The sequence below is a fragment of the Anomaloglossus baeobatrachus genome (assembly GCF_048569485.1).
Source record: "Anomaloglossus baeobatrachus isolate aAnoBae1 chromosome 5 unlocalized genomic scaffold, aAnoBae1.hap1 SUPER_5_unloc_3, whole genome shotgun sequence".
Classification (NCBI taxonomy): Eukaryota; Metazoa; Chordata; class Amphibia; order Anura; family Aromobatidae; genus Anomaloglossus; species Anomaloglossus baeobatrachus.
In genome coordinates this window covers 1,792,527-1,864,615 of record NW_027441806.1, presented here as the reverse complement: position 1 = coordinate 1,864,615, position 72,089 = coordinate 1,792,527, and the positions used below count along the sequence as shown (strand labels likewise).

Genomic DNA, 72,089 nt, shown 5'->3' with positions numbered 1-72,089 from the left:
ATGAGGAAAGCATATTTTGTTTTAAATGCTGAAAAAGGATCCATAGTTGTAATCCCTTAGGGCGGCTTTGCACACTACGACATCGCAGGTGCAATGTCGGTGTGGTCAAATCGAAATTGACGCACATCCAGCGTCACTTGCAATGTCGTAGTGTGTAAATCCTAGATGATACGATGAACGAGCGCAAAAGCGTCGTTATCGTATCATCGGTGCAGGCTCCGGCATTTCCATAATGCCGGTGCCGCGACAGGTACGATGTAGTTCCTTGTTCCTGCGGCAGCACACATCACTGTGTGTGAAGCCGCAGGAACGAGGAACATCTCCTTACCTGCCGCCAGCGTCTATACGGAAGGAAGGAGGTGGGCGGGATGTTTACATCCTGCTCATCTCCGCCCCTCCGCCGCCATTGGCCGCCTGCCGTGTGACGTCGCTGTGACGCCGCACGACCCGCCCCCTTAGGAAGGAGGCGGGTCGCCGGCCAGAGCGACGGTCGCAGGGCAGGTGAGTGCATGTGAAGCTGGCGTAGCGATAATTATCGCTACGCCAGCTATCACAAGATATCGTACCTGCGACAGGGGCGGGGACTATCGCGTGCGACATCGCAGCATCGGCTTGCGATGTTGCAATGTGCAAAGCCTGCCTTAGTGTATGGGGTCAGAGAGATTAATCTGAGCTTCCTTAAAGTCATCCCTGTTTTGCATGACTATTCCATCCCTCTTGTCTGCTAATAGTTACTATATCTGAATCATTTCATAATGATTTTAGGGCATCTTTTTGTTTTTTTTATTTAGGCTATTTTGGGTATATGGGAGTGTAAATGTGATTCTACCACCATGGGGAGCCAGTACTGAGGCAGAATGTAGTGCTTCTAAGTGTAGTTAGGCGCAAGCCCACTAGAGGTCACTAGAATCTGCAGAATGATGCAATAGAATGGTCGATCAAGCCGAAAGTCAGTGCCAGAAAGTCACATAGGTACAGAGGGATAAGCGGAGCTGGAGTCAAGTGAAAGCCGAGGGTTGGGAAGCCAGGAGGTATCGTCAGGAGCTGGAGAGGAGCAGAGCCATAGTCAGATAGCAAGACAAAATAGTATAGAGGGAGTGGAGACGGGATAACAAAGCAGAGAGCGGGTTAGGGAGACAGGTAGGTAAGACAAGATGGGAAGGACAAAGGTCAGGGAAAGAAGTACTAGGTAGTGGGCAGGATCAGAACAGACTCACAGGAACCAAAGGCGCACACTGCAGAGCAGGAACTATCACTGTAAGCCTATGTGCACACACTGCGTTTTTTTGACGCTGCGTTTTTGTGCGTTTTTTAGCGCTAAAAACGCACAGAAACGCAGCGTCTTTAAAAACACATGCTTTTTTACCGCGTTTTGGTGCGTTTTTGGCTGCGTTTTGCTGCGTTTTTTTGCTCACTGCGTTTTTCTACGGTTTTTTTTATCAGTGACCATTGCCATTAAAGATTGTTAAAAAAAAAAAAAAAAGGTCTGATGTAATTTCCTTCTTCAATATGTTCTTCATTCTCCACTAGAGTATGCAGGAGAGCAGACAGCTGCAGAACTACAAGGCTCAGCATGCTCCATACAGGACTGTATGCTGGAGGGAGAGGCAGGGGGAGCAGAACTACAAGGCTCAGCATACTCCATCCAATAGTGTATGCAGGAGAGCAGACAGCAGCTGCAGAACTACAAGGCTCAGCATCCTCCATCCAGGAGTGTATGCAGGAGTTTTTTGCCCCCCAAAAAAATGACGTGGGCTTCGCCATATTTTTGTATGCTAGCCAGGTACAGCAGGCAGGTACGGCTGCCCCCAACCCCAGCTGCCTATTTGTACCCGGCTGGGAACCAAAAATATAGGGAAGCCCCTTTTTTTATATTTCATGAATTTCATGAAATAATTTTAAAAAAAAATGACGTGGGCTTCGCCCAATTTTTGAGTCCAGCCGGGTACAACTAAGCAGCTGTGGATTGGAATCCACAGTGCAGGGTGCCAATGCTTTCTGGGGACCCCCGCTGTAAATTGCAGTCCGCAGCCACCCCAGAAAATGGCGCTTTCGTAGAAGCGCCATCTTCTGGCGCTTTATCCAACTCTTCCAGCTGCCCTGGTGACGGTAACTCGCTGGGTAATAATGGGGTTAGGGCTAGCTGTATATTATCAGCTGGCCCTAAGCCTGAAATTCATGGTGGCACGCCAATATTAGGCATGGCCACCATGAATTTCTAGTAAAGATAAAAAAAAACCCACAACACATAGAAAAATATTTTTTATTCGAAATAAAACACAACACAATTAGCGACTCCATCTTTATTGAAATAAAGAGCCCCCCCTCCACAGTAATCCTGGGTCAAGGGTCCCGCGCCGTCCAATCCGGATCCAATATCATCTGATCGGTTTGCTGGAAGGCAAAGCGATCAGATGATGTGGCAGGTTAAAGGATGTGAATCGCATGACACAGCAGCTGATTGTATAAACGCCGGTCCAAAAAACATCAGTCCAAAAAAAATAAAAAAATACTCACTTATGTGCTGATTACCGGCAGCTCCTGGAGCGGAGTCTGATCCCGTCCGATCACTGCAGGAGCTGCCGGTAATCAGCTGATGAAGTCTCCTGACGGCATCCGCTGATAGGTGAAGCCAGCCGGGCGCCAGCGTCACCCCGAGACTTACGATCAGCTGACGCATCAGGTGATCCATCGCCAGGTCCTGCATCCATCGTACGTGCCCGGGGAGACTGCACACACCCGGAGCGACGGTACCGGGAGAGGAGCTGGGAGCAGACATGGCACCGGGAGTCTGCAGACAGGTGAGTATGATTTTTTTTTCTACTGTTCACTTTTGTTTTCGCAGCCGCTTCCACCTCCTGCCCAAACATGGCGCCACACGGCAGCTGACATGCACAGGACTCGAGGTGGAACCGGTGGTGACGGTACCGGAAGGATTCACGCTTCTGTGTTTACTGACAGAAGGAATCCTCTTCCTGTACATGTCACTTTACTACCCACCTCCTGCGTTTATAGCTGCGGTTTTGGTCTTAGAAACGCACCAAAACGCAGCTATTTGCGTTTCTCATTGCGTCTTTCAACATCCCATTGCACTCAATGGATGAAAACCGCAGTGAAAAACGCAGGAATAATTGACATGCTGCGTTTTTGTGGCACCACAAAAACGCAGCTGAAAAAAAACGCTGTGTGCAGACAGCAAAAATGAAAACTCATAGACTTTGCTGGGGAAGCAAAGTCATGCAGTTTTCTGAGCAAAAACGCACCCGAAAACTGCGCAAAAATGCCTTGAAAAACGCACTGTGTGAACTTACCCTAAGCGTACCAAGGAAAACAGTTCCAAGATAAGGAAGAATGACCCCTGGAATGAGGCACAACAGAATAGGCTCCTCCCATCAGACCAAACCCTGGAGAATAAAGACAGCAGGAAAACAAACACACATAATTGCTTTCCACAAGCAGAGTCATAAGTGAATCATGATAGAAATTTTTCCAATTTTATTGAACTCTTCAAGCACCAAGTCGAGGAAAGTGTCCAAAAAATGACCTTGGCTTTCAAGGGGTAAAAGCTTGATTTTGGAAAAACATCAATATGTAGTCCAGTGTCATATAGAAATTATAAAATCCATAAAGACTCAACAAGACCCCTATACAGCTGACCCGCTCCTTTGGAATCAGGTAACTAAAAAGAATCCTCTAGCAGATGTAAGGCCAATCTCATCTTGAATGCACAAGAATGTAGAAATGGACAGATTTATGACCAGTAGAGATAAGAGCAGCAGGTGAATAGAAAAATAGCAGAGAAATTAAAATCCTTTGTTTCTCCCTATAGAAAATATGAATTGAGGTTTTATGAACTGCATCAATATAATAGATAGGAAAGTGATATTTGGAAATTTGTGATATAGTGGAGAACACAAAGCATCGTTCTGCATCTATGGGCGATGGCCGGGGTCCTGCCAATTGGACATCGGCCAGATAGGAGACATTGCATAGATATTTTTTATCTATCTATGAACAGATATAATCGTGATAGGAAAGATGATTGTAATATCTCCCGTCTGGGACCTCCAGGGGCAAAGATATCAGAAAGTTGGGACCCTCATAATTTTCTAAGACTTAGATACATCCTATAGTTATCTGAAGTCCAGCCCTGTTATGAGTCACCAGTATGTGAGTGTAACTTGTGTTAATAAAAAGCTAATGCCAATTATGATCCTCGTTCAATGAAAGGAATATTGCCATGTAGGATTGCTTCCATTGGAGTCCTTCCCTCCATAAATCTAAAGCCAATTTTTGTGACCCAGGTTCAATAATTTTCTTTTGTTATTCCCTTTTATTTTATGTAATTGTATATACTGTATTGTTTTGTTCCCATTTGTAATATCCTTTGTATATTTTATGAACACTGCCTATGTGACGCCCTGGACCAGCCAGGTAGTCACAGTTAGTGCCCCGCACAACACCTGTCCCCTAATAAGGTGTCATCAGCCAAGCAATAAAACCCTACGCCACCTTCCTGAGTGCTTGATGGACACACCAGGGAGCGGAGTCAGGCGGTTGGCCACGCCCACCAAGGAGTTCAGAGAGCCTGAGGTGGGAAAAGTCAGTGCAGTTTAGTCTAGTCTAGTGAGAGCAGTGGAGTGGAGAGCAGTCTGTTAGTGGAAGCAGGCCTGTGTGACAGGTCTGCAGCGTACTGACAGGTGCCAGGGTAGGAGTCCGGGCACCTTTGGCTAGGAGGTATACGTAGGCCTCTGCCTGCAGGAGCCGAGAAGACGGCTCGGTGGAACCGTGGTGGACCGGGACAGGGTAGTGGCCCGCCGGTACCGACCCGGGGAACCGACTCGTAAACCGGAGCACAAAGGGGGGTGTTGTGAATGTCAGTTATGCTTTGGCTGCTGGGAGGTTCCCTCTTGTGGCCAGGAATGGTTTGGACAGAGACCAGGTGTGTTGAGCAATAGGCGTTTCCATTGCTAACTCTCTGCTTATTTAAATCCTGGTCTGATATCAGGCTATGCCGGATGTCAGTTGTTCTTTGTTCACCAGCCTGCTTTGGACCACATCTTTCTCAGATAAGTACTTTGCTCTTTATTTGTTGCTTTGTGCTTTTTGCTCTTATCTGAGTTTGTCATTTGCTGTGGTTGTTTTCACTTTATTTGCATGCAGGGATCTTCCCTCTCAGTTACTTAGCTGGGAACTCCCTGCAGTTATTTTTGGAGTATTGCTCCTATAAGTCCATGTGTTTGTGGCTTTTTTGAATTTGTAATGATTCCTGTTTTCTGTTCATTGGTATGACAAGAGCGCCTGGTATAGGACGGAGTGCAGATCGTGCGATCTGAGGGCTTTTTTGTACTATCAGGAATTTGTAATTTTGTAGGGTTTTTCTCTGGCCACCATCAGCCCCTTTCCTGTCCTTTCCTATTTTAGTCAGTGGGGGCCTCACCTTTGCTAATCCTATCATCTATCTGTGTATTGTGTTTTCCTATATCACCGCAGTCTTTGAATGTAGGCGGCTTGCTATTCTATTTCTATTTTCTGTGGTAGAGAGTTATTGATCTTTCCTTCCTTTAGGATAGCTAGTCCTCCTGCTTGGTTCGCGGTGCACAGGATGTTAGTTCACCCCTCGGCTACTTCTAGTTGTGATGGTTAGTAAAAGGATGGCGGCCAGATTAGTTGCCAATGCTCTTGTCACCTTTTACCAATGATTTATGGTGGTCTTCCATGGTTCCGGATCATAACAGGGGGGTACTCAGACCCTGAAACGAGGTCCAGAAACTACTGGACTGAGTTAATTAGCTGATTGCGGCTAGGACTATAGGTCCTTTCCCACCCAAAGTCCCGACTGAAGACAACAGCCCAACGAGGGGGATAGAAAGCCACCTCACAGGCAGGATATCCCATGGGCCAGCGTCTGCGGGCAAAGGGCTCTCCCGACATCCACAAAGCCGGGGAGCGGACTCCTGACGCTGAAGCGCAGGCAGCCCACCAATATAACACGGTGCAGGAGAAAGGTAGAGACCACCAAACCGGGTGGGGGACCAGACTGCAGCCGACTGCGGGCACCGACCACCATCACCTTGGTTTTCCAGAGACTTGTGTGTGTTACTAATCGTGAGTACAACCGTGCCCTCTGGCCGCACACCTCCCTGCACCGCCTAACAAACCCCAACGGGTCCCGGGGCCACCATCCCTACCCACGGAGGGGTTAACATCTTGCTGCGCAACATCTCCCCCGGGTGCCCAGTAACTACAGCGGTGGTGTCCACCTTCTCCACAACCCATGGGTGGCGTCACGAACTCACGCGTGGCTCCGGCCGCACACCTACGTCCCCCTAAAAATGCCAGAGTGTTTTAGACAGCACAATAGACTACATTTCTGAAAGTTAACAGGAAAATAAATAAAAAATTAGCACGATTATTATTGTCATTTAGTTGCCATAAATTTTTTTCCTTAGTTTAGCTAAATAGATGTTTATCTGGCAATCATTTAAATGGAATTTGTCACTGGGTTTTGCTATCTTATCTCAGAACAGCATGATGTAGGGGCAGAGACCCTGATTCCAGCAATGTGTCACTTCCTTGGCTGCTTGCTGAAGTTTTGATAAACATCAGTTTTATCTGCTTAAGATCTACCAGTTCTCAAAATGCTGCTGTGCATAAACCCACCCACACCATTGATTGGCTGCTGTGTACAATAAGCAAAGACAGAAAGCTGCCAATCATGGGTGAGGCAGGGGTATACAGAGCTAATGGAGATTGACGATACATGGTAGAAGTTTACTAGTTCTCTAGTGATAATCCCCCAGTGATAATACAGTGATTTTATTAAAACTACAGAACTCAGCCCAGTAAATGAGACTTCAGAGTCCCTCTCTGTCACAGCGTTTGGCTGCGTAAAATGCTCCCTGACTTTCTATTTTTCCTGCTATCAGTATTCATTGTACTAGGTATCTCCTATGTTGGGTTTTCATCCTTTTCCCATTAGGACCTAAGGGAACTCTTATTCCCTTCAGTTGCTAATAATCTGTATTTTCCCTTGGGTTTAAATACTGTCATGTTCCCTGGACTTGTGCTGGTGATATTCAGTTCCTTCACAAGGTCCGGATGCAAGCAGGTGGCTTGCACGCATCAGTAGGATCGTTGTTGCTCTTTACTGAACTTTTTACTGAGTCGTCTAGAAATAAGTTGTTTGTTGTTTGCCTTGTTTGTTATCTCTGTGTGTCCTTTATTCTGATTTTTAATTAAGTAGTAAACAGTTAGTGACCGAATCCCATTAAATTCACAAAATCCCAGCATAGGTATCATAAATGTTACTTGCTCTTCATCAAGAGATAGGCCCCTTTCAGTTCTGGTCTCTTCTACACCCATAATCTAAACTGTAATAAAGGTTTGTGGACAGAGATGAGTGAACCTGAATAGTAAAGTTAGGTTTTTGTACCAAATACAGATTTGTAAAAAAAAATCAGTGTTAGGCTATGTGCGCACGTTGCGTAATTACATGCAGTTACGCTGCGCTATGTAGCGCAGCGTTACTGCATGCGTCCTGCGTCCCCTGCATAATCTATGAAGATTATGCAGGAGCCGTGCGCACGTGGCGTCTTAGAGCGCAGCGATTCGGCTGCTGCCCGAAGCGCGCGTTCTAAGAAGTGACATGTCACTTCTTCCGTGCGCTTTGCCGGCAGCTCCTGCTCTGTCTATGGCAGGAGCTGCAGGCAGAGCGCATGGAATCGGCTTTTTTATTTTTCACTACGGACATTTTCTGCAGCGATTTGAAGCGCACGTGTGCTGTTCAGATCGCTGCAGAAATTTCTGCAGTGACAGTACGCCACATGTGCACATAGCCTTAGAGTTCGGAGTTTTTGTGCTTTATGTATCCTAACCACTCGATCTAGCATCGCTGTGCTCGGGTACACTCAGTGTTCGGCCCAGTGCGAGCCGCTTGCAGTGTGTGAATGGCTTTCACGGGGAGGTAAAAACATTGTTATAGGATGTATTGTGTAGAAGGAAAAACCTGCCCTCCCTTCCCCTGTAATAAATACTCTGTTAATGGCTGGATGCATGTGGGCGGAGACCCGAACTGCCCAATCAGTGACTTCCAATGGGGTTTAGGACCAGTCCAGTTCCCAAACTGAACTTTATTTAAGGTCCGACTGAAAAAGCCAAACCCGAACTTCAACGGGTCCGCTTTTCTCTATTTGTGGATAGCCCCACAAAAAAAAACAATCCCTTTGGATATCAGACAGATAAAATCCTTCAATTTTTTTATTACAACAATTATCTTTTGTAAAAGGGATCGTTTTTATAATATAAAGGGCCCAATTTATGCGGGGGCCACTCCTGATTCATGAAGTGGTGCATGCATCGTCTGGAATCTGGAGCGTTTGATGAGTGGCATGTGCCTCCTAGTGTCATGCTAGAAATATTACTCCCTTCAGGAGTGAAATTTCTGGCATAGGGAGCACCACAGCTAGTCATGAATTTAAGGAGCTGTGGTGTCACGTCCCCGTCCCACTCAAACCCTGCCAATATTAGAGTGAAAATGGCAAAAGCCACCAAAACTTGGCACAACTATGAATTGATACAAATTTTTGTGACTTTTCAAAGCTTTTGTGCCATTTTTTTGGCATAAAAGCTTTGATAAAATGGGACCAGAGCATCTTAACAACTTCCACATATTTAGGATGCAGAATGCGATTCACTTCTCCCCTGTCACAGCTGGGGATAGAAGCTATACCATCCGTATAGTACAATACAAAGGGAAGGGGAAAAGAATGCCCTATCACTAGGGAAAGAGGGAGGTGACAATACAGCTCACCCTCACTGCCCCTCACCAACCCTATATGGGTTCTACACCTGTCGCCGAGCAGGAATACCTCACCCTATTTGGGGGATTAATAAAGTGGTAAAAGAGGGTGTTTATTGTCTTTTATTCCAAATAAAGGATTTTTTTTGGGTGTATGTGTTTATTTACTTTCACTTACAGGTTAATAGTGGGGGGTGTGGGGTGTGGCCTGGCTGGAGATGTGAGAGGAACTAAGAGGGAGAGATCCTGGAACTGCCGATTATCCTGACTTCCACTGGGCCGTGGAGAGGACAAAAATCATCCGTACAGAAACCAGAGACCACCCTGCACTTACTGCACAGCCTGGTCGGTGGTTACATGGCCAGGGGGACGAGCAGGAGGCAGAAGGAGGTGGCGGCAGGAATGGAAGGTACTGCACAAAATGGTGGTGGGACACAGACACCAGCCTCCAAAGCAGGGAGAGCTGCAGCCATGCACGCTGCTGAAAAACTGTCTGAGTACGCCAAGGGCACAGAACGCAGGGCTCCCACGGTACACAGGGATGAAGGAGCTGAACTGGGGAGCTCCAGGCAGCACAGCCCTCACAATACAGTGGAGGAGGAAGGAGGAACTAGTGCAGACTCATTATTATTACAGCAAGGTTTGCAAAACAAGCTGGAGCCCCCTGCATCCATGCATAATAAATGTCCCCCTGAGCCTGCCACAACTTTGCAGGATGCTGAGCCCACTCTGAAAGACGTGCTTGCTGCTATAGCTCAAAATGGCTCCATGATGACATCCCTCAGCTTCCAGATGGGCCAAATCTTGGAGGAGTTATCAGGTGTGAAACAGAGCCTCCAAAAAGTGAATGACTGCATGACGGCGTCAGAGGGGAGAATCAGTGACATCGAGGACAAAATGCCCCAGGTTACCAGTGACTCCCGCAGGCATGATCAGCAACTGGCATTTCTACTTAACAAGACAGATGATTTAGAAAATAGACTGAGGAGAAACAATGTGCGGCTGATAGGGGTTCCAGAAAAAACGTAAGGCACAAATCCATCAGAATTCTTTGAGAGATGGCTACAAAAAGTATTTGGTGCAGAGGTCCTATCCCCCCTATATGCTGTAGAGAGAGCCCAGAGAGTGACCACCAGACCCCTGCCTCCGGGAGCTCCTCCAAGATCTGTCCTGGTGAAACTACTACATTATAGAGACCAGGATGCAATCTTAAGAGGGGCTAGAAACAAAGGGTCCATAACGGTGGACGGCCATAAAATATCCCTCTTTCCTGATTATTCCGTTGAAATTTCAAAAAGAAGAGCTCAATTCACAAATGTCAAACGACGCCTGAGAAATGCACAAGTCTCATACTCCATGCTGTACCCAGCGAAGCTCAGGGTAGCTGCACTTCAAGAGACATTCTTTTTTGAAAATCCTAAAGATGCTCTCAGATGGCTCGACATCAATGAGCAATGGCTCAGGCAAAGTCCACAACGTTGATATGTAACCCTTTAAGGACTTTATGGGTGATGAATACTCGACTGCTGCGATTCCATAGGATTGGCCCAGTGGATAAAATTATTATGATACCCATTGATTGGTTCCATCAGAACTCCCTGGAAGAGGAGTTTGGATTTCCTTTTTCTTTCCCTTTTTCACTTCCAGAGACGGTTTTTGGTTTTCTCACTTCCCTGCATTTTTCATTGTTCTCAGGCTTTTTTTTTTCTTGCCTTAAACCATTTTGGGTAGCGGGAATTTTATTGTCTCTCTTGTTTCGGCTGCAGGATGGACTGGTGCCTCAGTTTCAATGTTTATGTTGTGGGACAACTGTTAGGGTGTGGGGGGAGGGGGGGTAGGATGGAGGGGGGGGAATGTTTCTGCAGCTTTAATGATGCTTTTATATTTATGTCTGTTAATGGTTCTCATGTGGTTCAGGAAGGTGGAGGAGGGTTGGAACTCTTTGCCGGGTGTGACTGCCTGCACTACATACGCATACCACCAGGATGGCGGGTAGGATTAACATTCTTTCTTGGAATGTCTGTGGCTTGGGGGACACCACAAAAAGGGCAGCAGTAATGGAACAGGTCAAATCCCACTTTCCAGCAATCATCTGCCTACAGGAAACACATTTGGAGGGCGACAAAATAGCATACATGAATCGCTCATTGGTGGGCCATTGTTTCCACTCAACCTACACAGCTCATTCCAGAGGTGTCAGTATCTTAGTCCACAGAGCAATCCCATTTGAGCTCATTTCATCCACAGTAGATCAGGAAGGTAGATTCATTTGCATGCACTGTAAAATATTTAACAAGGAGCTCCTTCTGATAACAGTTTATATACCGCCTCCATATAATAATACTGTTATGAACAAAATTGCGGAAATGATTAGCAAGACCCCCAATGTACAGGTGGTGTGCACGAGGGATTTCAACAACATCATTCACCCATATTGGGACAAACACAATGCGGGTACTCAGAACACTATCCTAACTCCAAATTTGGGGAGACGGTGGCTGAACTGGCACTTTCAGATCTGTGGCGAATCAGAAACCGATCAAGCGATTCTCATGCTATTCCAAAACACACAACAGTCTGTCCAGAATAGACCTGATCTTGGGCTCGGAGGGTATACTACCAAAGGTGGAAAACACAGAATACCTTCCTAGAGGTTTATCAGACCGTTCGCCACTGTTGACACGACTTAATATTTTACCCAAGCTTGATCATACCAGTAGCTTGTGGTCCTTTAATCCTTTTTGGCTACAGATTATAGATGTGGGCCCGGTTGAACTAGACCTTGAATACTATTTTCAGGACAACTGTACTGGGGAGATGTCGCTTAACACTGTTTGGGATGCCATGAAGGCCTGTTTGAGGGGATCACTGATACAGGGGGTCAGTAGATCTAAAATTAAGTCGGCACAATTTGAAATTTTTCTTAAAGAACGGGTCCAGACGACAGAACAGAAGTACATTCTGTCAGGGGATACACGGGACTTACTGGAATGGAATGAGGCACAAGAAGCATATGACTCTCACATTAAGGAACGGGCCACTAACAAAAGACTTTTTTCATAACAGAGATTCTTTGAAAAGAGCGAAAAAGCGGGTTATTTATTAGCGGTGATTGCTAAAGCACAAAGGGGGAACACATTTGTGGGGGCGCTAAGGGACAAAACCGGGACCATAGTCAATCAACCTGACCAAATTTTGGCTACCTTCTCTGAATTCTACGAACAACTTTACAGTACTAAACTGCAATATGATAGGGAACAGATAGCTTCTTACCTGAAAGACATCCCCTTGCCCTCATTTTCAGATGGGGACAGGGTATACCTAAACAGTCCACTCACACTGGAAGAGTTGCATTTAGCAGTATCCTCCATGCCCAATAATAAGTCACCGGGTTCAGATGGGATCCCCACAGAGATTTACAAAAAGTTTGGAGACATCCTGCTCCCCCAGCTGCTGTCGACCTTCTAGGTAGTCATGGAAAATATATATTTACAAGCATTTATTAACAAAACAAGTTTTGAAATGCAATTATATACAATGTGATATACTTCAGATTTCCTATCTCCAATCTGGGGCTGCGCTTTTTAGTAAATAAAGCAGTGGGCAACCTGAGATTAGTGAATAATCTAAATATAATCCAGTATCAAAACCTTTCACAAATGTTCCTAAAGGCTCTCGAAATGAACAACTTACTAGCAGAGTTAAGCCTGAATTTCCATTTTGTGGGATCTCAGTGTGCAGAGCGGGATCCCACAAATCTCTGCGGCTGCTCTAAGCACGAGACATTGCTCTCAACTAATCCAGCGCGGTCACATACTTTAAGATTTTACTGAACTTAAGAAGGATGCGGCAGAGCTGGGGTCGTAGAGCTCACTCTTTTACTGTGAGAGTGATCGCTGAGGGTTGTGGGATCTCATACCCTGGAAGTTTCTTTCGGGGGACATTAGGGACACTTCTAAAAATTGTCAGAAGAGTTTAGTGAAAGAGGGTGGTGCCTGAAACGGTCAGACAGATTCACAACAATTTGTGCCCTTTTTTGATATGTGATTTTGACTATTGTACTTTTTTACTTTTACTATTAACCAATTATAGTATTTTTCAGACTGTAAGACACATTCTTCCCCCTCCCCCCCAAAAAAAAATGTGTAGGAAAAGGGGGGGGTTGTCTCATAGTCCGAGTGCTCCTGCTGGAGGGGTGGCAGTGGACAAGTGGGTCACAGGAGGCAGGAACCAGAGTCAGGGCTAACACTGTGCCCACTTATAACGAAACTGAATATTCACTGCTGCTCACTCTCATAATGCCATCTACCTCTAGGCACTGAAGCTGCCATTGAGGAGTGGGAGAAATTATGGGTGTGGGGAGCAGTGACTATTCCTTCTCTTTAATGATGGGCACACATGATCACCCAGCTGCCAACTTACTGCTGCGGCTGGATGATCTCTAATAGAGAATGAATAGTCACTGCTTCACAAGCCCATAATCTCGGGTGTATGGGATCAGTGAATATTCCGGCAGCTGATGTCCGCATGTAACTGCAGGTGCATGGCAGTGACGTCATGCAATGCGTCACTTACACACTGAATTCACTTGCCAGGATCAAAGACAACACCACACACTGGGGGAGCAGAGGGATGGTGTGTATAACCATTTTTTATGTCTGCAGTATGATGAGGGACATATATACCAGGATGAGGACCATATATACTAGGATGAGCCAAGGATGAGAGCCATATATACCAGGATGCAAGCTATATTTACCGTGATGGGACAAAGATGGGGAATATATATACCAGGATGAAAGACATATACACCAGCATGATCAACACATATAACTGGAAAGGGCCCAGGATGGGGGACATTAGTACAGAATTGGGGGATATTATCACTATAAAAGTGACAGCAGCAGATCCCCCCCCCACATAACAGTGTATCATGACTACATTTTTTGCTTCAAATCTTTTTCCTATTTTCCTTCTCTAAAACCTAGGTGTCTCTTATGGTCATAATAATACAGTAAGTTTAAAAAGAAAGAAAATGGTGCTTTCCATGACCAATTCTTACTTGAGCAATTAATTTTTGGATAAAAACCTTTGACTCACGATACATCATGATGGCTTCTCCCATGTGACTCATCTGACAAGAAGACTTGATTAATGATAAAAAACATTTGCCAAATTTCAAAGGCAAGAATGGCTCCTCTACTGTGTGTGTTTTCTCATGGTCGACAAGACCTGATTTACCAGTTAAACATTTCAAATATTCACAACATGAAAAAAGTTCCTTCCCTGTGCGGCTTCTTCAGATGTTTAACGAGTTCTGATTTCTGAGAATAACATTTTCCACATTCAGAACATAAAAATGGTTTATCCCCTGTGTGAAGTTCTCCATGGTCAACAAGAGTTGATTTCCTAGTAAAACATTTACCACCTTCCAGGCAAGAAAATTGCTTCTCCCCGGTGTGAGATCTTTGATGTCCAACAAGATTTGATTTCCGAATAAAACATTTCCCACACTCTGAACATGAATATGGCTTCTCCCCTGTGTGAGACCTTTGATGCGCAACAAGTTCTGATTTCCGAATAAAACATTTCCTACACTCTGAACATGAAAATGGCTTCTCCCCTGTGTGAGATCTTTGATGCACAACAAGATTTGATTTCCGAATAAAACATTTCCCACACTCTGAACATGAAAATGGCTTCTCCCCTGTGTGAGATCTTTGATACTCAACAAATTCAGATTTCCGAATAAAACATTTCCCACACTCTGAACATGAAAATGGCTTCTCCCTTGTGGGAGCTGTTTCATGTTCCACATCCCTTCTGTAACTTTCATTTTGCTTACAATTCTGTGAAAAGTCGGAATTTTGGACTGGTTTGAAAAGATCAGTTGTTAAAGCTTTCCGAGAAAGGACTGGAGGTATATCTGGGACAACAGCATGCTCTTCATATGTATCATGTGTTATACTTTGATCATCTGTTTTAAATTCTGAAGATATCAGATTTACATCCGAACTCCCAATAGAGTCATCTGCTAAAAATAAACACAATGTTATTATTTTATAATGATATCTTGAAAATACATTTATTTTTTTTAAACCATAATATAAGAAATTAAATTAGGAAAAAAATGTATTCTGAATCTGCTATCTAATTTTGACATCTAAGAATTACATCTTCGTTACTTCGGATCTCCCATTCCTAGCACCAGTTCTCTGGAATGTGTTACAGTAAATAATCTGATGGATTGTCACAATGTGATTGCAGGATAATGAGGGACAGGGGGCTCCTATACTGTCCCTCACACTAGGGGACCCTAAGGTATTCCTAACCTCTGGATTACCCCTGAAGATGGAGATGCCGGAGTCCCGTGCATTACTGTCTTCCAGATCAGATTTATTCTGTGATCCCCTTGGGAAGAAAGGGACAGGAGTATGATGGAAACACAGATTAAGACAGATGGGACAAATTGCAAACTCATAGAAATAAACAGTGACAGACTAAGGACAAAAGCAAGAGGAGGAAGGTAGCAACAAAAAGACAACAAGAGTTAACACCACAACAGTTCACAGCAATAATGCACAACAACCACCTGTAAATCTGGATCACAAAATCTCACCAGATCAGTATAGGTAAACTATAACTGGCATTAATGAAATAGTCCAGCCAGCATATACAGAACGGGAGCAAATGATACTTTCTCCTCTACAGCATGTGATGAAAGACATTGTCAAACATGTCCTTAAGCAGTCCTATGATTGGCATACAAATAAAAGGAGAATGGGGGCCCTGTGAAACTACTCAGTTTCCACTTCCTTTCCCTTAATGCCAGTCCTGTATGCCAGCCTGTTGTCTGTTCAGTTCATTTAGACTTCTGTAATTAAGAGGCCTTTGGTTCCATCATGTCAAATTACTTTGCAATCATCAAAGGTCCTTAAACAATCAACCTTAGAATACAACTGATGGGGACCCTAAGAGAGTTGGGTTCCTGAGAAATTGTGAATTTGACTCCTCCCAATACTGGCCCTGACTGTAACTAGGCCTTATTTTTGGAGTAGGGCTTATATTTCAAGTATTCTCCACAAATCCCATAAAATCGTGCTATGGCTTATTTTGGGGGTAGATCATATTTTCAGGGAAACAGGGTATTCATGAACCCTCTGCAGATCTTTGAGTTGCCTTCATAATGACATAGAGATGGCACTGGAAACAAACAGCAAAAGAAGCAGAAGCAAAGAAAATACAGCTGAAAAACCAGAACAAAAAGTCTAAAAATGTAAACACAAAATTAGTGCAGAAAGTACATGAGTAGATATCTCTTACTGGATAGAGCTGGAGGAAACACATCCTGAGGAACATCGGGATCTTCTTGTTTACAGTCCTGTGGGAGAAGAGGATGGGGACATCTCTCTGGTGTTATCCTCTTACTGGATAGAACTGGAGGAGACATGTGTCGCCCTGGACAAGCCAGGGGACACAGGTAACAACACACACACACCCCACATTCCCTGCAGGTACACCAGCTAACCTACAAATCCTTGTTGCCTTCCTCCAGAGGCTGATGATTCACACCAGGGGGTGGGCCAGGCGGTTGGCTCCGCCCACCGAGGAGGTCACAGCTCTGGAGGCGGGAGAAACCAGAGAGTTAGCTCAGGGAGGAGCAGGAGTGAGGAGCTAAGTAGAGGAGTTAAGGAAGTGGAAGTAGAAGTGGAAGTGGTAAAGGAGGAAAACTACAGTGAAAGTGACGGAAAGCCTGAAGTTGGTCTGTGGCTGTGTGCCCAGACGGAGTCAGCAAGGTCAGCAGACGGTGGTGAAGGTCTGCAGTGGGACTGTCTGGAGGTTGCTGGAAGGACCACGGAGGCTGTGTGTACCCGGGGGTCTGGAGCAGTATACAAAGGGCAGTCAGCATCAAGGCAGGGGCTTTTCGGATCCCGGCAAGGCTAGGAGTCGCTGTAAATTGCCAAATCCGTTAGTAAAGGGGACGTAGAACCCCCAACAAGCAAGTCCTGATTGACGGCAAAGGTCCAACCACAACGGGGAAACACCGCCACCGCCAAGGCACCAGTTTCCCAGGGCCGGCGCCTGCGGGCAAAGTGTGGAGCTCCTCCGGTTCAGATTGTAGTCGGGGAGCGGGTAACCGGTGGGAATCCATCGCTACCAAACAGACATTTCAAAGGTGCAGGGAAGAGACCGTCACCGCTAACTGCAGGGAACCGCAGCACCGTGAACCGTCCGAGGGACCCGTCCAACCAGCCGTTTGTTTACCGAGAACTGTGTCGTGTTTACTGGCTGAGTGAGTACCTCAGTGCCGCAAGGCACAGCGCTTCCCCTGCGCCCCTGCACACCACTGGGCCCCGGGATCACAAACCCCTACCCACGGAGGGACAACACAACAACTGGCTGCTCCGCCTCACTATCCCCGGGATCCCCATATAGAGCAGCGGTGGTGTACACTCAATCACCACAACCGTGGGTGGCGTCACGGACAATAAACAATCTCCTCAACCAAAATCCCCTTTTCACTCACGGGCGAGGAGTGCCGCTCGAGAACTCCCGGGATCCGGCCCACCGCTCGAGCCACCACTGAGCAGCAGCTGCCGGACCCGAGCAGAAGGGGTGAGCGTGGTGTGCCGACACCCTCCTCCCCGCCCGCGACAACTTGGCGTCACGAACAGGATCTTACCGCTCTGCCGTCTGGTAGAGGTGCGCCTTGTTACTGCCGGAGGTATCCGGCAGAAAAATTTCAGAAGCCGCCATCTTTGGCGCGAAAAGTTCACGCTCGAGCGTCTTCTCGAGCAGTAGAGGCGCGAAGGCCAAAACCCCGCCCCGAGAGAGGAGGGGCCGAAAAGAGCTAAGGGGGACGCGATGGCGGCTGGACGCATGTAGCTGCAGCTATAAAAGCAGGGACGCCAGGACTCTGCAGACATACCGTTCCTGGACGAGATAGCCATCATGTGGATGCCGTCCCGCGACACCATAGCCCCCTGCGCCTGGAACCGCGGCGTGGGTGGAGATCCGGACCGCGCAGCTCTACCAACGGCTGCAGGTGAAGATGCAGCTCCTCATGGAGGAGTGCGAGGCCGACATGGCGGACGTTGTAGCCACCGTGCGGAGACGCGAGGAGGAAGCGGAGAAAGGGAAAGTGAGTGACCCACGTCCCGATGCCCTGGAAGGGCCGGTCATCGTGGCTGCGGGGCCCGGTCCAAGCCCTCTCCCTTCGCTGCCTCCCTCGCCACCCGTCCCGGAGGCCGTGACCCCGCCACTAGGCCTGCTACCACCGCAACCGGTAGCAGTACCCAGCGTCCCCGCCCAGGCGGGCCGACCTGTAGCCGGAGCCCGTAGTCGACCGGAGGTGTTGCCATGGAAGGCCCCGAAGTCCGCACCGGAGGCATCCCCCGAGAAGTCCCCCGAGCGGGAGCTGATGACCCGCTCCGAGCCGAAGGCCCAGCAGCGGAAAGCCCCTATGCCCATCCCCCACACCTCGGCTGAGGTAGCGCCGGGTTGTTGCTGCAAGGCAGCGCCCAAGGCCAAGACACCGCGGGACATGCCGCCCAGATTCCTGACAGTGGGCAACGTCCAGGATGTCCCGCGGGGCCCGACCCGTGCGCTGGCGGCAGCGCCGTATTGGGATAGGGAGCCGGTACCGCTGGGCCTGGAGATCGCCGAGAGGGAGCGGAAGAAGGCCGAGCTGGTGGCCCGAGCTATCCGAGAAAAAGAAAATCTCCGCCAGGCCACGTTCCGTGTCCGGGGTCCGTTGTACGAGGGGCAGGTGAGGCGGTTTGATGTCCGCCGGGGCTACGGGTTCATCTACGAGCCGGGCCTGGAGGCCGAAGTGTTTGTAGCCCGGCGGGATGTGAATGCCCACCTGCCTGAGGAGCATCCCGGCCGCAACCTAATGCCGGGAGACCTTGTTCGTTACACCCGACACTGCGGAGAGAGGGGGTGGTTTGCCCTGGATGTGAAGCTGAGGGGCAGCCAGGAGAGCAGAGTGAGTCCTGCACCCCCTCCCTCGGATGAAGCTGAAGGCCTGGAGTAGGGCAGCGGAGCACTGTTGTCCAGTCCCCGTTGGGACCACCGTTTTGTTTTGTTGTTTGAAAAGTTCGAAAGAATGAAAAATGATGATACCGTGACAGTCACCTGATTTGCTTTGTGATTTGCAACCGGCTGGAGCCGGCACCGTTGTCCCCGTGGGGACCGTTTAAAGTATTTGCATGGAGGACTATCCATGGACAAGCCCGTGAACTTGCAGGGCAACCACAAACGTTAAGTGGCTTGTAAATATGTTGTTTACCGTTACCGTTTTCCGCAATGCCGCCTCCGGGGAGGCAGGTTGGAGGGAGGGCCCTCAGCAGAGCAGGCTGGGGCCCAGCCACCAAAGGAACCGGTGGCTACCCTCTGGAGGGGAAGGACAGATCCCGCTCGGGTAACTTGTGCTGGACTGTGGGTCAAGGGGTGCTGCCTGGGCTTTAGGGGCAGCATCAGGGCCAGGTTGCTTGGGTGGGAGAGAGCGGAAACCGTAACCGTAAACCGTTTGCAACGTTTAAAGTAATGTGCCTCCCGTCTTGGGAAGAGTTATTATTAAAAATGTACATAATTACCGTTTATCATGTTATACCCTGTTATCTTTTACAGAAAACAAAAAGGAAAATAAAACCGGTGTTGGACGGGCAGCCCGAGGACGGTCTGCGTTTTGCTAAGGGGGAATGTGTCGCCCTGGACAAGCCAGGGGACACAGGTAACAACACACACACACACCCCACATTCCCTGCAGGTACACCAGCTAACCTACAAATCCTTGTTGCCTTCCTCCAGAGGCTGATGATTCACACCAGGGGGTGGGCCAGGCGGTTGGCTCCGCCCACCGAGGAGGTCACAGCTCTGGAGGCGGGAGAAACCAGAGAGATAGCTCAGGGAGGAGCAGGAGGGAGGAGCTAAGTAGAGGAGTTAAGGAAGTGGAAGTGGTAAAGGAGGAAAACTACAGTGAAAGTGACGGAAAGCCTGAAGTTGGTCTGTGGCTGTGTGCCCAGACGGAGTCAGCAAGGTCAGCAGACGGTGGTGAAGGTCTGCAGTGGGACTGTCTGGAGGTTGCTGGAAGGACCACGGAGGCTGTGTGTACCCGGGGGTCTGGAGCAGTATACAAAGGGCAGTCAGCATCAAGGCAGGGGCTTTTCGGATCCCGGCAAGGCTAGGAGTCGCTGTAAATTGCCAAATCCGTTAGTGAAGGGGACGTAGAACCCCCAACAAGCAAGTCCTGATTGACGGCAAAGGTCCAACCACAACGGGGAAACACCGCCACCGCCAAGGCACCAGTTTCCCAGGGCCGGCGCCTGCGGGCAAAGTGTGGAGCTCCTCCGGTTCAGATTGTAGTCGGGGAGCGGGTAACCGGTGGGAATCCATCGCTACCAAACAGACATTTCAAAGGTGCAGGGAAGAGACCGTCACCGCTAACTGCAGGGAACCGCAGCACCGTGAACCGTCCGAGGGACCCGTCCAACCATCCGTTTGTTTACCGAGAACTGTGTCGTGTTTACTGGCTGAGTGAGTACCTCAGTGCCGCAAGGCACAGCGCTGCCCCTGCGCCCCTGCACCCCACTGGGCCCCGGGATCACCAACCCCTACCCACGGAGGGACAACACAACAACTGGCTGCTCCGCCTCACCATCCCCGGGATCCCCATATAGAGCAGCGGTGGTGTACACTCAATCACCACAACCGTGGGTGGCGTCACGGACAAAAAACAATCTCCCCAACCAAAATCCCCTTTTCACTCACGGGCGAGGAGTGCCGCTCGAGAACCCCCGGGATCCGGCCCACCGCTCGAGCCACCACTGAGCAGCAGCCGCCGGACCCGAGCAGAAGGGGTGAGCGTGGTGTGCCGACACCCTCCTCCCCGCCCGCGACAAGCCCGTGAACTTGCAGGGCAACCACAAACGTTAAGTGGCTTGTAAATATGTTGTTTACCGTTACCATTTTCCGCAATGCCGCCTCCGGAGAGGCAGGTTGGAGGGAGGGCCCTCAGCAGAGCAGGCTGGGGCCCAGCCACCAAAGGAACCGGTGGCTACCCTCTGGAGGGGAAGGACAGATCCCGCTCGGGTAACTTGTGCTGGACTGTGGGTCAAGGGGTGTTGCCTGGGCTTTAGGGGCAGCATCAGGGCCAGGTTGCTTGGGTGGGAGAGAGCGGAAACCGTAAACCGTTTGCAACGTTAAAAGTAATGTGCCTCCCGTCTTGGGAAGTTATTATTAAAAATGTACATAAATTACCGTTTATCATGTTATACCCTGTTATCTTTTACAGAAAACAAAAAGGAAAATAAAACAGGTGTTGGACGGGCAGCCCGAGGACGGTCTGCGTTTTGCTAAGGGGGAATGTGTCGCCCTGGACAAGCCAGGGGACACAGGTAACAACACACACACACCCCACATTCCCTGCAGGTACACCAGCTAACCTACAAATCCTTGTTGCCTTCCTCCAGAGGCTGATGATTCACACCAGGGGGTGGGCCAGGCGGTTGGCTCCGCCCACCGAGGAGGTCACAGCTCTGGAGGCGGGAGAAACCAGAGAGTTAGCTCAGGGAGGAGCAGGAGTGAGGAGCTAAGTAGAGGAGTTAAGGAAGTGGAAGTAGAAGTGGAAGTGGTAAAGGAGGAAAACTACAGTGAAAGTGACGGAAAGCCTGAAGTTGGTCTGTGGCTGTGTGCCCAGACGGAGTCAGCAAGGTCAGCAGACGGTGGTGAAGGTCTGCAGTGGGACTGTCTGGAGGTTGCTGGAAGGACCACGGAGGCTGTGTGTACCCGGGGGTCTGGAGCAGTATACAAAGGGCAGTCAGCATCAAGGCAGGGGCTTTTCGGATCCCGGCAAGGCTAGGAGTCGCTGTAAATTGCCAAATCCGTTAGTAAAGGGGACGTAGAACCCCCAACAAGCAAGTCCTGATTGACGGCAAAGGTCCAACCACAACGGGGAAACACCGCCACCGCCAAGGCACCAGTTTCCCAGGGCCGGCGCCTGCGGGCAAAGTGTGGAGCTCCTCCGGTTCAGATTGTAGTCGGGGAGCGGGTAACCGATGGGAATCCATCGCTACCAAACAGACATTTCAAAGGTGCAGGGAAGAGACCGTCACCGCTAACTGCAGGGAACCGCAGCACCGTGAACCGTCCGAGGGACCCGTCCAACCAGCCGTTTGTTTACCGAGAACTGTGTCGTGTTTACTGGCTGAGTGAGTACCTCAGTGCCGCAAGGCACAGCGCTGCCCCTGCGCCCCTGCACCCCACTGGGCCCCGGGATCACCAACCCCTACCCACGGAGGGACAACACAACAACTGGCTGCTCCGCCTCACCATCCCCGGGATCCCCATATAGAGCAGCGGTGGTGTACACTCAATCACCACAACCGTGGGTGGCGTCACGGACAATAAACAATCTCCCCAACCAAAATCCCCTTTTCACTCACGGGCGAGGAGTGCCGCTCGAGAACCCCCGGGATCCGGCCCACCGCTCGAGCCACCACTGAGCAGCAGCCGCCGGACCCGAGCAGAAGGGGTGAGCGTGGTGTGCCGACACCCTCCTCCCCGCCCGCGACAGACACATACAGGGACTGAATTCATTCCTTACATACAGATAATTATAGGCCGTGTGTATTTAGTCTGTCTATTACCTGGTGATGTGAGGGGCTGGGGATCCTCCATCATGACGTCCTTGTACAGATCTTTGTGTCCTTCTAAACACTCCCACTCCTCCATGTAGAAATAGACGGTGACGTCCTGACACCTTATAGGAACCTAACACATACAATGATACCGTCACCCCCGATCCCTTCATAGCGTTACTGTATAATGTCCCAGCATTCCCAGCAGTGTCACCTCTCCAGTCAGCAGCTCAATCATCTTGTGAGTTCTAGGATCTTCTGGCCATTGATGTCCTCATGTATCGGGGGGTGAGGTGGAGGCCCCGTGATTGGGCTCAGGGGTCTTCCCCATCCCTCAGACACAGGGGCCTGACAGCGCTCACTAGAGGTCTTCTTCACTACTGTGTAATCCTGGTTATGGAGAGACACAGTAATAAATCTCACTCCAGACATTTCCAGAGTCCTCACCTCTCCAGTTCTGTCCATCTGTTATTCCCATAGATAAGAATGATGTAATGTGACGTCATCAGAATCTCTCACCTCTCCAGTAAGCTGGAAGAGGATCTCTAGGGTGAGGTGTAATATCCTCTCCGCCATCTTGTCCCTGTCCATATCCATCCTTAATAGAAAATTTTCTTAAAACAGAATAAAATCACTGAGAGGATCCGATATTATAAGGACCTGAATGGGAAGGAGATGAACCCATATGTAAAATTAATGGAGGTAAGATATCATTTGGGTAGAAAAAAAAATTTCAATATGAAACGTGCTATGTAAGTAATGAAACCAACCGATAAAAGTAGCACATTATTTTTATAGCAATATAAATACAATGAAAGGTGATCAGTTACCCATATTGCATCCAGAATGGTATCAATGAAAATGTCGGCTCATCAAGAAAAAAAACAAGTTACAAGTTTACAAAAGTGATTTTTATTCACCACTGGAGATGAGCGAACCTGAAGTTGCGATACAAAATCAGAACCCCAGAAAACAATAGTCATGTTCGGAGTTCGGATGCTTTACGTATATAAACCACTCTCGCGAGGATCGCAGTGCTTGGGTACGCTCGGTGCTCAGCCCAGTATGAGCCGCTTGCAGCGTTTGATCGGCTCACACTGGGAGTAACAACAACGTGATTGGATGTAGTTGTTCTGTCCCCACTTAAAGATGTCAGCAAACTTCAGACAGAGGGAGGCCACTTATCAAATAAATAGTGAATATAGCAATAAGAGGCTAAAATTTAACTTTTAATTCTGATATAATAAAAGCCCAAGAGGGGTACATGTAACCATAAAACTCCCCAGTGCTCTGAAATCTCAGATAGTACTATCGTAGCACAGGGAGTCAGTGATGTATAACAAACATAACAAAAAAACACAAAATACATAAATAATAAATTGAGTAGATTGTATCCACCCAAGGGACAGTGGTCCACCTACTAGGGAAGAAAAAACAATCAAACAAACTCAATATACATAAATCAAGAGCTGAAGTTTCTTCTCCCAAAAGAGCCAACAATGGCGACCTTCTATTGCCTACCAAAGGTCCATAAGGGCCTCTGCCCTTTGAAGGGGAGGCCAATAGTTTCTGGGATCAACAATCTGACCCAGAATTGTGGAATATACTTGGATAGAGTTCTTAAGCCATTTGTTGCAGCCCTACCCTCATTTGTGAAAGATACACCTGACCTATTGAGGAAACTAGACGGGATATCAGTGAGTGAGGGCACACTTCTTGGAAGTGTGGATGTTGAGGCTCTCTACTCTTCTATCCCCCATACGAAGGGTCTTGAGGCGGTGGATTATTTTTTGAACACGCGGGGCTGTCAGTATAAGGAACATAATAGATTTGTTCTCAAACTTTTGGAGTTTTGTTTGACGAGAAACATCTTTACCTTCGATGGGCGGATCTACCACCAACTCAGGGGCACGGCTATGGGGAGCCCTTGTGCTCCCTCTTACGCCAATTTGTTCCTGGGTTGGTGGGAGGAGACGCGGATTTTTGTGGAAGAGATGGAGGAATTTACATCGAATTTTGAGGTATGGGCCCGCTACATAGATGACATACTGATTGTATGGACAGGTTCGAGGATGGAACTGTCTAACTATGTAGCGGGCCTTAATGAAAATGACATTGGCCTCACCTTCACACATGTCATTGGGGAAGATCATCTCCCGTTTCTGGATATCCTCATCCAGAAAAGTGGAAATGGTGAGATTTCCACCTCAACCTACCGTAAACCCACAGCCACCAATTCTCTCCTCAGGTGGGAGAGCTGTCATCCCTTCCACATGAAGAAGGGGATTCCTAAAGGACAGTTCCTCCGTTTACGGAGGAACTGTTCGGATAAAAGGGTCTTTGAAAGCCAATCAAGGGAGCTCCGTGATCGCTTTAAGGAGAGGGGTTACCCTGGGGAGATTCTTAAGAGAGCCTATAATGAAGCAAAGAACACCCCTAGAATGGAATTGTTGATGGACCGAGAGAGGCCTTTGGAGGAGAATGGTTTCTCTCGCTTCATCACAACTTTCAATAACGGAGCTACTGAAATCCGTAAAATCCTGGAGAGCCATTGGCCTATTCTTTTAATGGATAGAGATGTGGGCCCCTCTTTGCCTGAACGACCAATGATTACCTACAAAAAAGGGAGATCTCTTGGTGACAGGCTTGTGCATAGCCACTTTGAACGACACCAAGAGACTAATTGGCTGTCTAGGGAGGTGAAAGGCTGCTATAGATGCTCTAAGTGTATAGCATGCCCCTACCTAGAAGTTGGGAAAACGTTCAGGAGTATGGTGCTGGACAGGAATTTTGAAATACGTCATTTTATAAATTGTCGCACTCAAGGAGTGATCTACAAAGCTACCTGCAACTGCGGCTTAGAGTATGTGGGGAAAACGATCCGCGAATTTAGGCGAAGAATTGGAGACCATCTTGGCGACATCGAGCATAAGAGGGACAAACCACTAGCCAGACACATTTGGGCAAAACATGGTGGTAATCCTACAGCGATCCGTTTTATGGGTATTGATGTCGTCCCCAGACCAAAGAGGGGTGGCGACTGGGACAGGCGGGTACTCCAACAGGAAACGAAATGGATATTTAGACTGGGTACCTCGTCCCCGGGGGGCCTAAATGAACAGCTTCAATTTGCCAGCTTTATTTAGACTTTAGGAGAATTACCAGCCAATGACAACCTTGACCATATTTTTGAAGTAAATGTAACCTGTATAGTCTTAGAGGGACAGGGAATTCATGAATTAATCCCTCTATATATGTGGAATACTAGATATGTATACTTTTGCAATATCTGGGTAACATGACTATATTATTATGTGTAATGAAATCTGAATACACTGAATAGGATCATTAAGATGGCTCTTAGTAAGATGTGTTGTGATTTGTAGACAGGTGCATCCAGTGATGTGATCCTGCCCCATGATCCCTTTCCCCTTGTGTACTAATGGGGTGCCCCTCATCTTGTGGGTTTTGTCTTTGGGATATGTGCATTGTGGCCTGCATAGTGCCCCCCTCCTGACGATGGTGTTGTTCGTGCCTCTCATTTCCTGAGGCGCGGGACTGGGACTTGATCCGGCGAATGAGGTGTGTGGTCGGCGGGGGCCCGTTTCCCTATGTGCATTCTAGGCACTGGGAATGTGAGGCGTGTTACCATTAGCCGTGATCTCACTGGCTGGGCGGTGGGTGGTTTGATGTATGCGTGACGCACCTGCCACTCCCACCGCCGCCTTATTCCCTCACCTCATTTCCGGTACACGAATTGAACGCTGCTTTGTGCTCCAGGCTTGGAGCCTGCGCGTTAGCCTGAAATAAGGGTCCCGCCCTCGATGTGACGCACTTCCGGTTTATCGCTATGCGAGACCGGATGTGCTCTATGGGATCTCATTGTGGAAGTAACGCTGTTTGCGTTCCACGTGAATACGAGATCGGCGCATGAAGGGGCGTCATCATGGGATATTACCTTGTAATACACTGGATATGGATTCACCTGTGTAACTGAATCACCACTGGTGAGTCTCTTAATTGGCCTCCAATTCTAATTGGATTGATACCATTTATATACCCTCTATCACTGTGGCTCTGGTTCCCTTGTGTTATTCTGGGAGCGAGGGCTTAGGACCTCTGGCCTCTATCTACACACCGGAGTCCCCTGATGAGTCTTGTATGACGAAACGCGTCGGGACGTGGCTAGGATCGGTGCAGGGGTATATAGAGAGGGCCAGCTGTGGTCTGTCCTTGTCAGGACAGAAGTTTGGGCAACAGGTTAAGTTAATCTCCTAGGCTTGTGTAGGGTCAGCGACAACCTGATGATACAAAGAGGACCCACACGGAGGAGATCCTGAGTTGCCCCAGACCACTGAATATGGGTGAGATTGTTCCCATTTATTTGCATATTGAGCAATAGGATTTTGTGTTGGTCTTTCCACTGAGGACCAACATTCAGCTCTTGATTTATGTATATTGAGTTTGTTTGATTGTTTTTTCTTCCCTAGTAGGTGGACCACTGTCCCTTGGGTGGATACAATCTACTCAATTTATTATTTATGTATTTTGTGTTTTTTTGTTATGTTTGTTATACGTCACTGACTCCCTGTGCTACGATAGTACTATCTGAGATTTCAGAGCACTGGGGAGTTTTATGGTTACATGTACCCCTCTTGGGCTTTTATTATATCAGAATTAAAAGTTAAATTTTAGCCTCTTATTGCTATATTCACTGTCCCCACTTAAAGGAGATGGAAGGTGCGTAGTTGTGAGAGGTTGTGAGAATCTTACCTTCGTTTTTCCTATAGGTGGGGCAGACAGGACCAGAGCACTCCAGAGTGAAAACATGCACTTGCTGAGATGAAACAATGGTGGTTTATTTTCTCCAAAGGTTAGGACATGCAGAGTGCAGTAATCCAAGTTCTTGGCATTGTAATTCTCAGTGATGCTTGCCTCTGTAGCTACTACGTGGTCAGAAGACTTTGCTCCTAGTAGCTCCAATAAGGGATGTTGTTCTCACAGACTCTGCTTTGGAAAAAAATATCCAGGATGTGATGCAAGAGGGTCATCAGACACTCCCATGGGCTAGGCAAAGGAAACAGAGGAGCCGAAAGGTCTGACCAGTAGATGGCAGCAGAGACAAGCATGAAAAACATTAAATAACAGTTTTAACTAAGACAAATAAAACAGCACACTCCCAGTCTGAAATTCACTTTGGGGATTTCACTATTGAGTCCATAATACAACCTGAAAGGAAAGGCATGTTAAATGCAAAAACAAGCTCAATTGAGTCCAAAACAAGAAGGATGACTCAAAGTTCAGGTCCGGTAGCGTTCATCCTGTAGGGACGCTCTCTATGGGCAAAAGCAGAACAAGTTCGTGGATTGGCCTTGCAAAGGTCTTCGTCTCACCTTTCCTGATGACCTTTAGCTCCACCTTCCGAACATTGCCGTCCTGACTAGGCAGTATCCTAGTAATTAGTCCCATAGGCCAGTCAGTCCTTTCTGTGGTCTGATCTTTCATGAGGACTAGGTCTCCTTCCTTTAGGTTCGGCTTGGGATGTCGCCACTTCTTTCTTCCTTGAAGAATGGTGAGGTATTCCTTCCTCCATCGGTTCCAGAAGTAGTCAGCCAAGTATTGAACCCGTTTCCAGTGTTTTTGATAAGTGTTCGCGTGGGTGAACTCTCCGCTGGGCATTACCGCGTTGTCAGTTTTTTGGGTAATGAGAATAGTAGGAGTTAATATGGTTGGTGTTTCTGGATCCATGGTCACCGGCACAAGGGGTCTTGAATTGATAATGGCTGAGACTTCAGCTAAAAGAGTGACTAGAGTCTCATGTGTGAGTCTTGAGGAATTGACGTCCATTAGCATGGAGTTCAAGATGTTGCGTGAAATCCCGATCATCCTCTCCCAGGAGCCTCCCATGTGAGAACTGTGAGGGGGATTGAAGATCCAGGTGCAACCTTTCTCTGCCAGCTGATCTTGGATAGGTTTGGTGTCGATGTTCAGTTCTCTACATGCACCGACGAAGTTGCTTCCACGGTCAGACCTCAGCTGTTTCACTGGTCCTCTGATGGCAAGGAACCTTCTTAAGGCGTTGATTAGGCTGGAGGTATCCATGGACTCTAACACCTCAATGTGAACGGCTCGAACACTCATGCAGGTGAATAGCACAGCCCACCGCTTGCTGTTTGCTTGGCCTCCGCGAGTTCTGCGTGTGGACACCATCCATGGTCCGAAAACGTCTAGGCCCACGTAGGTGAAAGGTGGCTCTGTAGAAAGTCTGTCTGTAGGCAAGTCAGCCATTTGCTGGTACAGTTGTTTTCCTCTTGCTTTACGACAGTGCACACAATCGTGTAGTATTTGTGCTACACGTCTCTTCATTCCAATAATCCAGAGGCCTGCAGACCGTAAAGCACCTTCTGTAATTTGCCTGCCTTGGTGTTCAGTCTTTTCATGGTGGTGTCGGATCAGCAAGACTGTAACATGGTGTTTGTTGGGAATGATGAGAGGATTTTGTTCTGCAACTCCAAGATGAGCCTGATTTAAACGACCACCAACTCTCAGTAAGCCGAAACTGTCGATGACTGGGTTTAAATTGGCGAGAGGACTTCTTAATGGAATCTGCTGTTTGTTGTATAAACACTTCCATTCTACGGCGAATTCACTCTGTTGGAGGTGGCGTATTATGAGGGACTCGCTATGGGAGATGTCCTCAGCAGAAAGGGCTTTGTGGCAGACATGCCAGCGATGACAGTCTTTGGTTTTAAGGTCAGTACGACAGCATCTGGCGATATGCACTAACCTAGCGACAGTCCTGACGAGCCTCATCCAGCTGGAGAAACGTTCAAAACGTTGGCAACCGAAGTTGGAAGTTTTTTCTGCACTGGTGGCCAGGGTATTGACTTCAGCTCGGACATCTGGATCGTTGTCTGGATCTAAGATGCTGAAGGCTTCCTGGACACCTTCTTCTGACTGTCTCAGCAGGAACTCTGGACCTGTAAGCCAAGAAGAGTTAGCAAAAGAACTTATAGACATAGGTCTAGTTGCGTGATCTGCTGGATTCAGTTCAGATGGTACATAACGCCATTGTTCTGGTTTGGAGGATCTCCTGATCCTTTCAATGCGGTTACTGACGTACACATAAAATCGTCTTGATTGATTGTAGATGTAACCTAAAACGACCTTACTGTCAGTGTAGTATTGGACCTCATCTATTTCGACACACAGTTCTTGTCGTATGAAGTCGGCAATTTCCACTGCCAAAACGGTGCCACATAGTTCCAGTCTGGGAATGGTATGGTCGGGCTTCGGGGCCAGCTTCGCCTTGCCAAATACAAATCCAACGTAGGTTTGTCCGTTGGGGTCTGTCACTTTCAGGTATGCAACTGCTGCTATAGCTTCTGTGGAGGCGTCTGAGAAGATGTGCAGTTCCTTCTTTATGCTAGAGGTGAGGGAGATTTTGAGATAACATCTTGGGATGTGGATGTTGTTCAACCCACACAACGACTGTTTCCAAGCTTCCCATTTTTGCTGTTTGTTGGAAGGGAGTGGGGTATCCCAGTCCTTGACGGTTTCAGAGAATTGTCTCAGCAAGGATTTGCCTTGTATAGTGATAGGCGCCACAAATCCCAGTGGGTCGAACAAGCTGTTCACTATAGAGAGGACACCACGTTTTGTGAATGGCTTGTCTGAGCAACTTACTTGAAATCCGAAGGAGTCGGCTGCAAGATCCCATCGGATGCCCAGGCTCCTCTGCACGGGTGGACTGTCTAGCCCCAAGTCAATGTCCTTGAACCCAGGGGCGTGATCACCCGACTCAAAGGCTCTCATTACGGTCAGGCTATTGGAAGCAATTTTGTGTAACCTGAGTTTTGCCTGGGACAGCATGCCTTGAGTCCTTTTGAGCAAATCAATGGCTTCTTCCTCGGTGGGTAGTGATTTGAGCCCATCATCTACATAAAAGTCTTTCTCAACAAAGTCTCTGGCATCTGTTCCATACTCGGACTCTCCCTCCAATGCGGTTCTCCGGAGACCATAGGTTGCAACTGCGGGTGAAGGGCTGTTTCCAAACACGTGGACCCTCATACGATATTCCACCATCGCTTTATTGGTGTCATTATCCTTGTACCACAGAAATCTGAGGAAGTTCCGGTGGTCCTCTCTGACTAGGAAACAGTGCAACATCTGTTCAATATCGGCAGTGATGGCGACAAGCTCTTTTCTGAACCTCAGCAATACTCCTACCAAGTTGTTTGTTAGGTTAGGACCTGTGAGGAGAACATCGTTAAGGGATACGCCTTCATGTTTGGCGCTGGAGTCGAAGACAACCCTGATTTGATTCGGTTTTCATGGGTGGTATACGCCGAATGAAGGCAGATACCAACACTCTTCGTTCTTCTTCAAGAATGGAGCAGGTTCTGCGTGGTTGTTGCGGAATATTTTGTCCATAAAGGCAACAATATGTTCTCTCATTTCAGGTTTGCTGCTCATAGAACGCTGAAGAGAGTTAAATCTGGTCTGAGCTTGAGCTCGGTTGTTTGGGAGTCTTACCCTGGTAGATCGGAAGGGTAATGGAGAGACCCAATGGTTGGTTTTGTCTTTAGAAAACTCACAATCCATTATTTCGATGAATTCTCTGTCCTCTACTGACAAGGCTACTTTATCGTCGTCCTTGGTTGTGTGAAAGACTGATCTTCCCAAGTTGTCGATATGCAGAGAAGAAGCAATGTCAGGTAGCTGTATTGTGTCTGGAGACTTCTCTTTCACTCCATAGTGATGAGAACATGGCTTTAAGCAGGTTGTGCGTCCATCTCCATGCACATAAGTCTTGAAGGAATCAATTTCTGATCGATCAACGCACACATTTCCTATGACTACCCATCCCAAGTCCAGTCTCTGGGCGTATGGTGCATAGTCAGGCCCATTACACTGCTGTCGCACCTTGTGTACCCTTAGATTGTCTCTGCCGAGCAGGAGTAGAATCTCTGCGTTATTGTCCAGAGGTGGGATAACGCTAGCGAGGTGTCTTAGGTGTGGTTGATGAAATGCAGCTTCTGGGGTAGGAATTTCATTCCTGTGGCTGGGTATTTGGTCACATTCAACGAGCGTTGGTAGAGGTATTTCAGTCTTCCCATTGATAGGAGAAGCAATGAATCCCTGGGCTCTTCTGCCGCTAGTCTCTATGCGACCCGAGCAGGTGTTCAAAGTGTAGGGTTCTGATGGTCCATTAATTCCGAAGGCTTCAAAGAATTTGGTTCCTGCTAGGGACCGGTTGCTTTGGTCGTCTATGATGGCATACACCTTCATTGCCTTTTCTGGATGTCCCTCGGGATAAACCTTGATGAGGCATATTCGGGCACAATATTTCTGTGTTTGGCCCTCTCCACATACCTCTGAGCATGAGCAGGAGACGGCTGTGGTGGTGTCAGTCTGATTCTTGGGCTCCCCGCCATGACTTGGAGTGGGAGTGGTGGTGACTGCAGCCGATGTGTCTCTAGCTAGCTGGGTTGGGTGCATGGCTGAAACGTGTTTTTCACTATGACACTCCTCACACTTGACGATGGATTTACAGTCCTTGGCCATGTGCTCAAGTGATGCGCAGCATTTGAAACAAATCCCAAGCTCTGTGAGGACTTTCTTGCGCTCCTGTAGGGTTTTGGATCTAAACCCTCTGCACTTGTTCAGTGAATGCGGTTTTTTATGGATGGGACATTCTTTATTGAAAGACTTATCTCGTGATGAGATGGTGTTTTGTTTATCTGTGCGTGCTGCAGGTGATGGTAGCTCAGTCTTCCTGACACTCACAGTGTTCTTAATGTCTCTGCGTTTGTGTATGGCACCTTCATACCTTGATGATGATGTTGCGGCTGCCGAAGTGTTGAACTCTAGGAAGTCGAGGCTGGGGTCGTTCCTCATCTGGGCCTGCTCATCGATGAACTTGCAGAACTGAATAAATGGGGGAAAGGTGACGTCATGCATTCTTTTGTACCTTGAGACTGACGTTGCCCATTTCTCCTGCAGACTGTATGGCAGCTTCACCACGATTGGGTTCACTCCATGGGCTGTATCCAGGTAGCACAGCCCAGACAGACGAGGATCTCTTTTGGCGAGCTCCAGCTCCATGAGCAGATCACTTAGGTCTTGAAGCTTGTGGACTTCTTTAAGGTTGATCTTTGGGATGTCCTGCAGTCTCTTGAATAGGGCTTTCTCTATTGCTTCTGCGCTGCCAAAGGTGCGTTCCAGTCTCTGCCATGCAGCAGCGAGACCTGCTTCTGCTTGTCCCACATAGACGGTTCTGAGGCTCTTGATACGGTTTGTAGAGCCTGGGCCCAACCACTTGATCAGGAGGTCGAGCTCCTGTTCTGCAGTGAAGTTGAGTTTGGCGATGGCTGCCTTGAAAGTTGCTTTCCAGGCCCTGTAGCTCTCTGCACGATCATCAAATTTCGTGAGACTAGTGTTGATTAGCTCTCTGCTCACCATGAACCTGGCAGACTCAGACATATCTGATTTCTAACCACTTGTTGCCACGACGACTCGTGATGCCCCTGGGGCGTATGGGCTGCCTGGCGTGAATGGATGAGATGTTCCCGGGTAGAATGACGTTGCTGCAGGGTTGAGCTGTGGTTTAGCCTCTGTAGATTCTGATGACCGCTGCTTGAGCTGTGGAAGTGGGTCAGGAAACACTTGGTTGCCATCTTGCTGTGGTGACTGTGTTTGAGAGGGGACCTCTTGGTGACTGTTATTAATTTGCTCGGGTCCTTTAGGTGGCACTGGCACTGGTAGAGGTAAGTTGGAGGTTTCGGTGTTGTCGGCTTGGACGGTACTGCAAACCAGGGTTGCTACAGGTAACTGATTCAGTACATAGTCTCTTGTGCGATCAACTGGATTGTCTGCTTCCAGTGGTGGCGAGTCAGCTGGATCAGGACCTTGGATCAATGCTTGCTCAAGTAGTCTCACTTTAGCTAGCGCAACTTCCTCTTCCATCTGTGACCGAAGAATCTTTATCCGAGCCTCCGCTTCTGCCCTTTTTGCTTCCGCTTTAGCAGCTTCTGCTTTTGCATGGGCTTCTGCTTTAGCGGCTTCTGCTTTTGCAAGGGCTTCTGCTTCTGGCCTTTTGGCTTCTGCTTCTGCCCTTTTGGCTTCTTCCTCTACTTCTCTTTCTGTGAAGGAACGTCTCACCTTGGATTCCTCTGCTCTTATGCGGGCCTCTAGTATCCTGTCGCTCAGGGCTGAGCTTCTTGAGGATGATGACCCGGATGACCGAGAGGAACGTCTAGATGAGGTTGATCGGTGTGATCTGGTTTCTTGCTGGTGAGAGATACGGTGTTCGGCCTTGTCTATGGCATCTTGCACCTTGGCATCTCTTTCCTTGTCTACCTCTTCTGCCTTGCTCAGGTCTGAAAGCGCTTCATCAATTTTAGAGTCTTTTAGAAAGGTAATGTACCTTGTTGACAGTCTCTTGTATCTTTCATGAGCTGTGTTCAGCCGTTTCAGAGCAGCTTGTAAGCATGTGGCATCACCTGATGAGGATTCAAGTCTTGACATGTAATAGGTGACTCGTTCCCACTGTTCTTCCAGGTGTTCACATGACTCATCTTTCATAGTATGATAGTTTTCAGCGGCCTTTATCGTGGGTTTGGAGGAGCGCTTCGGTCGGACAACTTGGTCTGCTGAAAGCATGGGCTCTGCCTCCTGGGTTTCATAATGGACAGTATCAGGTTGTATTTGCTCTGTTTCAGCAGTGGGGAACTGTCCGAGGTCTTTTTCGGCCATTTTTATTTAAGGTGTACTGTCTCTTTAAGAAACTTGACTTTTGAATAGTGATCCAAAATCGTTGTGCAGCTCTGCAAGGACTCCCTGATGAGATTCCCAAGGTGTCTTTAGTAAAACTTGGGGTTCGCAGTGCAGCGATGTGCAGTAATGGGGTATAATGTACTGCAAGTCTATAGAAGGAGTATAGCAAGAGAGAAACATCAGGTGCATAAACTGTCCCTTTACAATGCAAGCAGAGGTGACACAGGACGTGGCAGATGGGAGAGCTTCCCCTTAGGCTTGTCCAGGCATGCACTGTGCAGGCAGACTAGTGCACAAGGCTTGTTGCTAGGCAGATTACAGGGGAAGTTACAGGGTTCTTAGGGATCTGTAGCCGGGGTATTGAGCTCTTAAGCAGTCTTCTGACTGTTCTGTCCCCACTTAAAGGCGATGGAAGGTGCGTAGTTGTGAGAGGTTGTGAGAATCTTACCTTCGTTTTTCCTATAGGTGGGGCAGACAGGACCAGAGCACTCCAGAGTGAAAACATGCACTTGCTGAGATGAAACAATGGTGGTTTATTTTCTCCAAAGGTTAGGACATGCAGAGTGCAGTAATCCAAGTACCTGGCATTGAAATCTTCCAGTGATGCTTGCCTCTGTAGCTACTACGTGGTCAGAAGACTTTACTCCTAGTAGCTCCAATAAGGGATGTTGTTCTCACAGACTCTGCTTTGGAAAAAAATATCCAGGATGTGATGCAAGAGGGTCATCAGACACTCCCATGGGCTGGGCAAAGGAAACAGAGGAGCCGAAAGGTCTGACCAGTAGATGGCAGCAGAGACAAGCATGAAAAACATTAAATAACAGTTTTAACTAAGACAAATAAAACAGCACAGTAGTGTGCACAAACAAAAAAATAAATAGAAAAAATCCACAATCTGCCGGAAGTGATGTGATTATGGCTGTATGTGGGTGGAGACATGACCTGCCCAATTAATGACTTCAAATAAAGTTCAGGTTAAGTCTAAAGGCTACTTTACACACTGCGATATAGGTCCCGATATCGCTAGTGTGGGTACCCGCCCCCATCTGTTGCGCGACACGGGCATATCGCTGCCCGTGCCGCACAACATCGCCCAGAGCCGTCACACATACTTACCTGCCCGGCGACGTCGCTGTGACCGGCGAACCGCCTCCTTTCTAAGGGGGCGGTCCGTGCGGCGTCACAGCGACGTCACTTAAACGTCACTGAACCGCCGCCCAATAGCAGCGGAGGGGCGGAGATGAGCGGGACGTAACATCCCGCCCACCTACCGCATAGCGGCCGGGAGGCAGGTAAGGAGAGCTTCCTCGTTCCTGCGGCGTCACACGCAGCGATGTGTGCTGCCGCAGGAACGAGGAACAACCTCGTTACTGCTGCAGTAACGAGATTTGAGAATGGACCCCCATGTCGCCGATTAGCGATTTTCCACGTTTTTGCAACGATGCAAAATCGCTTATCGGTGTCACACGCAACGGCATCGCTAATGCGGCCGGATGTGCGTCACGAATTCCGTGACCCCAACGACTCCGCATTAGCGATGTCGCAGCGTGTAAAGCCCGCTTAAGTCCAGAACCGATCTTTACAAAAGCTCAGCTGGATAAGCAGAAGCCAAACATCCGCTCATCTCTAGTCACCGCTAAATAATAAAATATACAAGTCTGATATTGCTGTAATCACACTGACCTGGAGAATCACGCTGACCGCTCACTTTCAGCACACAATGAATGTAGTAAAAACAATGGTGGGATTATTTTTTTTTTCACCATTTCACCGTACTTTGAATTTTTACTTAATTTCCAGTACATTTTATGGTAAAATGAAAAACTATGAGTCATCTTCAAAAAAAAAAATTTCATACAGCAATGTGGATTGAAAAATAAAAGGACAATTGCTCCCGGAATAAGAGAAGGAGAATAGGAAAGAGAAAAAACTAAACATTTCTGAGTTTTTCAGTTAAGAACAGGGCAATGGAATTAGGATTTGATGTATTCTTGTTTCTAACGGACGCAGAGGGGCCCGGCGTTGATTCATATGGGGCCTGTGCGATTTCTTTCTGTTAATTATTTTAAGAATAAAAGAAAATGCTCACATGGCTCCTGTTCAGCCCCCGTGGACTACTGACCTGGCCTCTGCATCGGGGTCCTGCAAATCATTTTCCCCATCTCAAGACTCTAGTGATACGGCACAATGAGAGCGCTTGTATGGAAATCAGATCACGGAGACAAGTGTGGCCGTAGCGGGGTCCCTCTTATACGAGGGTCACAGAGCTCACAGATGGTGTACAGATCTGTGCACTGGGTGACACACATAATTTACCTCCCATTTCTTGTATGAAGGCAGCAAAATAGTGAAAATTAACACAATTGAAAAATGTGCCCACATTATATTTCCCTTTTAAACTAGAAAAATTATGTAAATAAAAAAGTTTAGATATTCTTAACTGGTTTCGGAGCTCGTAGACTTTAAACATCCGGGTCATCTGTCACGCTCCCGGTGTCCCAGCACCACTCCTTACCCACTGATCCGGTCGCACCATCCCGGCACCGCTCCTTAACCACTGATCCAGTCCACGTGTCCACCGGTCATGGCTGCCGCTCCCGCTCGTGCTCTCCTGTATCCTGCTCCTGGTCTTATGAGTCTGACACTGAGTCTTCGCCACATGTTTCTGTTTAGGACCGGGCCGCGCCCACTCTCCTGGTCTTATAGGCCCAGCACACCTGAAGCAGGATATGACATAGGGCGGTGCTGGGTATATAAGACTGGCCTTTCCATGTGGGCGGGGCCTGATCAACGTGTCTTGATGCTTAGTCTTGAAAGCTAGGTGCCCAGGTCCCCTTGGCCGTGTTCCGTTACCTGTACTACTGCTTGCCATTACTACCCGGCACCTGTACCAGTATTCCGTATTGTCCTCAGGAACTCCGTGACCCCAGTGACTTTGTTCCACCCGTCCCCTGTGGGACGCTGTCCCCGTCCCGGCCACGCTAGTGCTCCGGCTACCGTGTACCCAGGCCTCCGGTGGGGTGCACGGTCCAGTGGATTCACCTCCTGGGCCTACCAGTCCTCCCTGGAGCTTACATCATCTGACTCCTACTTTGCAGTGATGTTCTACAATGTCATTACATAGCAGTGCATCTATACGCAAACATGTAGCAACGGAGAATAAATCCGTCCATCTCTACATAAGGCAGAGATGGTTTATTACTGCCTCTGCCTTCTCTGTCACTGTATACACAGCTGTGCGGTGCAATGCAGCTGTAACGGTGAGGGATCTAACAGTGACGCAGATCTCTGTGTAAGAGCCCATCCACCATCGGTATGTGCCAATTGTAATTGTTTTGGGTCTGGTCTGGGGGGGTTCTGCTTTCTTTTGAGGGTGTCCATTTTCTTTGGGGCCTGAGAAGAAGAGATCCAGCTTCCGAATTGTCTTTAAAAAACTTAGCAATTCTTTATTCATTTAAAATACAGAAAAAAAATGGACATGGACATACACCAAGATATAATGAAATGGGGCCAGAAAGACATGGAAACAGCAACACGTTTCAAACATGGTCTGTGTTCTTTGTCAACCCCAATGGGAAAATTTACCCTAAGTTATATAATAAGTCCACTCCAGCCAATCAGGCATGGAGTGGACTTAATCAGTAAAAACACACAATACACATGTTATCAATACAAACAAAGGGAAAAAAATAAAAAGTAAAACATACAATCAACATATGTTGATTAAAAAATCAACAATTAAAAAATTGTATGTATATACAAATATAAAAATACATAAAAATGTATAACAGCATAAACAAATTCTAATAATGAAACATAACATCGTGCCTCAGATTCAAACCTTAGGTGATTTTGTTTTTGAATGGAAAATCCAAGCATAAATAGAAGCACATTAAGGTCATGGAGTGGCCCAGCCAGACTCCAGACCTTAATCCCATAGAAAACCCATGGAGGACATGAAGCTCCAAGTTGCCAAGCAACAGGCTTAAAATCTTAATTGATTTAGAGATGATCTGCAAAGAAAAGTGGAGCAAAATTCCTCATGACATCAAACCTCATCATCAACTACAAAGAACATCTGACTGCTGCGCTGCCAACAAGGGGACGGCCACCAAGTATTAAGCCTTGTTTGCCAGAGAAATCAAATAATTATTTTTCTCTGCAAAATGCAAATAAATGTATATAATTTATACAATGTGATTTTCTGGATTTTATTTTGGATTTTCTATGACTCACTGACAAAATTAAGTAACCCTTAAAATTATAGACTGTTCATGTCTTTATCAGTGGGAAACTTACACAATCAGCGAGGGATCCAATACTTATTCCCTTCCCTGTAAGTTATTCACATCCGGGCTCCGCACTGCACTGGATTTTATTGTTGGGATTTTTTATTTTTGTTGATAAAAACCTGTAAAAAAACCCCAGGAAAAACCCGAATAAGAAACCGACTTCAGCCTCGTCATAAAAGCAAAGAAACAATAAAGAGGACGACAGGAAAATGAAAATGAAGGAGAGAAAATAATAGAGACCCTGCACCTACCTCCACCTGCAGAGCCGCACACTAGATATATGGCTGCTCTGTGCTTACAGGACCTGTGATGTCACATGGAGGGGAGGAGTCAGGGTCACATGATCAGCTCCTCAGTGTATGCAGGACTCTGCTGTGCTGGTTGTCATGGAGCTGGATGAGGGGAGGTTATGTCAGGGGCTCATAAAGTGCGGCACAGAAATCCACAAACAGACACGTAGCAGAGATCTGAGAAGATCGGGGACAAGTAGCTGAGATACTGGAGACCTCAGACAGTCACTCCTTTGTGATATTGTGCCGCATTTACTGTAGTGACTTCAGTTGTTGCTTGTTTGTGTTTCTTTCTACCTTACGTTTTGTATTAAGCATGTGCAACGCAGCTCAAGGGGGTTCACATCTGGTGAGTGACTCGGCCATTGCAGAATATTCCACTTCTTTGCCTTAAAAACCTCCTGTGTTGCTTTTGCAGTATATTTTGGGTCATTGTCCATCTGTTCTGTGAATCACCATCCGATCAACTTTGCTGCAAATGGTTGAACCTGAGCAGAAAGCCTCAGACTCGCCCTGTGCACTTCAGAATTCATCCGCCTCCTTCTGTCTTCAGTCACATCATCAATAAACACTAGTGACCCAGGGCCATTGTTAGCCCTGCATGCCCGGCCATCACACTGCCTCCACCATGTGTTACAGTGGATGTGGTGTGCTTTGGATCATGAGCCGTTCCAAGCCTCCTCCATACTTGCTTCTTCCCATCATTCTGGTACAGATTGATCTTAGTCTCATCTGTCCATAGAACTTTTCCAGAACTGAGGCGGCTTCTTTAGATGCTTTTTGAAAAAGTCCAAGCTGGCCTTTCTATTTTAAAGGCTGATTAATGGTTTGCTCCCTTTAGTGAACCCTTTGTATTTGCACTCATGACGTCTTCTCTTTATGGTACTCTTATGTAACACCCCTTTAGGCCTAAGCCACACGGCGAGAAAAGCGGTGCGAGTGGAGTGCGATAAAACATCGCATTCCACTCGGACCAATTTTAGCCTGTGTGTCAGCGCACATGAGCGATTATTTTCTCAGCCCTAATCGGATGCATGCTGCGATTGTAATGCGAGGCTCTTTTCTCTCGGACCCATTCAGGTGTACCACAAGTGCAGAGTAAGAATCGCAATAGCCGGCTACAGAGGAGAGAGGGCGAGAAATCCCTCCCTCCCCTCTGCAGCTCCTGCCCGCCCCTCCTCAGCGCTTGGCAGACCCCCGCAGCTGAGGTCCGCTCATACGGTCGGACCTCAGTCGCAGGACACACGCATGACACTTGGCTTTGCTGTGCTGCCAGCGCGAGCCGAGTGTCATGAGAGAGGATCGCAGTAGATCCCCGTGTGGCCTCAGCCTTAATCTGCCACTGGGGCAGGGTGTCCGGTAGTTCTCACCTTGATATGACACAGTGCCTCCACTCGAATCTTGCTAGGAGCTCTAGGGAAATGCAGAAAGGTCTTTGTCTTCTGCTAGGGGTCGACTCGGGAAACCTCTGCCCACGCTCCGTACACACTAACAATAACTGATGTTAGAAATCTTAACAGGTTTATTTGCAGGACGACAAAAACTGGCAATTGCAGGGGAAAAGCAAATAAAAGTGAACAACAGGTAATGTTATACAGTATTCTACAAAAATTAAGGAGGGGCTCTTTGCAATAGACCTGAAGGTTAAGGGTATTGCTTCCTCTTTAACCTACACCAGACACTCTGCTGACTAATTACTATCTACCAACTAACAGCTGCAGCCTCACAAATGACACAGTCCCAAATTGGGGCCCCAGTTGCCGCGGTTGTTGGCGCGCTTGCTGTACGTTGGTGCACTTAAAGTAATGAAGGCAGTATTTCCCCAGGGCTGCTCCTATGCAAACTCCCAGTTAGTGCAATCAAGAGTCCTCTTTAGCAAGGCCTTGTAATTTGCTCCAGCACAGTTCTCAAACACAACAGTGCCTCTTTAACCATGATGGAGACAGAATTGGAGGAGTTGGAAAAAGCTATTAAAAATAACTGCTCAGTTGAGCGGATTACCAGGATGGAAACGAAGATTGAGCAAGGCCTTTCTAAGTTAGAAAAGGAAATTAGTGGCCTAAAATTAAAGAAATATAATAGGGACCTGTCAGATTACACCAATACGATGGTTTACAGGTGGCACTCTAGATCACGTCTGGGCTATCGAGCCAAGACTTTGTCTCATGGCCAATCAGCTTCTATGTCTTCATTGGTTTCTGTTGGCGGTTTGTCCTCCGGGATGTCAAGTGGAGTATGTGAGTCTGAACAAAGCATGGGGTCCCATGTTAAGTCTATCCGGAATAAGCAAACATCAGCTAAATTGAATGACAAACACGGCAAAAACAAACTACAGGTGATTAACCTTTCCACGCACCCTCTCTGATGCCCAGTTGGACATGCTGTCCAGGGGCCTAACATTTTCACCAACTAATCATTTTGACTTTTTTTCAGCATTAAAGGTGTACATTTATTCGCACGCAAGATAGTTTTGAAAAAACTTCATCATAAACGAGACAATAGTGGTTTGGATAGCCCGGCCGAGAGGGAGGCGTTACAGACCCTTGAGGATCTTCTGCTTGAACAGTCCAGTGTCTCTACAGATGTGTTCCCAAAATCGCTACTGCCCAGATCTACTAGATTTCCCCCCTTGTCCCTTTGTCCTGCCGTTGAGGTCTTCACTAGATTAGTGGTGGATAAGTTTAAACAAATCACGGTTAAGAGACAAGGTGATAACTTAACTCATAAACAAAGATCTGCTCTTTCTGAACTGAGCAATTATAATGACATTGTTATTAAACCAGCTGACAAGGGGGGCAATATAGTGATCTGGGCAGTGGAGAATTACGAGAAAGAAGCTTTACAGCAGTTTCGTGATAAGGACACCAACATGAGGCTGCCATCTAACCCCTTGCAGCGGTTTTCTATTGACCTTCTGGGGATCCTGGAGGCGGCGTGCGAGAGCGGCATTATTGATAAAAAATGATGGAGGGGCTCTCCACTAAATATCCAAAGGTGCCTACATTCTACCTATTACCTAAGATCCATAAAGATGCCCTTAATCCCCCGGGGCATCCTATTATGTCCAGCATAGACGGCTTGTGTGATCCAATTTGTAAATTTATTGATTATCATCTAAAATCTCTAGTAGAAACCTTGCCCTCTTATGTCCATGACACGACGGACATCCTCAGGAGGATTGACGGCATCTTTATGGATCAGGATATGTTGATTGTAACAGCTGATGTGGAGAGCCTCTACACATGCATATCACATTCTGATGGTTTGAAGGCGGTCCGCCTTTTTCTTGAGATGGGCGGTCGTGATGGCAAATTGAACCTCTTCATCCTTGAGCTGCTCCTCTTTGCACTTACGCACATTTTTTTAATTTTTAAAGATCTATTTTATCTGCAGCAGTATGGCACTGCTATGGGGGCGGCCTGTGCCCCTTCGTATGCCAACCTCTTCCTTCGCATGTGGGAGAGGTTGGTTTTTGGCGATGGGGGCATCAGTGCCAGCTCCCATGTGCAGTGCTGGCTCAGATATATTGATGATGTATTATTTTTTTGGCAGGGCACGGTGGAGCAGCTTGATGCATTTATGGGTCAATTGAATGCTAATAATCTTAATATAAAACTGACATATAAAAATAGCAGCAGGTGCATTGACAAAGTCAATGCACCTGCTGCTATTTTTATATGTCAGCTTTATATTAAGATTATTAGCATTCAATTGACCATAAATGCATCAAGCTGCTCCACTGTGCCCTGCCAAAAAAATAAAGGATCCACCTCGATGTTGATGTCCAAAAAGGACATCAACATCGAGGTGGATCCTTTGTCATTCATACAAACTAGTATCTATCGGAAATCCACCTCAGTCAATGCCCTGCTGCATGCATCCTCAGCCCATACCTTTGCCACCATACGCGCCATCCCGACCGGCCGATTCTTAAGGATTAGGCGGATCTGCTCCTCTGACCAGTCATTTGAAAAACAGGGCGCAGAACTCAAACGCCGTTTCCAGGATCGTGGATACAGCAATCGCTGCATTAAGAAGGGGTATTTACGTGCCAAAAGAACTCCACGCACACAATTCCTTCAATATAATTGTAAACAACAACAACCACATATTATACCCTCCTATTCGCTTTATAGGAACCTCTAACAACCAATGGCAGACGATGTGTGGCATCCTTGATAGACACTGGCCTGTTCTACGCATAGATCCAATTTTGGCAGACATACTCCCTTCAGGTTCCCTTATGACAGCTCGCTGTGCTAAGAATCTCCGTGACATCCTGGTAAGGAGTCATTATATTCCTCCGCTTTCCAATCCGTTTGGCACTCGCGGCCCGACACAGGGATGTTTTCCCTGTGGGCGGTGTGTCGCATGTCCTAATATCCTCCACGCCACGACTTTCTCATCATCGGACGACACACGGACAATGAATATACAACATCGTATCACATGTGCTACCACGCATGTGATTTACTATGCTACCTGTCCATATTCTCTGGTATATGTTGGTCTCACATCACGCGAATTGCGGAATTGCGGGTGCGTACCAGAGAGCATGTACGGGATATCCGTGCTGCCTCCGATGTGATCGATGTCACTCTCCTGAAGACACTTCCTCAACATTTCAGGAGATTTCATGGATGTGATCAATCCGGCCTCAAGGTACGGGGTATCGATGTTGTTCATGGAGGCTCCAGGGGTGGGGACCTCAAGAAACGTTTAGCCCAAGTCGAGGCTCGTTGGATCACCATCCTTGGGACTTTAACACCTGGAGGCCTGAACGAAAACATCAGTTTTGTGTCTTTTTATAGGGTTTATCTGAGCTTTTCCAAGCATAATGTTCTTCTTATATCACTTGGTCGTTTTTAACATACCATAATTGTTTTAATTTTGTTTTTATTACTCTACCGCTTATCAATTAATTCGTCTGTGGCGAATGTATTTCCCAGTGGTCTTCTTTTATGTATACTTATTCCTCTCTTGTTTATTTCTTTTTATTGGAACCGTCTTTGATGCAATACTAAATTCGTTTTCTGATCTTTGGACGTATCATATAAGATCCTGTTTTCCTATCACCCTACAAGTTTGTGCCGGCATCACTGAACATCAATGATATCTTCTGAATGGACGTTCCTGCTATTCTACGATCTTAATACCACACTCCTGACATATGTGTGTATTTGTTGTCATATTATTATTGTGTTTGGTACAACAAACGATTATCTTGGAAACATATATATATGTATATATATCTATTTTTCTATTGGCCTTTTACTATATTTATATTTGAAGTATTTATACTCTATGACCAATGGTATACTTTTAACGTGACATATGATCGAATGATCAGCATGTTCTTTATAAGCCTTCTTTCTATCCTTAATATATATCTCATTCCCCCTACTTTACAAGTTTAGTCTGCTGAAGCAGCATTAATGTTTACTATGTTTGGTATTTTTGTACCTCTATGTTTATACAAATGTTCTTAGTCTGCTGGCAGTTCGTTGCAGGGGCTATTGTTTTGCCCCGCTCGTAATGTGCACCTGGGGTGGTGCATTTGTGTCTTGCAATGTGTTTTGCTGATAATAGGATGTATTAATTTACATCACTTACTACACACCCCTTTTCATGCCCGTCTCAATCGGAGATAGGCCCGGAAGTTGCTGTGTTGATGCGTCTCCGGCGCTATAGTCACCTGCTCTGTGATTGGTTGGGGGCGGGATTTCTGGAACTACGTCCACTATGCGTGGTTTCACGTCCTGACATGCTTGATGTTGGGTTGGCTCACGTGGTTGCCGGGGTTACGCGTCCTCGGCACGTGTGCCTTCCTGACTCAGCCTGAGGGCTGGATACTCCAGCAGTGTGGAACACTTCCAGACCATTGGCGCTAAATGATTCCCGTTTTATATAACTGTCCCCTTACCTTAGCGGTGCACTGTGCTACTAGTATTATTATGCCTTGCTGTGATTGCGGTTAGCAAGGTGTGTGCTTTTTTATAATCTGTGTCCTATAAGCGATCACTAAGTGACTTATGGTCTTATGTACCTGCCCCGGTGGGGACGTGAATCGGATGTGATAGATTTATGGTTTGTTATGATGTTGGCAGAAGAACATGCTGATCTATACGAACTAATATATGTTTTCTATAAACTTGTCCTCAATCTGGAATTGGCTGGGTGGTCACTGTGGAGACGTACCTCTCACGTTTTACGTGTCTGCTTTGTGACTGGTTGCAGGCGTGACTCCTGGAAGTATATCCACCATGTGTTGTGTTACGCCCTGTTATGTCTAATGCCGGGTTGGATCGCGTGATTGCCGGGGTTACGCGTCTTCGGCACCACGTGTTCCTTCCTGACTTGGCTGGAGGGCGGGACATCTGGGTAATGTGAGATAGTCCCCGGTTCACCTTACACTAGATGTTTGACGTCTCTTGTACATTTGTTTTTCATTATCAGTAGCGTACCCTGCTACCAGTGCTGCCACGTCAGATTGCGATTACTATTAACAATCTTTGTGATCTTCTTATAATCCGCCTTTTTCAGTGATCATCATGTGACCTGTCTTAGGTTTCCGCCCACTATCTAGGTGATGCCCTATCACCTGCTTGATGGGCGTTATTGTTCTCTCCATCACATATCCCTCGGTTGAGGGATTGTTACACCTGACAGCAATGATAATTAACAGAGGCTATTTATACCTACTGGGTTTATACTGCCATTAGGGTCTTCCTCATTGAGAAAGCAACAATACCTCCGTGAAACACGCGTCGGTGTTGATCCTAACTCTTCTGGGTATGTGTAAGGGCGGCACGGTGGCTCAGTGGTTAGCACTGCAGTCTTGCAGCGCTGGGGTCCTGGGTTCAAATCCCACCAAGGACACCATCTGCAAGGAGTTTGTATGTTCTCCCCGTGTTTGCGTGGGTTTCCTCCGGGTACTCCGGTTTCCTCCCACACTCCAAAGACATACAGATAGGGACTCTAGATTGTGAGCCCCAATGGGGACAGTGTTGCAAATGTATGTAAAGCGCTGTGGAATTAATAGCGCTATATAAATGAATAAAATTATTATTATTATTATTATTATGTGTACATAGGTGTTACTATGCCTCAGGGTCCCCTTTTTTATTACCTGAACCACAGTTTTTCTAGGTAATTATTTTAACCTGTATTTGTATACATACTTACCACGATTCCTGGATGGCTATGTGCACACGCACTTTACTATTTTAATGTCATGATCTCATCCAGGTTTACCCTGTTATCACGTGGTATACTTCAGGTTAATCTAGGTTAACATCTACACTAGTACTCTGTACTTGGGCCCCTGATTTGTTCCATACATCCTTGTATTTAATTGGTGTCTATTGATACTGGGGCTAAGCTTGCATGATGATTATCCTCCCATGATTCTGATTCTCGAACTCGAGGGTCAGAATCCTCTAACCAAATCTTATGCATGAGTGAATGGGTTATGTTTTATACATACCTGGTGACATTGTGGTTTCCCCTGTTACTGTCACCTCATTGTAGGACCTTCTACTCCCAACCTCATAGTTGTTAGTAATTCTATTAAATCATGCAATGGAGTCTGGTCCATGTCATTAAGTGTCTTGCTTACATTATATCTAGTCCCGTCATTTAGACTTTCCCACCTCTTCCACGGTTACTTCAGACAGACAGGAAACTTTTACATTAACCAATTGAATATAAACCTTGTACCCCTTGTGATGTTTTGATTTTCTGTAGCAATTTTAAGTGTGATTTTGTGCTGTCTTGCGTGTTATCTCCATTAATAAAATTCTTGTATTTTCATATATACTCGTATTTCTCTTTTGTTCACACTTCTCAAACTGTAGAACTACAAGTCACAGCAATGTCCTACTCACTTCTGTCTGCAGCAGGTCTGTTTTCTCAGACTATTCCACACTGGAGCTTCTGGATTCAATGGCTTGCAGAGAGAAGTGGGTACAGCAGGCAAAATCCTTCTTCGGCGTGGTAAACCTGGAGGACAGCAGCTCCTACCAATAGTGCATCCTCTAGCTTCAGAACTCAGTCTCTCATCATACAGAGTGGCAGCTTCACCCCTCCAAGATGGCTCAACTTCCTCCCCCCCCATCCTGTTTCCTCCTCCCCCAGATTTGCATGGCATCTTGGGAGTTGTAGTATTCTGCAGTTCAACCAAAGAAGCAACATCTGTAGAGGTGAATGTGGGTGGAATTCTATACATCGCTCCCAAAGCAGGTGCCACACTTAGAAACTGAAACGTCTACTTTCTTAAGAATGTTTTTTCACTTGGGTGGATGTTGTGTAGGACTTTTCCTTCACTAAGGAAAGGATTCTGTGATCACCCATCACTATTGTCTTCCTTGGACATCCAGACCTCTTTGAGTTCCGATGCTCTCGAGTGCGTTCATTTGTTTTCCAGAATATACCAAATTTCTGATTTGGCCACCCCTAACATTACTACTAGCTCTCATTTTTTATCTTAATGATGTTCTCCTCCTTTGACCGCATGTTGTGGGTTTACAACAACAGCTTCCAAATGCAAATGTCACATCTGGAATCAGCTCCAGACCTTTTATCTGCTTAATTTATAATGGATTCATGAGGGAATATCCTACGCAGCCCATTAAAGAGCTTTTAAGATATTGTCCAGTTACTTTTGGTCTCTTTTTAAAGAGACCGCTACATGTTTATGGGCTGTAATTCGTAAGCCCTGGCTCCAATTAGTATGTTAATACCCTCAAATTAAAGCTGAGAATCAGCACTTAAAAACACATATCGATTACATAACTGTATATTGAAAATGTTTTGGTAAACAGGTAAAATGACAAAGGAGCTGTGCTGTCACGCCCCCGTCCCACCCAAACTTTGCCAATTTTAAAGTGAAAATGCCAAAAGCCGCCAAAATTTGGCACCACTTTGAATTGATCCAAATTTTTGAGACTTTTCAGAGTTTTTGTGACAATTTTTTGGCATAAAAGCTTTGATAAATTGGGATCAGAGCATCTCAACAACTTCCACATATCTAGGCTGCAGTGTGATTCAATTCTCCCCTCATTATTTTGGTGTGAAATGTCTACAGTTCTGCGCCAACTCCAGAGGTTCTGAGGCAAAATTATCACATCTAAACAATAGAGAAAGCCAGGCATGAAGAATATATATTTACAAGCATTTATTGACAAAACAAGCTTTGAAATGCAATTATATACAATGTGATATACTTAAGAGTTCCTATCTCCAATCTGGGGCTGCGCTTTTTAGTAAATAAATCAGTGGGAAACCTGAGATTAGTGAATTATCTAAATATAATCCAGTATCAAAACCTTTCACAAATGTTCCTAAAGGCTCTCAAAATACCCAACTTACTTGCAAAGTGGAGCCTGAATTTCCATTTTGTGGGATCTCAGTGTGCAGAGCGGGATCCCACAAATCTCTGCCGCTGCTCTAAGCACGATACATTGCTCTCTCAACTAATCCAGCGCGGTCATATACTTGTTTAAAGGAAAGGTGTCGCAGTTTTTTATTTTTGTATTAATAATAGTGATTATGAAAACAAGTATTTTTAATACAAAATTAAAATCACTGCTTATTTATTTTTTATTTAATTCTAATTTTACTGGAGGCACTGGGCGCTGCCATCTTGGATTTGGTGTTTGTAAGGACAGATACTCGCCTCCTTTATGGCAGCCCTCTGTGCATAGACTCTGATAGTCGGGCTCTGACCCCATTTAGTAACATTAGAGAAGGCATCTGCTGTGAAATGCACGCGCCCCCTGGGCTATCCAGATAACAGCAGAGGGAGGAGATCAGCACCATCATTGTGGCGCACACAGCGTATGACATACCTCCCAACCGTCCCGGATACAGCGGGACAGTCCCTCTTCTGAGCCTTTGATCCCGGGTCCCGCCCGTGAGGCTGTTTGTCACGGCTCCACCCACCCACTGTAGCCCCGCCTCGCTGTTTCTCCCTTCTACTATTCATTACAGAGCCGAGCGAGCACCTACTCCTGTGACTGCTGCTGAGGTATGAATCACCCCCTGCAGCAGAGCGACCCCCCTGCAGCAGAGCGACCCCCCCCTGCAGCAGAGCCCCCCCCCCCCCCTGCACCAGAGCCGACCCCCCCCAGTCCCGGAGCCTGCGTTTGTCTGCAGCTGTTCTCTCTGAGTCCCCGTGTGCGGCTTCTCACTGCTGCAGACACACGGGGATCAGGAAGCTGAGGAGACCGTGCAATCAGCACTTCTCTCTCCTGCAGATAGCAGTGACAATAACCTATGCAGAGTGGCATCTGCAGGCTTCTATTACCGATCAGTGGTCTCCTGCCTGTGGAGCAGAGCTGCTGGGTCCTAGCTTCCCAACAGCTTCAGCTCTGCTTTATCCTGGCTCCCCTACCAGTTAAAGGGAACATGTCAGCAGAAATTTCACAATAAAAATAAAAGATTCCCCTCTGCAGCTCCTGGGCTGCATTCTGGAAAGGTTCCTGTTGTTATTGTGCCCCCTTTGAGACCTACAAAAATACTTTATGAAGTCTTACCTTTTTGTATGCAAATGTGTTTTTATGGTCACGGGGGCGGGCTGTCTGGCGTCCGTTATTCCCCCTCCTGCCGCTTTACGCAGTCCCCCATTGCTCATTTACATACACAAGAACGCCTTCCTCATGTAACTGTCCTCCCGAAGTTTTGCGCATGTGAACGCTTTTTCAGGTGATTGCGCAGGCACGAGATTATGGGCGGCGCTGTGATTGTCATCAGCAGCGTTAACCAAGTACCCGCCCATAATCTCGTGCCCGCACTTTTCCCTCTGACTCCACCGTTATGCGCAAGTGCTGGCCATATGAACCATGTTACCTATTACTGCTTGCACGAGATTATGGGCGGGTACTTGGATGACTTTGCTGATGACAATCACAGCGCCGCCCATAATCTCGCGCCCATGATAATAGGTAACGTGGTTCATATGGCCAGTGCTTGCACATAACGGTGGAGGCAGAGTGAGAAGCGCGGGCATGAGATTATGGGCGGGTACTTGGATGACGCTGCTGATGACAATCACAGCGCCGCCCATAATCTCGCGCCCATGGTAATAGGTAACGTGGTTCATATGGCCAGTGCTTGCGCATAACGGTGGAGGCAGAGTGAGAAGCGCGGGCACGAGATTATGGGCAGGTACTTGGATGACGCTGCTGATGACAATCACAGCGCCGCCCATAATCTCGCGCCTGCGCAATCACCTCAAAAGCGTTCACACTTTGCACAGTGCTTACTCCCGCGAGAGTGGCACTGGGCATGCACAAAACTTCAGGAGGACAGTTACATGAGGAAGGCGTCCTCATGTATGGAAATGAGCAATGGGGGACGGCGTACAACGGCAGGAGGGGGAATAACGGACGCCAGGCAGCCCGCCCCCGTGACCATAAAAACAGATTTGCATACAAAAAGGTAAGACTTCATAAAGTATTATTTTAGGTCTCAAAGGGGGCACAATAGCAACAGGAACCTTTCCAGAATTCATCCCAGGAGCTGCAGAGGGGAATCTTTTATTTTTTTTGCTAAATTTCTGGTGACAGGTTCCCTTTAAAGGGAACCTATCAGGTGCAATCTGCACTCAGAGCCAGGAGCAGTTCTGGGTGTATATTGCTAATCCCTGCCTAACTGTCCCTGTATACACCAGCATAGATAAAGGCATCTATAGAAAAAGTATTTTTAAAGAGCTTATATCTTATGCTAATTAGCGCGGGGACTAGTCCCAAGGGCGTTACTTCACTTGGCTAGTCGGCTCATATAGCGTGTTAGTACTCACACAGGGGCGTAATAACATGCTAACATGCTATGCGAGCCGACTAGCCAAGTGAAGTAACGCCCTTCGGACTAGTCCCCGCGCTCATTAGCATAAGATATAAGATCTTTAAAAATATTTGTTCTTGATCTCTTTATCTATGCTAGTGTATACAGGGACGGTTAGGCAGGGATTAGCAATATGTGCCCAGAACTGCTCCTGGCTCTGAGTGCATATTGCTCCTGACAGGTTCACTTTAAAGGGAACCTGTCACCAGATTTGGGGCCTATAAGCTGCGGCCACCACCAGCGGGATCTTATGTACACATTCTAACATGCTGCATACCTCCCAACCGTCCCGGATACAGCGGGACTTTCACGCTTTACGTTGTTTGTCCCGTTGCCACGGGCGGGACGGCCGGCTCCCGGGCTCCGCCCACCCACTCTCTCTCCGCCTCCCTGCTTTTCCCTCCTACCATCCTAGTAGACGTGGCATAGAGAGGAGCGCTGCCTGTGCTGCTGCTGGTACAGTAAACTAATCTCCCCAGCGCTGATTTCCCTCCCTCCCCCCTCACCCCCTGCCGCCTGTCTGTGCGGGCGCCCCCCTGCCGCCTGTCTGTGCGGGCGCCCCCCTGCCGCCTGTCTGTGCGGGCGCCCCCCTGCCGCCTGTCTGTGCGGGCGCCCCCCTGCCGCCTGTCTGTGCGGGCGCCCCCCTGCCGCCTGTCTGTGCGGGCGGCCCGCCGCCTCATTGTGCGGGCGGCCGGCCGCCTCTCTCTGCGGGCGGCTGGCCGCCTCTCTGTGCGGGCGGCCCGCCGCCTGTCTGTGAAGGCGGCCGGCCGCCTGTCTGTGAAGGCGACCGGCCGCCTCACTGTGGCTGCCTGCGTGTCTGTGCTGGAGGCCCGCCGGCTGCCTGCGTGTTTGTGCTGAATGGGTGTGGATGGGGAGTGGATATGGGCGTGACTGTGAAATGGGTGTGGTTAGGGGGCGTGGCCTAAAAATTTGTCCCTCTTTTCCTTCTTTAAAAGTTGGGAGGTATGGCGTATGATGTTTGCTCCACTTTACCCCTGTCAACCTCCGGGATGTATGAGTACAGGGCGCCGGGGCGCCTCTCCTCCCCCCGCTGTTACAGATTCCAATGACACCCCCTCCCCCCGCTCTACCCAGCCCCCAGCCCCGCTCTCCTCCCCCTCCACCGATGCCGGCAAGCATGCAGCAGAACTGTGTGTGTTTGTGTGCGTGTGCATGCAGAGCATGTGAGTACCTACGCCCCTCCCCCCACCACCGCAGGTGCTACTGTCTCCAATGTTAAAATGATACCCCCCACTCTCCTTGCCCCTCCCCCGCAGCTGCTGCTACCATCTTCATTGAAACCCCTCGCTACCCCCCCATGCCGTGTATCTAATCCTCTCTTGTGTGATACTGCCTGCTGTGCATGTAATCCTCTCCTGTGTGATACTGTCTGCTGAGCTGTGTATCTAATCCTATCCTGTATGATACGTGTTTGGTGAGCCGTGTATCTAATCCTCTCCTGTGTGATACTGTCTGCTGAGCTGTGTATCTAATCCTATCCTGTGTGGTACCGTCTGCTGAGCTGTGTATCTAATCCTATCCTGTGTGATACTGTCTGGTAAGCTGGGTATCTAATCCTGTCCTGTGTGATACTATCTGCTGAGCCGTGTATCTAATCCTCTCCTATGTGATACTGTCTGCTGAGCTGTGTATCTAATCCTCTCCTGTGTGATACTGTTTGCTGAGCCGTGTATCTAATCTTGTCCTGTGTGGTACCGTCTGCTGAGCTGTGTATCTAATCATATCTTGTGTAATACTGTCTCCTGAGCTGTGTATCTAATCCTATCCTGTGTGATAAGTGTTCGGTGAGCCATGTATCTAATCCTGTCCTGTGTGGAACCATCTGCTGAGCTGTGTATTTAATCCTATCCTGTGTGATACTGTCTGCTGAGCTGTGTATTTAATCCTCTCCTTTGTGATACTGTCTGCTGAGCTGTGCATCTAATCCTTTCCTGTGTGATACTGTCTCCTGAGCTGAGTATCTAATCCTATCCTGTGTGATACTGTCTTCTGAGCTGTGTATCTAATCCTATCCTGTGTGATACTGTCTACTGAGCTGTGTATCTAATCCTCTCCTGTGTGATACTTCCTCCTGAGCTGAGTATGTAATCCGCTCCTGTGTGATACTGTCTGCTGAGCTGTGTATCTAATCTTATCCTGTGTGATACTGTCTGCTGAGGTGTGTATTTAATCCTATCCTGTGTGATACGTGTTCGGTGAGACGTGTATCTAATCCTGTCCTGTGTGGAACTGTCTGCTGAGCTGTGTATTTAATCCTATCCTGTGTGATACTGTCTGCTGAGCTGTGTATCTAATCCTCTCCTGTGTGATACTGCCTCCTGAGCTGAGTATCTAATCCGCTCCTGTGTGATACTGTCTGCTGTGCTGTGTATCTAATCTTATCCTGTGTGATACTGTCTGCTGAGGTGTGTATCTAATCCTCTCCTGTGTGATAAGGCCTCCTGAGCTGAGTATCTAATCCTCTCCTGTGTAATACTGTCTGCTGAGCTGTGTATCTAATCCTGTCCTGCGTGGAACTGTCTGCTGAGCTGTGTATCTAATCCTATCCTGTGTGATACGTGTTCGGTGAGCCGTGTATCTAATCCTGTCCTGTGTGGAACCGTCTGATGAGCTGTGTATTTAATCCTCTCCTGTGTGATACTGTCTGCTGAGGTGTGTATCTAATCCTCTCCTGTGTAATACTGTCTCCTGAGATGTGTATCTAATCCTGTCCTGTGTGATACGTGTTCGGTGAGACGTGTATCTAATCCTGTCCTGTTTGGAACTGTCTGCTGAGCTGTATATATAATCCTCTCATGTGTGATACTGCCTCCTTAGCTGAGTATCTAATCCGCTCCTGTGTGATACTGTCTGCTGAGCTATGTATCTAATCCTCTCCTGTGTAATACTGTCTGATGAGCTGTGTATCTAATCCTATCCTGTGTGATACTCCTGCTGTCCTTGGTGACACTTTAGACATTTCTTGTCACCAACAAAATGGCTCCACACTGTGATCTAAACTTCATTCTGTGTTATCCTTTGGAAACCCTCAGATTGGGAGGGGGAGGTGACATCACACACAGGAGAGTAGACTCCGCCCACTTTACTGCAGCTGTAATCCAGGCTATTTCTACAGTTTCAGATTTCAGCAGCTGCTCCCTCTAGTGTTTCAGAGTGGAAAATATCAAACTTTTTATTTTTTTATTTTGCTCAATTAAAAACAAATAATATTTGAGCAAAACATTAATACTTTACATTTTTAAGTTATTATTTTTTTTTTTTTTTGGACGACACCTTCCCGTTAAGATTTTACTGAACTGCTTAAGAAGGATGCCGCAGAGCTGGGGTCATAGAGATCACTCTTTCACGATCAGTTATCGCTGAGGGTTGTGGGATCTCACAACCTGAAAGTTCCTTTGGGAGGACATTAGGAACACTTCCAAAAGTTTTTGTACTGGATTATATTAAGAACATTCACTTATCTGCGGCTCTCCACTGCTTTAGTAAATAATAAAGGCAGCCACAGATTTGTGATAAGCACTATTTAAGGGGAAATTCATCTAACTCATTGCGCAAGAACTATTGTGTAAACGTCACACATTTTGTGCATCACACACCTTAACTGTTCAAACATTTAGTGAGTTTTGACATTTTTAGTCTGAAATGTAAGAGAAGTTTAGTGAAATAGGGTGGTGCCTGAAACGGTCAGATAGATTCACAATGATTGTGCCCTTTTATGTCATACGATTTTGAGTGAATTGTAATTTTTTACTCTTACTATTTGTTAACCAATTACCATATAGAAAAGGGGGGGTCTTAGGGAAAGGGGGGGTGCGTCATAGTCCTGATGTGACTGTGACTGTGACTGGAGGGGTGGCGGTGGAGGAGTGGGTCACAGGAGGCAGAAACCAGGGCTAACAGTGTGCCCGCTAATAACAAAAGTGAATATTCACTGCTCCCCTCACTTATAATCCAGTCTACCTCAACGCACTGAAGCCGGCATCGAGAGATGAGTGGGATTATGAGCATGGGGAGTAGTGAATATTCATTCATTAATAGCAGGCACACATGATCACTCAGTCACCAGCTAACTGCTGCAGCTCGGTGATCACGTGTTTTTTATTAGAGAATGAATATTCACTGCTCCACACGCCCATAATCCTAGGTGTGGGGAGCAGTGAATATTCCGGCAGCCGACGTCCGCGTGTGCCTGTAGGTGCATGGCAGTGACGTCATGCGATGTGCCACTTATACACTGAAGTCACTTGCCAGCATCAAAGACAACACCGCACACTGGGGGAGCAGAGGGATGGTGAGTATAATCAGTTGTTTTTTTATGTCTGCAGCGTGATGAGAAACATATATGGGACGCCCTGGACAACCAGGGGTCACAGGTTAGTAGACACCACACACACACCCCCCCCACACTAGGAAGTTAACATCCGTCAATCAAGACCTGATTGCCTCCCTCAGTGTTAGACAGGCACACCGGGTGGGCGGAGTCAGGCGGAAAGACACACCCACCGAGAAGTCTGCTGGCCTGAGGCAGGGAAGCATCTCAGTCCAGTCGTGGACAGTAGTCTGAGTAGTGCAGTGTGAAGTTCAGAGTTGGATAGTAAGGAGTAGAGTCCAGTTGTGGACAGTGAGGAGTACAGTTGGCACAGTTGAGTGGAGAGCAGAGTGTGACACACAGCGCTGCAAGGGGCCTGGGACGGAGCCTAGGACCCTCACACAGTCAGGCAGGCAGGCAGACAGCAGGGGCCGCCTGCAGGAGACCGGGAACACGACCGGTGGAACCGTAGGACCGGAACCGGGTTGGAGCCCGCCGGACCCGAACCGGGGAGCCAGCAGTCTACCGGAGCACCAGGAAGGGTACTCAGACCCTGACTAGGCCGTAGGCCACCATATAGTCGAATTTACTGATTGAGGTCTGGACCTCACGGGGTCCTTTCCCAACCAAAGACCTGATTGAAGGCAACAGCCCAACCCGACTGGATAGCAGTCACCGCCAGAGGCCATAAATCCAAGGGCCAGCGCCTGCGGGCAAAGGAGCTCCCACGACATATCCGCCGGGGAGCGGACCACCCGTGCTTAGGCACCGTGGTCCACTTACGTTAGGTGCAGGAGAAAGGGGACCCAGTCACACCGTCCAGTGCTGCAGCCGGCTGTGGGCAGCCCGTTCTACATCTTGTTTGGTTTACCAGAGACCCTGAGTGACTAAATCGTGAGTACCGCATCACACCGCAGCACTGTGCCCCGCACCATATCTCCCCGCAACCGGGCCCCGGGACACACCGCCCCTACCCACGGAGGGGTTAACACCAAAGCTGAGCCCCGACACCGCTCCCGGAAGCCCGCCACCTTCACTGCAGCGGTGCTGCCCAGCATCACTACAACCCGTGGGTAGCGTCACGAAAACCACCCCAACACCAACATACCAAGATGAGAGCCATATATACCAGGATGGGGATCATGTATACTATTATGGGAGAAAGATGGGGAACATATCTGCCCGGATGAGGGACATATACACCAGGAAGAGAGAAACATTACTGAAAGGGGCCTAAATGGGGGACATTAGTACAGAATCAGGGGGGGGATATTACCCCTATAAGGCTGCTTTCACATATCCGGTTTTTCCTGTGCGGCACAATTCGGCGCTTTGCAGAAAAAACGCAACCGTTTTTTTTTGCCGCCGGTTGCGTTTTTTTTCGCATAGACTTACATTAGCGCCGTATTGTGCCGCATGGCCTTGCGTTCCGTCCAGTTTTTGACGGATGCGGCATATTTAGCCGATGCGGTGGCTGGATGGAACGTTGCCTGGCACGGTTTTTTGTCCGGCGAAAAAAACCGCATCGCGCCGCATCCGGCCGATGCGTCGCGATTTCCAATGCATGCCTATGGACGCCGGATAAAGCGTCCTGCGGCAAAAATCACATCCTTTTTTTGCACTACGCATGCTCAGTAGCCAGCCGCAACCGGCAAAAACCAGACGGACCGCATGTAAAAACGTATGCAAAGTATGCGTTTTTTTCGCCGCATCCGTTGCATAGGTTTTAGAACCGGATTGGCCAGCTCTGCTAAAAGCGGATGTGTGAAAGCAGCCTTACCATGTCAGCAGCAGGTTCCCCCTCACAACAGTGCGTCATGACTACATATTTTGTTTCAATTTTTTTTCTATCTTCCTCCTCTAAAACATAGGTGCGTCTTATGGTCATAATAATACGGTAAGTTTAAAAAGAAAATGGTGTTTTCCCTGACCAATTCTTACTTGAGCAATTGATTTTAGGATAAAACCCTTTGACTCACGGTATAACATGAATCCTTCTCCCATGTGACTCATCTGACAACAAGACCTGATTAATGATAAAAACATTTGCCAAATTCTGAATGCAAGAATGTCTCCTCTACTGTGTGGGTTTTCTCATGGTCAACAAGAATTGTTTTACCAATTAAACATTTCAAATGTTCACAACATGAAAAAGGTTCCTTCCCTGTGCAGCTTCTTCAGATGTTTAACGAGATTTGATTTTGTAAAATAACATTTTCCACACTCTGAACATAAAAATGGCTTCTCCTCTGTATGATATCTTTGATGACTAACAAGATGTGATTTCCGAGTAAAACAATTCCCACATTCTGAACATGAAAATGGCTTGTCCCCTGTATGAGATCTTTGATGATTAACAAGATCTGATTTCTGTATAAAACATTTCCCACATTCCAAGCATGAAAATGGCCTCTCCCCTGTGTGAGATCTTTGATGCCTAACAAGTTCTGATTTCCCAGTAAAACATTTCCCACATTCCAGGCATGAAAATGGCTTCTCCCCTGTATGAGATCTTTGATGCAAAACAAGATGTGATTTCCGAATAAAACATTTCCCACATTCCAAGCATGAAAATGGCTTCTCCCCTGTATGAGATCTTTGATGGATAACAAGAGTTGTTTTCTGAATAAAACATTTCCCACATTCCAAGCATGAAAATGGCCTCTCCCCTGTGTGAGATCTTTGATGCCTAACAAGTTCTGATTTCCAAGTAAAACATTTCCCACATTCCAAGCATGAAAATGGCCTCTCCCCTGTGTGAGATCTTTGATGCCTAACAAGTTCTGATTTCCAAGTAAAACATTTCCCACATTCCAGGCATGAAAATGGCTTGTCCCCTGTATAAGATCTTTGATGCAAAACAAGTTGTGATTTCTGAATAAAACATTTCCCACATTCCAAGCATGAAAATGGCTTGTCCCCTGTATGAGATCTTTGATGCAAAACAAGAGCAGTTTTCTGAATAAAACATTTCCCACATTCCATGCATGAAAATGGCTTCTCCCCTGTATGAGATCTTTGATGCCTAACAAGATCTGTTTTCTGAATAAAACATTTCCCACACTCTGAACATGAAAATGGCTTCTCTCCTGTGGAAGCCGTTTCATGTTCCCCATCCCTTCTGTAACTTTTATTTTGCTTACAATTCTGTTGGACTTGCTCGTCATATGTATCACGTGTGATACCTTCATCATGTGTTATAAATTCTGAAGATATTAGATTTCCATCTGAATTCCCAATACAGTCATCTGCTAAAAATAAAAAACACAATGTTATTATTTTTTTAATATTATCTTGAAAGTATATTTATTTTTTTAAACCATAACATCAGAAATTAAATTAGGAAAAAATGTATTCTGAATCTGTTGTCCAATTTCGACATCTAAAGGCCGCTTTACACACAACGATATTGCTAGCGATCTCGTTAGCGATGTGACACGCCCAAATCGCTGCTACGATTTGCCGAGATCGCTCATAGGTCGTTTTGTAGCGGTCACACGTACCGATCTCACAAACGACGCAACATCTTCAGCAATATATTGTTTGACCAAGGAGGTCGTGTGGACACCGTCACACAGCATTCCTCCCAAAGATTCAGGCAACGACAGAAGCGTATAATTGTCCATAGCATACACCCTGGCGTGTGATTGGCAGGAGTATGATGGAAACACAGATTAAAACAGACAGGAAACACAAATTAAGACAGACGAGACAAATGGCAAACTCACAGAAATAAATAGGCAGCAACAAAAAGACAACAAGGGTTAACACCACAACAGTTCACAGTAATAATGCACAACAACCAATCGTAAGTCTGGATCACAACACCTCACCAGACCAGTATAGGTAACCTAAATGACTGGAGAAAAGAAGGAGATACGGCAAAGAACATGTGTGAAAAATTCCATTTTATTCATAAAAATATCATATATAATAAAATCACAACAATATGTGGTCAAAAGGACAAGGATCGGACAGGAGGTGGGGGAAGGTGGGTTGGGGAGGGGGGGGAGGCTTGAGGATGTGGGAGCAATCCTCCTTCGAAAAAGCAACGCTGCGAAACAGATGTCAGGAGGCTGTTTCCTGCCCCTCGGAACCAACCACCAGGTATACTTATTTATGTTGCCCCTCCATTGTTCCGCCTTCCCTTGGCTGCATGGTGAATTGGATTGGGACTAATAATCGCACAGTAACCCTGTGCCTGGTATTGCCTTAAATTCTCCCTTGGTTCTGTGCAGCACCAGTATTAACTCTTACATGTCTGTGGTGTACATAATGGGAGATTACATGTGTGCTGCCTCAGCCGGTGATTATTTTTGCATGTACACTTTAGTAGCCCCCCTCTGGTTCAGCTCCTTTGCCACAATTATAATTGAGAAAACCTTTCCATATCTTCAGGCCCCTTGATTGCGCAGTGCACCTGGCTCAGACTTGCTGTGCATGTGTATATATATATATACACATTTCTTTATGTGCAAATTGAGGAGTCACTTGGACCTCGCCTGTGGCTCCGCGCAGTCACTTTGCCTTATTTCCACTGTGGTTTCACATTTTCCAGATGGGCTTACTACATGCATGTATACCCACTTGCTGATTGGTTGCATATCTCATGTGGTTCACATGACACATATCCTTCATTTTCTCTCTTGGCCCCAATTCACCACCAGCTCTTTACTATAGGTTGGCCCTACAATTGATGGAAACTCAGTCACTTAATTCTTCACCCTGGTTGCTTCTGAGAGGCAGGTTGCTCCCACATCCTCAAGCCCCCCCCCCCCCTCCCCAGCCCACCTTCCCCCACCTCCTGTCCGATCCTTGTCCTTTTGACCACATATTGTTGTGATTTTATTATATATGATATTTTTATGAATAAAATGGAATTTTTCACACATGTTCTTTGCCGTATCTCCTTCTTTTCTCCAGTCATTTATGCTTTATGGAGTAGGCAATTCCTTATGGGACACTACTGAGTGGTCCCATAAGTTAATACTTTATTATGGCCAATTTCTTGCTAACAGTATAGGTAACCTATAGCTGGCATTAATGGAATAGCCCAGCCAGCTTATACAGGAGGGGAGAGAATGATACTGGCTTCCCGCAGCATTTGGTCAAATACACTAACTAGCAACCCAGCAGAGGTTAACTCTTGCTAGCCTGCCTAAATCTGTGGTTTGATGCCTGTGTCTCCCTGCGCTGCTCACAGACATAAGAGACGTTAGCAGGCAGAGTGTAGTTTCCACAGATCCTGAAACCGCCTTGACAGTTGAATAACCTGCAAACATCTGTGACATTGATCCACAAAATAAACAATTTTAAAGAGATTTTTTTTCTAAGACGAAAATAAAATAAAGACAAATGGTGAAAATTTAACGGGGATGTCCAGGACTGTAACGTTGATGGCCTATTCTTAGGCTTTGTAACGAAAGCATGAAGCAGTGTCTTCCTGTCTGTGCAGATAGACATTTGGGCTCCAATTCAACAAGACTGGCTATGTACACTGAAAATGACATTAGGGACTGGAGTACGATTTCTGGCATAGGGAACGCCGCAATTGTTACGAATTTGAGAACCGGTGGCATCACACCCTTGTTCTGGCCAAGCTCTGCCCCTTTTGACATTTGACACACACACACACACACACACACACACACACACACATATATACACACACACACACACACACACACACACACACACACACCAGCCTGTCTCCTCTTCTGCTTGAAACTCCTGCAATTGAGACATTTGGTCACTTGACGTGATGTCAATAAGGTCCTTAAACAGTCCTATAATTGGCATATAAACACTAAGGCCACTAGGAAAATGGGAGCCCTCTGAAATTGCCCAGTTTACTCTCCCTTTCCCCTAATACCAGTCCTGCATACCAGCCTGTGTCCTGTTCAGTTCATTTAGACTCCTGCAATTAAAAGACCTTTGGTTACATCATGCCACATGACTTTGAAGTCATTGTGACGCTAAATTTGACGCTAAATGGAACGATCTCACCCGTGTTGGTGTATCTTATTTCCATACAGACAGTTTGCCACCATCAACAGCGGACAGCGGAGAGGATTCTAGCTGTCACCATCTGTGAACCCATTTGAGGTTTTTTCATTAAAACCTGCATCTCCTTATATAGACTCCCCTAAAGAATAGCATATAGGAAACGTGTCGGGAGAAGGAGGATTGGGGATAAGGACAGTTCTTGTTACTTTGGAAGGGATCCCGGATCCAGAGTGGAAGGGTCCGTGGATACGCCGTTGATGGTGGCAAACTGTCTGTATGGAAATAAGATACACCAACACGGGTGAGATCGCTCCATTCTTTACTAATCAGACAAAGATACAGTGGGGATTTGAGTATACTATTAACCCTGAAGCTTTGTCGATTTGATTTGAACCATTGGGCATTAATTGATTGTTCCAACACCTTTACAGGTGGTGGGGTACCTTTCCCCTTTACCAGGTATATGAGGATGTGGTTTGGTACAATATTGTAGGCAGGCAGCACTAGGGTGAGACGACCCTGAGGTCTGGAGTTTTGCTTATACCAATTCAATCATTTTGCTCCTGGTTCGGCTGTCATATTTAACCAGCCTTTGTGTTTATTTGTTTATGCCATATGATAGGGTGTATTGGCCCTCCTGCAGTTTATAAGGGCTATACAGTTTCTCACCCTTCACGTGGCATCATTTTATTAAAGGCAAGGTTCTCCTTTCCTTTTTTTAGAGAAACTATTAATAAAAGTTAAATTTTAGATTCTGCTGTTTTTGATATTTGATTAATTTCACCAGTGGCTGTATTATACTGATTTTTGATCGTTGTGATATGGCAGGTTTCTTAAACACAGGTATAGACACAAATAACTGGATTTCGGAAGCCAAGGAAGTGTTCTCAGAAAGAAATTTTGTTCAGAAAAAATATACCCCAACTCTTAATGGCGCTTTTAACGATCTGACTAGGATTTATAGGGAGCGAACCACCTCATGGTGGGAAGTACAGTCGCTCGAAAATTATTTGAAGGATAAAATTGTCCCCAGATATCTACGGATCTCTCTCGTGCCCGGTTTCAGGTACAAAAGCCCAGAACTGGCTCTTAAATGGGAGAGGGAGGTGACTGACTGCTCACTCAGACTGATGACATGTTTGCTGGAGGAGGAACGGAAAAATTTAGCAAATTTAGAATTAGCTTTAAAGGAACAGATTGATATAACAAAGAAATTTTCAGGTGATGGTGAATTTGCGGCGAAAGAGGTGACTCTGCAGAACACCATCGAAAAATTTCAATATCATCTTAAAGAAAAGAAGCATAAGTTTTATATTAGAGATTTACAAGAGTTCAGTCATTGTGACGCCCTGACAAAATCAGGTTGTCACAGAGGACTGCATCCATCTTCCAGGTGCAGGACTCCCTCCTCCTTGGCCTTCCAACACAAAACCCCACACACACACACAGGTATCCAACACAAGCCATCAAACCCTAGTCACCCCCCCAAGACAATAGGGACACACCAGTGGGCGGTGCCAGGCAGATGGTGACGCCCACCTAGGGGTTCTGAGGTGTCAGGGGAGGGAAACACACAGAACAGTGCTAGACAGTTGAAGTGAGAGGATTGTGAAGTGGTGCTCAGGGGTTGGAGCCCCGGACTACTTAACCTGACTAGGTTAGGTGGCAAACGGCAGAGCTGGGCCACAGGCGATGGAGATCCGGTCGAGGGAGACCTTAAGTGGACCGGGGCAGGGTTGTAGCCCGCCGGTGCCGACAGCGGTAATCCGGTCCGGAGGCTGTGCACAGTCGGGGTCACTGAACCCTGGAGCGAGGACAGCTTCAAGCACCTTTCTAATTAACCAGCAGGGGACAAGATTCCAAGTCTTGTCCCACCGACAGCCCAGATGCGAGACGGAAGCCCAACGAGGGGGATAGGGCGTCTGCAAGTTCTTGTTAAGATCCCACTGTTCAGTTCTCGCGGGCCACAGCTCCCACAGAAAAGACCCCGGGAGTGGACTTCCCCGTTTCATGCGGACTAGTCAACACACAAGACACAAACCAAAAGTGCAGAAGGAAGGGCCCCTGTTCTGTCAACCGGTGTGCGGGACCCAAGCACACCCCTCCGGAGGCAACCGGTTATCGTCAGTTGGTTTACTATCTGGACTCTGTGTGACTCTATTCAAACAGTGAGTACACTGGTATCATCCGGTCCAACCCCGCAGACTGTGCCCCATCACTCCATCCCACCAACACCTGGGCCCCGGGACAACACCTCCCATACCCGTGGAGGGGATAACATCCTGCTGCCCCGCTCCATCAGCCCCGAGCACCCCCATACCAAGGCAGCGGCGGTGTCACCAACAATCACCGCAACCCCCGGGTGGCGTCACTGACAAACCTCCCCTGTATAATAACTACCCCCTTTTCACTTGCGGGTGACGGAGGGCTGCGCCCGGGTCCGGCTGCCACTAGAGCCTCATCAACCGCCCGGATCCGAGCGTCTCGAGTGCCCCCCTCCTACTGAAGGTCAATTCCCTGCCCGCAACAGCATCAAAGGTCCTTAAGCAATCAACCTTAGATTACAACTGATGGGGTCCCTAAGAGACTGGGGTTTCTAAGAAATAGCGCAGTTTGACTCCTCTTGACGCTGGCCCTGACTGTAACTAGGTCTTATTTTCAGGGAAACAGGGCATTCATGAACCATCTGCAGGTCTTTGAGTTGCCTTCATAACAACATAGAGAAGGCACTAGAAAACAGCAGAAGAAGCAGAAGCAAAGAAAATACAGCTGAAAAAACCCACAGCAGAAAGTCTAAAAATGTAAACACAAAATTAGTGCAAAAAGTACATGAGTAGATATCTCTTACAGGATAGAGCTGGAGGAAACACATCCTGAGGAACATCGGAGTCTTCTTGTTTACAGTCCTGTGGGAGAAGAGGACGGGGACATCTCTCTGGTGTTGTCCTCTTACTGGATAGAACTGGAGGAGACACATACAGAGACTGAATTCATTCCTTACATACAGATACAGTCATATGAAAAAGTTTGGGCACCCCTATTAATGTTAACCTTTTTTCTTTATAACAATTTGGGTTTTTGCAACAGCTTTTTCAGTTTTATATATCTAATAACTGATGGACTGAGTAATATTTCTGGATTGAAATGAGGTTTATTGTACTAATAGAAAATGTGCAATCCGCATTTAAACAAAACTTGACCGGTGCAAAAGTATGGGCACCCTTATCAATTTCTTGATTTGAACACTCCTAACTACTTTTTACTGACTTACTAAAGCACTAAATTGGTTTTGTAATCTCATTTAGCTTTGAACTTCATAGGTAGGTGTATCCAAACATGAGAAAAGGTATTTAAGGTGGCCACTTGCAAGTTGTTCTCCTATTTGAATCTCCTATGAAGAGTAGCATCATGGGCTCCTCAAAAACACTCTCAAATGATCTGAAAACAAAGATTATTCAACATAGTTGTTCAGGGGAAGGATACAAAAAGTTGTCTCAGAGATTTAAACTGTCAGTTTCCACTGTGAGGAACATAGTAAGGAAATGGAAGAACACAGGTACAGTTCTTAAGCCCAAAAGTGGCAGACCAAGAAAAATATCAGAAAGGCAGAGAAGAAGAATGGTGAGAACAGTCAAGGACAATCCACAGACCACCTCCAAAGACCTGCAGCTTCATCTTGCTGCAGATGGTGTCAATGTGCATTGGTCAACAATACAGCGCACGTTGCACAAGTTGAAGCTGTATGGGAGAGTGATGCGAAAGAAGCCGTTTCTGCAAGCACGCCATAAACAGAGTCGCCTGAGGTATGCAAAAGCACATTTAGACAAGCCAGTTACATTTTGGAAGAAAATCCTGTGGACTGATGAAGTTGTTTGGTCATACAAAAAGGCGTTATGCATGGAGGCAAAAAAACACGGCATTCCAAGAAAAGCACTTGCTACCCACAGTAAAATTTGGTGGAGGTTCCATCATGCTTTGGGGCTGTGTGGCCAATGCCGGCACCGGGAATCTTGTTAAAGTTGAGGGTCGCATGGATTCAGCTCAGTATCAGCAGATTCTTGACAATAATGTGCAAGAATCAGTGACGAAGTTGAAGTTACGCAGGGGATGGATATTTCAGCGAGACAATGATCCAAAACACCGCTCCAAATCTACTCAGGCATTCATGCAGAGTAACAATTACAATGTTCTGGAATGGCCATCCCAGTCCCCAGACCTGAATATCATTGAACATCTGTGGGATGATTTGAAGCGTGCTGTCCATGCTCGGCGACCATCAAACTTAACTGAACTGGAATTGTTTTGTAAACAGGAATGGTCAAATATACCTTCATTCAGGATCCAGGAACTCATTACAAGCTACAGGAAGCGACTAGAGGCTGTTATTTTTGCAAAAGGAGGATCTACAAAATATTAATGTCACTTTTATGTTGAGGTGCCCATACTTTTGCACCGGTCAAATTTTGTTTAACTGCGGATTGCACATTTTCTATTAGTACAATAAACCTCATTTCAATCCAGAAATATTACTCAGTCCATCAGTTATTAGATATATGAAACTGAAATAGCTGTTGCAAAAACCCAAAATGTTATAAAGAAAAAAGGTTAACATTAATAGGGGTGCCCAAACTTTTTCATATGACTGTAATTATAGGCCGTGTGTATTTAGTCCTGTCTATTACCTGGTGATGTGAGGGGCTGGGGAACCTCCATCATGACGTCCGTGTACAGATCTTTGTGTCCTTCTAAATACTCCCACTCCTCCATGGAGAAATAGACGGTGACGTCCTGACATCTTATAGGAACCTGACACATACAATGATACCGTCACCCCCGATCCCTTCATAGCGTTACTGTATAATGTCCCAGCATTCCCAGCAGTGTCACCTCTCCAGTCAGCAGCTCAATCATCTTGTAGGTGAGTTCTAGGATCTTCTGGTCATTGATGTCCTCATGTATCGGGGGGTGAGGTGGAGGCCTCGTGATTGGGCTCAGGGGTCTTCCCCATCCCTCAGACACAGGGGCCTGACAGCGCTCACTAGAGGTCTTCTTCACTACTGTGTAATCCTGGTTATGGAGAGACACAGTAATAAATCTCACTCCAGACATTTCCAGAGTCCTCACCTCTCCAGTTCTGTCCATCTGTTATTCCCATAGATAAGAATGATGTAATGTGACGTCATCAGAATCTCTCACCTCTCCAGTAAGCCGGAAGAGGATCTCTAGGGTGAGGTGTAATATCCTCTCCGCCATCTTGTCCCTATCCATATCCATCCTTGATAGGTCAATCAGGAGAATTCTCTTATATAGAAGATCTCCACTGAGAGGATCCGATATTGTAGGGACCTGAATGGGGAGAAGATGACGATGTAACATCAGAAAGAATCCTGTATAGTAGCATAATTACTGGAGACTTTATATCCGATCACTGGCCGCTGAAATAACGCTAACATGTATGACATGAAGGAGAAGACAAGTCCTGGTCTGGTCCTGAGCACTAATTATAGAGAAGCAGCCAAGAGGCCTATGGTCAGAGGAAAAGCAGGAGAGATCCAGAGCTCAGGGGGAGAATCTGTTCACAGGACAACTATAAGTCATAAACTTTACAAATTTGGTCTTTATAGAATAATGGATATTTTTAAAAGCAAAAGAATAAGAATTGAAAATTTCTTCACAGACGCCTTCATCCAATTTACCTGAGATAGAGCTGTTTTATAAAGTAGCAGAGGCAAAAATGTGACCTGTAGATGTGTTTACCAGCTTTGCACATGCCCCAAGAGACTGGCAGCAGTACTTGCAGTGAAAGGTTTGTCCTGCAAAGTTTTTGTGGCGCCCTGGACAAGCCAGGGGCCACAGAGAACAACACCTACACACCCCACACTCCCGGTCAGGCACACCAAAGTCAGACGAAAACCTTTGTTGCCTTCCTCCAGGGGCTGATGTCCACACCAGGGGGTGGGCTAGGCGGTTGGCCCCGCCCACCGAGGAGTTCACAGTCCTGGAGGCGGGAAAAGCAAGCAGATTAGTTTTTGGAGGAGAAAGTGGAAGGAGGAAAGTGTCAGTTAAGCAGCCTGAAGTTGGTCCGGGTGTGTGGCCCAGACGGATCAGCAAGGTTGGCAGACGGTGGTGACCGTCTGCAGGAGTGGCCTATTGGAGCTTACCGTAAAGACCGTGGACGGGCGGTGGCCCGGCGGTACCGGACCGGTACGCAAAGAGAAGCCAGCACCATCTGGCAGGGGCTTGCGGACCCCGGCAAGGCTAGGAGTCGCCGTGAATTTGCCAAATCCTTTAGCGAAGGGAACCTCCTGGGTTTCCCAGCAGCCAAGTCCCGACAGAAGGCAACAGTCCAACCGAGAGAGGGAAACACAGTCACCGCCAAGGCTAAAGTTCCCAGGGCCAGAGCCTGCGGGCAAAAGGGGCTCCTCCAGCCCATATCCAAGCTGGGGAGCGGGTTACCGGTGGGAACCCATTGGAACCGTTTACAGTACACAGGTGCAGGGAAAGGCAGTCACCATCAACCTGCCGGGAGAAACAACACCACAGCCGTCTGTGGGACCCGTCCATCCAGCCATGTGTTTTACCGAGAACTGTGTCCTCATCATTGGTGAGTACCACCGTGCCGTGCGGCACAGCGCTGCCCCCGCGACCCTGCGCCTTGCCAGGCCCCGTAACCCGCCTGCCATCCATCCCTACCCCATCACCGGGCCCCGGGACAACCAACCCCCTACCCACGGAGGGGAGAACTAACAACCAAGCTGCTCCCTGTCACCGCTCCCGGGATCCCTGTTTAGAGCAGCGGTGGTGTCACCAATATCACCACAACCGTGGGTGGCGTCACGGACAATAACCAAATCCCCACAATCCAATCCCTACCCTTTTCACTCACGGGCGAGGAGCGCCGCTCGAGACCCCGGGATCCGGCCATCGCTCGAGCCACCACCGAGCAGCAGCAGCCGCAGCAGCAGCAGTCGCCGGACCCGAGCAGTGGGAGAGTGTGGCGCCCCAGGACCTGGTCGCCACAACAGCATTGCCCTCCCAAAGGGTTAATGCTGAGCCTGGAGGTAATTGGGAGATCTATTGGCCAGTAAGTTAACACCCAACACAGTTCTCCCTCCGGCCAGCAGAGGGAGCTCTGAACCTGGAACTTCAGGGAGCATTCCTTAAGTCTGGCTGAAGGGAGGAAGTAGTGGTTAGTCTGGACACAGGAGTGAAAGAGTGCAGACGCAGAGTAGTGCTGCCTTGTGAAACTGGGGCCTAGAGCTGGGATAGCTTGGCCCAGTGAAGCAAGGGGAGCAGTGAGGCACAGCAGAGACTCGGACATCGGAGTCTGTAGTTGCCAGGGCATAAAATCCATCCCTGGTAGCTGAATCCGGAGGGCAGGAGAGCTGCAAGCCCCTGGCCCAGAAGTAATCTGAAGGTACAGCTGCATTCCAAGGGCCCGGTGTGGACTTCAGCAGAGAAGCACCAGAGAGGGCCTGCGCAGTCTACCACACAGAAAAGGGGACGAACAACAAGTCCCAGCAGCAAGAGGGCAATTGCTAACCCAAAGTGCAGTGTCCTAAAACAGCAGAGAAAGATTAAGGAGTAGGCCTCATACTCAACTGGCCAAAGATCACCCCAGGCACTTCCAGGCCGGCCGGACCATCTTTACCATCTGTGACGGTCTCCCTGGACTAAGTTTCTGCCGAGTAAAAGAGGAGAAGGTAAAGAGACTACTGTTTGTGCCTGTTTCTTTCATTGCTTGTCGGCCCTGCACTGTGTTAGTCACACAACACCATAGACTTCCACAAGCACCAACTGTGCCCCGGGCATTGCTCCACCTGTGGGGAGCAGTACCACCATTGCTGCTATAACATCATCCCGGTGGCCTCACACAGCAGCGGCGGCTTAATAGCCGCAGACCACAGGTGGCGTCACGAATACAAACTTAAAGTCATCAGCCACATATTCAACTGACACCCACCAGGGCCACGGAGCCGGGCCCAGCCACCACTGACTACCACCGGACTAGTCCAGCCCGGCACCGGGTGTCCCATAGCCCTGGGGTGGGCGAGTCAACTTTGGCGTCACGAACAGGATTTCGTGCCCGGTCTAACCGGGTACTGTGCGCCTGCAGGAATTGTGCTTAAAAGACTGTGTACTGGTTGTAAATTGCCGCCGCCATTAGCCGCGCCGAGCGCAGGAAGAAGGGGGGCGTGCCTGACAAAGAGCGCGAAGGGAGCGCGCCATCAGAGCAGAGCGCTGTTAACCCCGCGCGACCCAGAAGAAAATTTGAAAAGTGAACGGAGCCTCGTAAGGTTCACTAAGGGGGAGGAAGATGTCCGACTCAGAGGGAGAGCAGGTGGCTGCCATCGCCCAAGGCGCCGCAGCACCGGCCGAAGCAGTCCCAGTCGCCGTCGCCCCAGCCCCCACTGTAGCGCCGGTAATGCCGATCACCATGCCGTACATACCGGGAGCAGAATGGCTGCCGCAGTACTCCGGGGAGTCACATACCTTGAGTGACTTCAGAGAAAGCCTGCACAGCTTATTCCGGGTGTATCCGCTGACTGAGAGCCAGAAGGTGGGCATAGTAATGGGACAGCTAGCCGGCGCAGCCCAGCGTGAAGCGAAGTCCTGGCCTGATACAGATAAAGGGACAGCAGCCCAGATACTGGCCAAGCTAAAGAGTACGTTTGACACCCGCACCGCAGCAGAGATAAAGATGAGATTCTTTGGGTGCAAGCAGCGGGCCACAGACAGCATAAGGGACTATGCCTTAAACTTGCAGGAGGCCCTGAAAGCAGTTAAACAGGTGGATCCAGAGAGTGTACGTGAAGAAGACAAACTCCTAACTGAGCAGTTCATAGAGGGGCTCCTGTCAGATGCCCACAGGACCCAGCTGCGTATCATGGTCCTGCAGAACCCTGCTCTGGACTTTGCCAAGTTTAAGGACCAGGCCATCAGGGTACTGAGAGAATCTACACCGAATGACCCAGTACCCCTCCGGCCTCTTGCTATCACGTACCCCGGGGTGGTGCCTGCAACACGAGCCACTGCAGGGGCTGAGGCGCAGTCCCTGGATAAGGATCCCACTGCAGAGCTCAGACAGCAGTTCCAGGAGCTGACCAAGACTGTGGCTGCCCTTGCCAAGACCGTGCAGTCTCTACAAATGACCCCCTCGCCTGCAAAAATCGAGTTGGCCTCCAGCCCAGATGACGTCCCATGGATGCGACAGAGGAGGATTCCGCCGACCCGAGGCAGAGACACAGACCGGTATGATTCAACAGGACAACCGATCTGCCGCCACTGCAACCAGGCGGGCCACATTGCACGACGCTGTCCTTTAAATGGGCTGAGCCTGGGGCCAGGAGCCAACCCCCAGGTGTAAGGAAGCCCGGCTCAAACCCCAGCCGCAGCAAGTATGTGGGAGGACGACCGGTCCTTCCCATTGTGCTGGATGGGATCCCTTTGAATGCCCTCCTGGATACGGGGTCCCAGGTAACAACCATCCCCCACAAACTGTACAAAAGATATTGGGCGGATTCAGACATTGACCATGGCCCAGATGATGATTTAACAATTGTGGCCAGTAATGGTCAGCCCTTACCTCAAATTGGGTACAAAGAAGTAACCATTAAAGTGGGGCGGGTGGAATTGCCATGTCAGGGGATGATAATTGTAGATATTGATCGCAAAGAATCTGACCCATTGGTAACCATTGGTACAAATGTGATAGAAAATTGTATTGCCGAAGTGATAATTTTGTTGCAACAGGCGTCTGAAACTGCCAGCTCCGGGCAGCAGCGTGCCCTACAGAGGGAGATCAGAGCCCTGATGAGGAGGCAGCAGGTAGAGCTGGCCGGAGGAGAAATTGGCAGTGTGAGGGTAAGTGACCCCCTCCCCATTGTAATACCCCCAAGAAGTGAAATGTTGATATGGTGTCGGGCAGCAATAGGCCTCAAGGGTCAGGATTACCATGCCTTGGTAGAACCGGTGTATTCAGACAGTAGGCCTGGAGTCCTGATAGCCAGAGGGGTAGCGGACGTCCGCAAGGGGAGAGTGCCCGTCCGTGTCTTGAATTGTGGGGAGGAGGAGGCCAAATTGCCCCGGTACGCCACTGTAGCAAAACTGTACACTGTCAGCAACAATACCATTAAAGCAGTGGAACCCTTGATCCCGTCCGACCAGGCGGAAGACAATGGCTCCAAGGGGCAGCCGGAAGACTGGTGCCAAAAATTACATGTAGGCACCGACTCCACCCCCTCGCACCAAAAGCATGGGGTTTACCGGGTGGTACAGGAGTACGAGCGGGTCTTCAGCAAACACCCCCTAGATTTTGGGCAGGTGAAAGGGGTTAAACATCAAATCCCCACGGGTGATTATCATCCCATTAAAGAGAGATACCGCCCTGTACCCCCCGCACAGTATCAGTGTGCCAAGGAAATGTTACGGGAAATGAAGGAGGCTGGGGTTATCAGAGATAGTTGTAGCCCCTGGGCAGCTCCACTAGTGCTCGTAAAGAAAAAAGATGGTACGATGAGAATGTGTGTAGATTACAGGCAAATTAACCGCATTACACATAAAGATGCTTATCCACTGCCCAGAATAGAGGAGTCACTAACAGCCTTAAAGTCAGCTAACTATTTCTCCACCTTGGATCTCACCAGTGGGTATTGGCAGGTTCCCGTGGCAGAGGCGGACAAGGAGAAGACTGCATTCACGACACCAATGGGCCTCTGTGAGTTCAATTGTATGCCATTCGGGCTCTGCAACGCCCCAGGGACATTCCAAAGGTTGATGGAGTGCTGCTTGGGCCACCACAACTTTGAAACCGTGCTGTTGTACCTGGATGACGTCATAGTCTACTCCAAGACTTATGAGGACCACCTGAAGCACTTAGCAGAAGTGTTTGAGTCCTTGTCGAAATATGGCCTGAAGATCAAGCCGTCCAAATGTCACCTCTTGAAGCCAAAGGTACAGTACCTGGGTCATGTGGTCAGCGCAGAAGGTGTGGCACCTGATCCGGAGAAAGTCACTGTAATCAAGGACTGGCCAAGACCCACCACAGTGAAGGAGGTGCGGCAGTTCCTTGGACTGGTGGGCTACTACCGAAGGTTCATTGATGGTTTC

The 72,089-nt window shown here is 47.6% G+C and overlaps 1 protein-coding gene and 1 long non-coding RNA gene across 2 annotated transcripts; both read right to left on the bottom strand.

Moving 5' to 3' along the window:
- Nucleotides 1–12,705: 12,705 nt before the first annotated feature.
- On the bottom strand, nucleotides 12,706–65,782 carry LOC142259160 (uncharacterized). Its single transcript, XM_075331664.1, has 5 exons — nucleotides 65,663–65,782; nucleotides 63,829–63,942; nucleotides 57,148–58,225; nucleotides 55,853–55,861; nucleotides 12,706–14,590 (listed from the first exon to the last, which is right to left on the bottom strand). The coding sequence occupies exons 1-5, from the start codon at nucleotides 65,745–65,747 to the stop codon at nucleotides 14,062–14,064; spliced, it is 1,815 nt and encodes a 604-aa protein (XP_075187779.1). The 5' UTR covers nucleotides 65,748–65,782; the 3' UTR covers nucleotides 12,706–14,061.
- On the bottom strand, nucleotides 23,049–38,809 carry LOC142259164 (uncharacterized). Its single transcript, XR_012727930.1, has 3 exons — nucleotides 38,762–38,809; nucleotides 38,518–38,629; nucleotides 23,049–23,100 (listed from the first exon to the last, which is right to left on the bottom strand). It is a non-coding gene; the product is annotated as an uncharacterized LOC142259164 (long non-coding RNA).
- Nucleotides 65,783–72,089: the final 6,307 nt, after the last annotated feature.

What these genes read in the sequence shown, in the direction of transcription:
- LOC142259160 (XM_075331664.1), bottom strand. Translation starts at nt 65,747, where the DNA reads ATGGAGGAGTGGGAGTATTTAGAAGGACACAAAGATCTGTACACGGAC. An exon ending in CCAGCCCCTCACATCACCAG is followed by an intron (nt 63,943 to 65,662) that starts GTAATAGACAGG and finishes TGTCTCCTCCAG; the next exon opens with TTCTATCCAGTAAGAGGACA. An exon ending in GTTTCCTCCAGCTCTATCCT is followed by an intron (nt 58,226 to 63,828) that starts GTAAGAGATATC and finishes TTTTATTTTTAG; the next exon opens with CAGATGACTGTATTGGGAAT.